Below are 72,089 nucleotides of genomic sequence, written 5' to 3' on the forward strand. Positions count from 1 at the left end.
GCTGATCCAGAAGAGATCCTGGATTCTGGATCACTTTGAAATATTCATTAACATTGTAGTCAATGGAGCTTCAGATTGTGCTCCTGTTAGATAAATCTGCAAATGTGTTTATCATTAATTCACCAATGAGTAGCAGTAGTTATGTCATGGTTCTTTTAAGGCCATTTATCCTTCATAATCTTACCCAAGATATTCATAAAGTATGTGACAATCGTAGATCTGTTAATATGCTGACTAGACTGAAGAAGTGAACACTTTGTGTTGTCTGGAAGAGCTATCTGCTCAAGGTTGGAGTCTTCATGTCTGGGTGATTTACGCACGTACACATTCTTATCTGCTAATAAAACCAGCAGGGGGAGCTGTTTCTCGGAGAATCGAGGACGAGGCTAGCAGCAGCCACTCTCCCTTGCTGGGAGAGTCGATGGCACGGCTAGAGAGCAGCTCCATTCTCCCTTGCTGAAAGAAAGAATACTAGTCTCGTTTCTTACCGCAAGAAAATGGTTATTGGGTTGAATCTTTGGGGCTTGGTTCTGATTTTCTCTCTTTTACAGTGTCACAAACCTGACATTAAGTGGTCCTTCGAGCCGGATCCAATACACCCGTCTGCCGGTGGGCTGGCTTGGAAGGATTGATTGGAGCCGTGCACACTCTGATTTGCAAGACCCTTTTCCGGGGCCAATCCTTCAAGGGCCAGTCCCTGGGGGATCGGGTTGACGGGATTCGAGCCAGAGAGCAGACCTGCCTGAAGGTGAGACACCCGGTATATTTCCTCGAGAAGGCGGGTAGGGACGGCGGTCCTATCGCGCGGAACGTTGTGTTTCTCCGTTCCTAACCAGGCGGGTAGGGATTAACAGCAGTCCTATCGTGCGGATGAGGTAATTTTCCATTGCACCCAGCCAGGCGAATGAGGTATTTTCCATCACGCTGAAACGGTGTGTTTCCCGTTTCTAAACCCAGATAGGGATCAACATCAGTCCTGTCGGCGCGCGCAGAAACGGCGACGTTTCCCAACCGGTACTATTGTGCAGCACTATAATATATATATATATATATAAGATAAAAATAAAGTACAGATCTGCTTGACGTCATTAAATTTAGAATAAAATAAAGCATACAAATTTGTTGTTGCTGAATAAAAATAAAGTACAGATCTGCTTGTTGTTAAAGTCTAGACTTAAAACCCTGTATGTACGTGTCTGTGAATAAATGTTTCATGTGGATGAACGGAATGAGTCAAAGTTGTAACAGTAAAACAGCCTGAGTCCTCATGGGATCGCTGCACGGCTGGACGGTCTGGAACCTCACGGTGTCAACGCAAGACCGTCACTGGGGAAGACTTTGTGAACTCATTCATGAAGGTTAGTGGTGACCAGACTGGAGGGTCTAAAACGATATGCAACTCTGTGTTAGGACGCCGAGCGAGAAGCCGGAGCAAACAAAGGTTTGCTCTAGAAGATTGCATCTCGGGAGTTGCACTTCGCCCCATTAGGGGGATTCTCTCTGAGTTACGTCACGTGTGGAATTCTATATAGCAGGAAAGGTATTTAAGATAGAATAAGTAAACGCTGAAGAATAAATAACCTTTCTACTAAACCAAAATTAGAAAAGAGGAATTTACCCATCTGCACCTCCACTCGGGAGGGGCATAAATAACAAAGTAGCGCCCCACCGTTGTTGTCCGCCCACGTAACCAAAGTCAAACCCAGACTAAATGCAAGAGAGAGAGGTGTTTAGACAAAGAGCTAACTACAGTAAAATAGGACAAACAAAGCCAAAGTCTGATGAAGTTATTGATGACTTCAGAGCAGGACTAGAACAGTGCCCTTTATGATGTTAATAATGAGGCCGGTCCGTACCGGCAACAATTAAAGAATGAGCTCCATCTCAAAAACAGAACCTTTAACACAGAAATCAGCCACTGGCTGATGAAGCATTCTGTCACCTTGCTAAACTTAACTCTGTCTGGATTTATTACACGGGCAAAACATGAAGAGAGAGTAGCGTGAAACAAATAACGAGAAGTCTAATGATATGTTTTTGATGGTAAAGAGGAAGTGTTTTGGCGAGACAGACGTAGACCTTATCAGAGGAGGGGGTGGAAGGAAGGTGTGAGATAGGACACTGGGCGCATTACTGCAGGGCGCCAAGTAAAGAAAAACACACGATTCAGCATGTCTAGGTAGGAAAGAACAAGTAGAAGGACAGATAGGAAAAATAAATCTAATTTTTCTTTTAAAAAAGGTACATAAACTTACCAGGTCATTGATAGCAATGGCATCATCAAATAGGACAGTCACGTCTGCCTAAATCTGTCTATATATGGGCAGCAATATTGAGCCGTGGGCGTTGCCACGCCTCAAGAGGAGGGATAGTGGCACAGATGTCTTTGTGCCTTTAATCATTATAATAAAAAAAAAAAAATAGTATTCTGTTGGAAGCCATTACTCCTGTGAGTGTTATGAGTGCTATTCTCCTACTGGTTGCTTCCTTCGCTTTAACATGTCTCAGGTCTATGTTACAAAAGATGATAGCATGCTAAGCTCAGAGGTTCAATTTGATTGATGTAATATGATATAATACAATATGCAGGGACTAATTGTTTTCCTTTGCTCCACAAACTGCTCCACTGTGCTGGAGTTTGGCCCCCGCGGGTCACTCTGTTCCAGCCACTGAGGGTTGGGTGCCTCCTCCCACCGCCCACGTTCAGAAGACATCAATCACCATCACCATCAGACTAGAGGTCCCCGTCCACCTCAGGGTGCACTCCACTGAGGGTCCAGTGCCCCCCACCAGCCCACACTGCTCACTCGAGCATGATATGTGGGGCTAACAACAGACTGACCGATTGAATGCACCACGTCAAACATGCTAAGAAGAAGAAAGAAGAAGAAAAAGACTTTCCTCCAAAGAGCATGCAACGCTCGATGTCTCAAGGCAGCGTGCCTCCCGTGAGAGGACGTCCCGTGGGAGACATCGTCACGAATGAGAAAGAGAACATGCTCTCATCCTGTGGAGGAACGATGACCAGGCGGATGCTTCAATTGTGAACAGAGGGGACGCTGGATGAGGGAGTGACCGGAACCACTGAGGGACCGAGACCAGAGGAGGGGTGATCAACAGCGGTGTCGTGGATGAGGGGGCGGGGGTCGCTCCTTCTCTGTGGCTGGCTCGGATTGACTGACTGACGGATCGCCCTCCGGTTCACGTGAGATGCAAACACAAACACACACACAGCTCAACTGATGTTTAAACTTAATGATACGAGGAGATATGAGCTCAGACAGCAGCAATACACGTTAAAACACAAAGCTTATGAACAGCATCCTATTGTTCAGTTATTGATGAATGGGATTCATGTTTTATGTGTAATTGATTCTGATGCTGTGACACACAAGCCTCTATCTAGGCCTGTTAAAGGGACACAGACTATTGAGGATACATGTTTTAGATTATCACAGAGTTTTTGATTTCTTCTTTATGTTCTGATAATTTTTGCTTGGTCAAGATTTCATGACGCCTTCCTTGAAATGACTCTTCTTTTGTGATTCCAATGGCGTTGCCATTCTGCGCATGCGCCATGATGTACATGTATAACTGATCACTGCATAACAATGGGGATTTTTTTGGACTCGATGAAACAGCAGGTTTCATCAACTCATGATGTAGTGACATCACATTTATTGCATTCTACAGCTTATGTTCCTGAGCAGAGATGAAGCCTTTGAATCTGCATTCCTTAAAGAGACCATTGATTGTTTTTAATTGTGTATGCCTGACTCCTCAGCAACCTGTATTTGTCAAAACTTTCTTCACTGGCAAGAAATCTGGATTTGGGGGCCCGCGCTGGGCGCCCTTGAGGACGATTGGTCCGCCCCTGACGAGTGAATGGCGTCTCCCATTCTGAAGGATCTCAAAGCACCGTCTTTGTTTGATGTTTATTATTTCCTGTTTGTTCCTCCTTTCTCAATTTCACAAGTGCATAATTGATTACTTTTACTGTTGCACAGAGAGGAGATTCAGTTGACTCATGGGTTTGACCATGTGTCAAAGGGGAGGAGATGTTGCTATTCTCAGGCTCATTGGTTCCAAAAAAATATATATACACAAAAATATGATTTTGATGTGTGTTTAATTTTGATTGCATGACATAATGTTGGACGGACGCGTCCAATGACTTTTCCATTGACTTTTCCATTAACTTGCTCGTCTACCTCAGAGACGTGGTCAGCATCTGATGATGGACTTGGTGGAACGCTCACCTTGCTTTCGAAGTTGGTTGAAGCACAAAGAAACAAAGTGCTTCAGCGATGGAGAAGATGATTTTCTCTGACAATGGTTCAATAATGATTCGTGTGTTGCTAACAAAATACTTTCAGAACTCAGTGACAGACTCAAGTTGGAAATGAAGACACACTGCAGTTACCAGACGCACTCTGGTGGCGCTGCAGAATGAAACAACCCCACACTCTGAAAGCCAGATGAACGAAGTTATGTTGGAATTATCCTGGATTAAATGTTTACCTTCTAACCCTAACCCACAGCATAATCTGTCGTCAACAAGTGAGGTGTTGGTTGGACGACCTCCGGACACTGGACTGGTTCCTATGGCCAAACACACTGTGTGATGATGCACTGACCCAATACTGCATGATAAATCTGACGCAGGTACTGAGAGACCAAAGAGAGGTCGTGTCGTCTAGCAGCAGCAGCAGCAGCAGATGCACCTGCCCGAACATCGGACCCAGAGACTTTGTGCGGGTAAAGAACACCCGACGAGTCCTGGGAACACCAATGGTGGCGGGATTCCTTCCGAGTTCAGCTGATGACCCACACGGCTGAAAAGGTCGCCGAAGGAGCAACTGGGATGCACGCCACCCACTGCAGGTGCTACCACAACTAACAACGGTGTCCGGTGCAACGTGTGAGTAACCCTCGCACTCAAAAGATCACACCTCCGATCCCGAGCGACACTGGGCAGATGCAGAACCTCGCTGGCTGACGAGTAACACTGTTAGCAAACATTTTTGCATTGCCCTGTTGCGCAAGTCGGGTCTAGATCCATCAGTGCCTTGTAGTGGGCAGATCGGCCACCGGTACTGCAGCCAGTAGTGCTGTCATCTAGACTCTTGGAGTGCATCATCAGCTGGTCTTGGTGCTTGGATAGAGCCATCCCTTGCATGCTTCTTGGCTGGCTGTTTGGCCCTTTATCATGACTCAAGCAGACTGTGCTCTTCTCTGCAGCCCTTTGCCAATTAGCCTGAGCTGTGCTAGTTAATGTCGACCTGCCCTCCTTTTTGGGGAGGCGGTGTTGTAATTCTCATGAGCTTCCTCTGGTATGTGAACCAATTGGGACGACCCAGGTCTAGATTGCATGGATATTCTGGCCCCTCCAGTGTTGCCACTACAGTTACTAGGCAGGGTGGCACTGGTACCTGTGGCTAGAGTAGACATACACCTATTTGCTTCAAACCCTCCGTTCAGGCCCATAGCTGTTGGTTGGAGATCCATGCTGCCATGCTGGTATGGATGCTGGGAGGACTGGCCAGACGATGAGTCCACAGAAGAGGAGAAGGCATCTGGGACCTGAAGGGAACATTTATGGTTGTTGTTCTTACTTTTCCATTGAGAAAGAAGCTGTTTTGAGCGACTGCTGTCCATGGAGGCATGGTGAAGGGTTACAGCATGATGTCTGGCTGCTTTCTCAAACGCAGCCATAGCCTGGGGAGTGTGGACCCGAGGAAGGGTGTGGCTACAGGTCACCATGGCAGCTTTGTTTGGAGGGCTGTAGGGGGAGATCACTTCAACGGCGGCGCCGGAGAGCTTTAGACTTTCGTCAATCCTCTGATGTTGACGACCAATGTGAAGGAGGACCTCAGAGTGGGAGGCGGTTAAGCCAGGGTGTCCGGCAATGCGTCGTCTGCAAAAAGCAGCGACCCAATCCTGAGGTCACCAAACCGAACCCCCTCAACGCCCCGGCTGCACCTAGAAATTCTGTCCATAAAAGTAATGAACAGAATCGGTGACAAAGGGCAGCCCTGACGGAGTCCAACCCGCACTGGAAATAGGTCCGACTTACTGCCGGCAATGCGGACCAAGCTCTGGCACCGGTCATATAGGGAGCGGACGGCCCATATCAGGGTGTCCAAAACCACATACTCCCGGATAACCCCCCACTGGACTCCCCGAGGGACACGGATGGTTGGGCAAACTCCCATGCACCCTCACGGACCCTGCCGAGGGTGTAGAGCTGGTCCACAGTTCCATGGCCCAGACAAAAACCACATTGCTCCTCCTGAATCCGAGGTTCGACTATCCGACGGCCCCTCCTCTCCAGTACCCCTGAATAGACCTTACCGGGGAAGCTGAGGAGTGTGACCCCCCCTATATTTGGAGCACACCCTCCGGTCCCTCTTCTTATAAAGAGGGGCCACCACCCCACTATGCCAATCCAAAGGAACTGTCCCCAATGTCCACGCGTCTTGTCAACCATGACAGGCCTACGACATCCAACTGTTTTTAGATGTAGTGTGTAATCCGGTAACATTATGTGCTTGGAAAAATACATTTAAATATAATTTATAATATTCTGAAATACACAAATAATATGAACCGATTCACAGAATCATCATTGCTGTAAAATCTAATGATTTATAGAACAATATATAGAAGCAATCATGCAAATCCGAGTCCAATATTGGATCATTCATGTTCGATATGAAGCTTTATTGCTCATGAGTAACAAAACATTTTACATTAAAATTGATGTACTATAGACCATAGTAGTGTGTGTGTGTAATATATATGCAGTGCATATATATTACACACACACACACATTTGTTTTTGCTGGTGTTTATCTGTCTGTCTTGATACAATTTTGAGGAAATGTTGGGAATGTTTCCAGGAACAAAAGATACATTTCTGGTGCTGATCCAGAAGAGATCCTGGATTCTGGATCACTTTGAAATATTCATTAACATTGTAGTCAATGGAGCTTCAGATTGTGCTCCTCAATATCTCTGTTGATTATTGACTGATATTTATGGATTATGACACAGTCTTGTAGGGCTGTGGTCTCTAGCTCACCACCCAATTTCATCCGGATCGGCTCCGGATAATGTCGCTATCCGGATTTCCCATTTACTTATACCTCTCTGGTTCCTCAGTGTTTTCAGGTTCTCCCGTTCTACGTGTCGTCCCGTATTCCCTAGTTCTATCTTCTTCTTCCGGTCTTCGATGAGAGCAGATGTTTTTCCTCTCTCTGCTCCTTTCATCCCTGCTTGCATTCTTTGTCTCGTCTCGTCTGTCTGCTTTCCAGGACCCGCTGCGTGCTGAGCTCTGGTCTACTAAATCATGGAATTGATTAACTTGTTTCTTAGTGCGATTGATCACATTTTTTCACTCAAGCATGGGACTCCGGGGGGGCCCACCTGTCCAGACGGGGCCCACGCAGCAGACTACACATGGATCCCTGGGAGAAATGGAGAGTGGTCTGTCTCTCGGTCCTCTCTGTGGAGGATGTGGAAGATATTTGGCTGTTTGGCTTATTTGTGGGGGCGGGGCATCTGCAAATTGGGACGGGAGTTGCCCTGGTGTACCGGAAAGACTCCAAGACGGCGGCTTTCAAAGTTCTGGATAAATTGACCATGGATCTAAAAGTGCTCTTCGGTGCTCTGGGGGACCGTGTGGTGGTTCGAATCGAGGACCTGGGCAACCAGCTCAGGGATCGATCCGGGGAGGACCGGCGGAATGGATACCATCTTGCCCCAGCAGGTAGAACTGTATCACAGACCACCGGACTGAGTCCTGGCTTGGAGGGACTGAAGTCTCGCCTTGGAACACGAAACGAGGAATAACTGAGGACCAGTCGTATATTTGGATCAAGCTAAAGTTTCATTTTGGCTGAATATTGGATCTATTATGTCTCCTGTACTTTTGAGTTGAAACAAATGTTGGTAATTTCAGTTAAAAAAGGCATGGAAATGCCTCTTTTTTTTCTATCGAAGAAGTATCGAACCGAACCGTGAATATTGTGTATTGTTGCACCCGTAATATATATGTAGTACCGTTCAAAAGTTTGGGGTCACTGACAAATGTCCTTATTTTTGAAAGAAAATCAGTTTTTTTCTATGATAACTTTAAACTAATCAGAAATACTCTCTCTACATTGCTAGCGTGGTAAACGACTATTCCAGCTGCAACATCTACGTCGGTGTCTAGAGGTCCGTCTCCAGCAGCATCGCTACAGGGTTCTGATGGTACCATGTGTTTATCCTTGCATCAGAAGGCTAATGATGAGTAGAAAACTCTGCAATCATGTTGGCACAGCTGAACACAGTTTAGCTGCTCAGAGAAGCGATGGAAAAGACCTGGGTGACCCAAACCTTTGAGCGGTAGTAATATATATATATATATATATATGTTTTTTTTCAAGAAATATTATCTATATTGTTCTCTTGTTGATAAGAATGACCGAAAGTGAACAAAGCAACAAAACAAAATACAGTGGAATGTGTGTTTTTCTGAAGTATTTCTATTAGGATAAACACAAATGCTACAGACTGCTGGGCGCTTGTGCAAAACGAAGCTCAATGCTGCCACACAGCAGGAGAGAGAGCTGAGTGACAGCAGTGCATAGTGATTGGTCCAGACATAAAGGTATTCTGGTTGGGTTCTTGCTCATTGCTGAGTTCTTTTCTCACATAAATAGAAAATGCAATAGTTTCTTTTGAGGTCAAAGGGGAGGAGTCACATTACATTTCCTGTTACCTACCATTGAATACCCTGATGTGCACAGAGTCCCAGACTAAAAGCAAACCATACTATTTGGCAGGGTAAGTATTGCAGTAGGTTTTGGAAATCACCATAATTATCCTATGGTTAAAAACGAGTAGAATCATTGCTGCTTTCTTGACATTGAAACCCAAATACATGATAAAGATAAGGTCAGGGTTCACAGTATACAAGCTACAGTTCAAACATAGTTCAGTGCAAGTCACAGCATAGTTGATTGAACAGAAGGAATCCTAAGTCCACTTATGGTTCACAATAGTATTCAGTGGAGTCACAAAACACATTGCTGTCAAATAATAAAGTAATAGTTGTAAAGTATTTGTATTACAATAACTATTTGTTAAATAATCAATCTTTATCTTTTTCATTTTGCCGAAAATGTTAAAAAGATTTTGGTCTAGTTTAGCACCCCTTTAAACCCATATATTGATAGTGACAGTAAGTAAACACTTGTTTTACAGCTGTGGTACACATGTGTTGCTGTATCTGATGCTTCTCCTGCAGTTGAACGTTGCTGTGCTACTTGCTTTTTTAATTTTGTGATGAATTAATTCCAAAACATAGAGAAATATTTAAAAAAGATCCCACAAAGCACTGGAACAATATACTAGGTTTCCACCAAGGTATGATGATCATTTCTACTACACACACAAGTTTGTGACTTTTTGCAAACATATATCAAAGTTTCATGCTTAAAACATTAGTTATTTTAGGTGTTATAGAAAAAAGCAGGGAATTATGACATTCACAATCAGAATCAGAACATGTCATAATTCCCTGCATGTTGTCACAGATTCTCTGAAAATGCAGCCTCCCAGAAGTCGACATTAGTCTAGTCCTTAAATAGAGGAATGATTGAAGTGCCCTTGTAGAAGATGTCTCAGGCATTAGCAGGGCAGTTGGCTCTTTCTGGAATCAGAACGATATTATTGCCTGTTCTCGTCAGCGTGAATTCATGACTGGAGGAAGTGGCTGAGGTGCTTTCGGAAGGGGTCGCGCCACTTCGTTCTCCAGATACAGAACCACTGCCATCCCCTGGAGTGACCCTTATGGTACAGGGACCCTGGGTCGGGAGCCTATGCTCTGATGGGCTGGTGTTCTGGGTGTGGGCAATAGCTGTGGGTGGGGTATTAACGGTTGCAGAAGTGGTAACAATTTGATTGGCATGGTTGCTCTCAATGGACCATTCATGTACAGAGTTAGCACTTTCTGAGTCTCGACTTAGGTTACTGAGTTCAAAAGACTGCCTGACACTCCCACCCACTCCTCCAGGTCCACTCATCTGTGCACCTCCACCAACTCCACTGCCATGATCAACAGAGCGCCACCTCCACGATCCACTTCCATCTGTTGATGGAGCTTGGATAAGTGGCCTTTTGTTTTCAGGATGGGCTTCTACTCGGACAATTGCGCCAGTGCTACCTGAGATACTGCCTGAGGTACTACCTAGTGAGCTGGGCCCTGTTGCGCAAGTCGGGTCTAGATCCATCAGTGCCTTGTAGTGGGCAGATCGGCCACCGGTACTGCAGCCAGTAGTGCTGTCATCTAGACTCTTGGATTGCATCTTCAGCTGGTCTTGGTGCTTGGGTAGAGCCATCCCTTGCATGCTTCTTGGCTGGCTGTTTGGCCCTTTATCATGACTCAAGCAGACTGTGCTCTTCTCTGCAGCCCTTTGCCAATTAGCCTGAGCTGTGCTAGTTAATGTCAATATCCCATCTTTTCCTCGACCTGCCCTCCTTTTTGGGGAGGCGGTGTTGTAATTCTCATGAGCTTCCTCTGGTATGTGAACCAATTGGGACGACCCAGGTCTAGATTGCATGGATATTCTGGCCCCTCCAGTGATGCCACTACAGTTACTAGGCAGGGTGGCACTGGTACCTGTGGCTAGAGTAGACATACACCTATTTGCTTCAAACCCTCCGTTCAGGCCCATAGCTGTTGGTTGGAGATCCATGCTGCCATGCTGGTATGGATGCTGGGAGGACTGGCCAGATGATGAGTCCACAGAAGAGGAGAAGGCATCTGGGACCTGAAGGGAACATTTATGGTTGTTGTTCTTACTTTTCCATTGAGAAAGAAGCTGTTTTGAGCGACTGCTGTCCATGGAGGCATGGTGAAGGGTTACAGCATGATGTCTGGCTGCTTTCTCAAACGCAGCCATAGCCTGGGGAGTGTGGACCCGAGGAAGGGTGTGGCTACAGGTCACCATGGCAGCTTTGTTTGGAGGGCTGTAGGGGGAGATCACTTCAACGGCGGCGCCGGAGAGCTTTAGACTTTCGTCAATCCTCTGATGTTGACGACCAATGTGAAGGAGGACCTCAGAGTGGGAGGCGGTTAAGCCAGGGTGTCCGGCAATGCGTCGTCTGCAAAAAGCAGCGACCCAATCCTGAGGTCACCAAACCGAACCCCCTCAACGCCCCGGCTGCACCTAGAAATTCTGTCCATAAAAGTAATGAACAGAATCGGTGACAAAGGGCAGCCCTGACGGAGTCCAACCCGCACTGGAAATAGGTCCGACTTACTGCCGGCAATGCGGACCAAGCTCTGGCACCGGTCATATAGGGAGCGGACGGCCCATATCAGGGTGTCCAAAACCACATACTCCCGGATAACCCCCCACTGGACTCCCCGAGGGACACGGATGGTTGGGCAAACTCCCATGCACCCTCACGGACCCTGCCGAGGGTGTAGAGCTGGTCCACAGTTCCATGGCCCAGACAAAAACCACATTGCTCCTCCTGAATCCGAGGTTCGACTATCCGACGGCCCCTCCTCTCCAGTACCCCTGAATAGACCTTACCGGGGAAGCTGAGGAGTGTGACCCCCCCTATATTTGGAGCACACCCTCCGGTCCCTCTTCTTATAAAGAGGGGCCACCACCCCACTATGCCAATCCAAAGGAACTGTCCCCAATGTCCACGCGTCTTGTCAACCATGACAGGCCTACGACATCCAACTGTTTTTAGATGTAGTGTGTAATCCGGTAACATTATGTGCTTGGAAAAATACATTTAAATATAATTTATAATATTCTGAAATACACAAATAATATGAACCGATTCACAGAATCATCATTGCTGTAAAATCTAATGATTTATAGAACAATATATAGAAGCAATCATGCAAATCCGAGTCCAATATTGGATCATTCATGTTCGATATGAAGCTTTATTGCTCATGAGTAACAAAACATTTTACATTAAAATTGATGTACTATAGACCATAGTAGTGTGTGTGTGTAATATATATGCAGTGCATATATATTACACACACACACACATTTGTTTTTGCTGGTGTTTATCTGTCTGTCTTGATACAATTTTGAGGAAATGTTGGGAATGTTTCCAGGAACAAAAGATACATTTCTGGTGCTGATCCAGAAGAGATCCTGGATTCTGGATCACTTTGAAATATTCATTAACATTGTAGTCAATGGAGCTTCAGATTGTGCTCCTCAATATCTCTGTTGATTATTGACTGATATTTATGGATTATGACACAGTCTTGTAGGGCTGTGGTCTCTAGCTCACCACCCAATTTCATCCGGATCGGCTCCGGATAATGTCGCTATCCGGATTTCCCATTTACTTATACCTCTCTGGTTCCTCAGTGTTTTCAGGTTCTCCCGTTCTACGTGTCGTCCCGTATTCCCTAGTTCTATCTTCTTCTTCCGGTCTTCGATGAGAGCAGATGTTTTTCCTCTCTCTGCTCCTTTCATCCCTGCTTGCATTCTTTGTCTCGTCTCGTCTGTCTGCTTTCCAGGACCCGCTGCGTGCTGAGCTCTGGTCTACTAAATCATGGAATTGATTAACTTGTTTCTTAGTGCGATTGATCACATTTTTTCACTCAAGCATGGGACTCCGGGGGGGCCCACCTGTCCAGACGGGGCCCACGCAGCAGACTACACATGGATCCCTGGGAGAAATGGAGAGTGGTCTGTCTCTCGGTCCTCTCTGTGGAGGATGTGGAAGATATTTGGCTGTTTGGCTTATTTGTGGGGGCGGGGCATCTGCAAATTGGGACGGGAGTTGCCCTGGTGTACCGGAAAGTCTCCAAGACGGCGGCTTTCAAAGTTCTGGATAAATTGACCATGGATATAAAAGTGCTCTTCGGTGCTCTGGGGGACCGTGTGGTGGTTCGAATCGAGGACCTGGGCAACCAGCTCAGGGATCGATCCGGGGAGGACCGGCGGAATGGATACCATCTTGCCCCAGCAGGTAGAACTGTATCACAGACCACCGGACTGAGTCCTGGCTTGGAGGGACTGAAGTCTCGCCTTGGAACACGAAACGAGGAATAACTGAGGACCAGTCGTATATTTGGATCAAGCTAAAGTTTCATTTTGGCTGAATATTGGATCTATTATGTCTCCTGTACTTTTGAGTTGAAACAAATGTTGGTAATTTCAGTTAAAAAAGGCATGGAAATGCCTCTTTTTTTTCTATCGAAGAAGTATCGAACCGAACCGTGAATATTGTGTATTGTTGCACCCGTAATATATATGTAGTACCGTTCAAAAGTTTGGGGTCACTGACAAATGTCCTTATTTTTGAAAGAAAATCAGTTTTTTTCTATGATAACTTTAAACTAATCAGAAATACTCTCTCTACATTGCTAGCGTGGTAAACGACTATTCCAGCTGCAACATCTACGTCGGTGTCTAGAGGTCCGTCTCCAGCAGCATCGCTACAGGGTTCTGATGGTACCATGTGTTTATCCTTGCATCAGAAGGCTAATGATGAGTAGAAAACTCTGCAATCATGTTGGCACAGCTGAACACAGTTTAGCTGCTCAGAGAAGCGATGGAAAAGACCTGGGTGACCCAAACCTTTGAGCGGTAGTAATATATATATATATATATATATGTTTTTTTTCAAGAAATATTATCTATATTGTTCTCTTGTTGATAAGAATGACCGAAAGTGAACAAAGCAACAAAACAAAATACAGTGGAATGTGTGTTTTTCTGAAGTATTTCTATTAGGATAAACACAAATGCTACAGACTGCTGGGCGCTTGTGCAAAACGAAGCTCAATGCTGCCACACAGCAGGAGAGAGAGCTGAGTGACAGCAGTGCATAGTGATTGGTCCAGACATAAAGGTATTCTGGTTGGGTTCTTGCTCATTGCTGAGTTCTTTTCTCACATAAATAGAAAATGCAATAGTTTCTTTTGAGGTCAAAGGGGAGGAGTCACATTACATTTCCTGTTACCTACCATTGAATACCCTGATGTGCACAGAGTCCCAGACTAAAAGCAAACCATACTATTTGGCAGGGTAAGTATTGCAGTAGGTTTTGGAAATCACCATAATTATCCTATGGTTAAAAACGAGTAGAATAATTGCTGCTTTCTTGACATTGAAACCCAAATACATGATAAAGATAAGGTCAGGGTTCACAGTATACAAGCTACAGTTCAAACATAGTTCAGTGCAAGTCACAGCATAGTTGATTGAACAGAAGGAATCCTAAGTCCAATTATGGTTCACAATAGTATTCAGTGGAGTCACAAAACACATTGCTGTCAAATAATAAAGTAATAGTTGTAAAGTATTTGTATTACAATAACTATTTGTTAAATAATCAATCTTTATCTTTTTCATTTTGCCGAAAATGTTAAAAAGATTTTGGTCTAGTTTAGCACCCCTTTAAACCCATATATTGATAGTGACAGTAAGTAAACACTTGTTTTACAGCTGTGGTACACATGTGTTGCTGTATCTGATGCTTCTCCTGCAGTTGAACGTTGCTGTGCTACTTGCTTTTTTAATTTTGTGATGAATTAATTCCAAAACATAGAGAAATATTTAAAAAAGATCCCACAAAGCACTGGAACAATATACTAGGTTTCCACCAAGGTATGATGATCATTTCTACTACACACACAAGTTTGTGACTTTTTGCAAACATATATCAAAGTTTCATGCTTAAAACATTAGTTATTTTAGGTGTTATAGAAAAAAGCAGGGAATTATGACATTCACAATCAGAATCAGAACATGTCATAATTCCCTGCATGTTGTCACAGATTCTCTGAAAATGCAGCCTCCCAGAAGTCGACATTAGTCTAGTCCTTAAATAGAGGAATGATTGAAGTGCCCTTGTAGAAGATGTCTCAGGCATTAGCAGGGCAGTTGGCTCTTTCTGGAATCAGAACGATATTATTGCCTGTTCTCGTCAGCGTGAATTCATGACTGGAGGAAGTGGCTGAGGTGCTTTCGGAAGGGGTCGCGCCACTTCGTTCTCCAGATACAGAACCACTGCCATCCCCTGGAGTGACCCTTATGGTACAGGGACCCTGGGTCGGGAGCCTATGCTCTGATGGGCTGGTGTTCTGGGTGTGGGCAATAGCTGTGGGTGGGGTATTAACGGTTGCAGAAGTGGTAACAATTTGATTGGCATGGTTGCTCTCAATGGACCATTCATGTACAGAGTTAGCACTTTCTGAGTCTCGACTTAGGTTACTGAGTTCAAAAGACTGCCTGACACTCCCACCCACTCCTCCAGGTCCACTCATCTGTGCACCTCCACCAACTCCACTGCCATGATCAACAGAGCGCCACCTCCACGATCCACTTCCATCTGTTGATGGAGCTTGGATAAGTGGCCTTTTGTTTTCAGGATGGGCTTCTACTCGGACAATTGCGCCAGTGCTACCTGAGATACTGCCTGAGGTACTACCTAGTGAGCTGGGCCCTGTTGCGCAAGTCGGGTCTAGATCCATCAGTGCCTTGTAGTGGGCAGATCGGCCACCGGTACTGCAGCCAGTAGTGCTGTCATCTAGACTCTTGGATTGCATCTTCAGCTGGTCTTGGTGCTTGGGTAGAGCCATCCCTTGCATGCTTCTTGGCTGGCTGTTTGGCCCTTTATCATGACTCAAGCAGACTGTGCTCTTCTCTGCAGCCCTTTGCCAATTAGCCTGAGCTGTGCTAGTTAATGTCAATATCCCATCTTTTCCTCGACCTGCCCTCCTTTTTGGGGAGGCGGTGTTGTAATTCTCATGAGCTTCCTCTGGTATGTGAACCAATTGGGACGACCCAGGTCTAGATTGCATGGATATTCTGGCCCCTCCAGTGATGCCACTACAGTTACTAGGCAGGGTGGCACTGGTACCTGTGGCTAGAGTAGACATACACCTATTTGCTTCAAACCCTCCGTTCAGGCCCATAGCTGTTGGTTGGAGATCCATGCTGCCATGCTGGTATGGATGCTGGGAGGACTGGCCAGATGATGAGTCCACAGAAGAGGAGAAGGCATCTGGGACCTGAAGGGAACATTTATGGTTGTTGTTCTTACTTTTCCATTGAGAAAGAAGCTGTTTTGAGCGACTGCTGTCCATGGAGGCATGGTGAAGGGTTACAGCATGATGTCTGGCTGCTTTCTCAAACGCAGCCATAGCCTGGGGAGTGTGGACCCGAGGAAGGGTGTGGCTACAGGTCACCATGGCAGCTTTGTTTGGAGGGCTGTAGGGGGAGATCACTTCAACGGCGGCGCCGGAGAGCTTTAGACTTTCGTCAATCCTCTGATGTTGACGACCAATGTGAAGGAGGACCTCAGAGTGGGAGGCGGTTAAGCCAGGGTGTCCGGCAATGCGTCGTCTGCAAAAAGCAGCGACCCAATCCTGAGGTCACCAAACCGAACCCCCTCAACGCCCCGGCTGCACCTAGAAATTCTGTCCATAAAAGTAATGAACAGAATCGGTGACAAAGGGCAGCCCTGACGGAGTCCAACCCGCACTGGAAATAGGTCCGACTTACTGCCGGCAATGCGGACCAAGCTCTGGCACCGGTCATATAGGGAGCGGACGGCCCATATCAGGGTGTCCAAAACCACATACTCCCGGATAACCCCCCACTGGACTCCCCGAGGGACACGGATGGTTGGGCAAACTCCCATGCACCCTCACGGACCCTGCCGAGGGTGTAGAGCTGGTCCACAGTTCCATGGCCCAGACAAAAACCACATTGCTCCTCCTGAATCCGAGGTTCGACTATCCGACGGCCCCTCCTCTCCAGTACCCCTGAATAGACCTTACCGGGGAAGCTGAGGAGTGTGACCCCCCCCTATATTTGGAGCACACCCTCCGGTCCCTCTTCTTATAAAGAGGGGCCACCACCCCACTATGCCAATCCAAAGGAACTGTCCCCAATGTCCACGCGTCTTGTCAACCATGACAGGCCTACGACATCCAACTGTTTTTAGATGTAGTGTGTAATCCGGTAACATTATGTGCTTGGAAAAATACATTTAAATATAATTTATAATATTCTGAAATACACAAATAATATGAACCGATTCACAGAATCATCATTGCTGTAAAATCTAATGATTTATAGAACAATATATAGAAGCAATCATGCAAATCCGAGTCCAATATTGGATCATTCATGTTCGATATGAAGCTTTATTGCTCATGAGTAACAAAACATTTTACATTAAAATTGATGTACTATAGACCATAGTAGTGTGTGTGTGTAATATATATGCAGTGCATATATATTACACACACACACACATTTGTTTTTGCTGGTGTTTATCTGTCTGTCTTGATACAATTTTGAGGAAATGTTGGGAATGTTTCCAGGAACAAAAGATACATTTCTGGTGCTGATCCAGAAGAGATCCTGGATTCTGGATCACTTTGAAATATTCATTAACATTGTAGTCAATGGAGCTTCAGATTGTGCTCCTCAATATCTCTGTTGATTATTGACTGATATTTATGGATTATGACACAGTCTTGTAGGGCTGTGGTCTCTAGCTCACCACCCAATTTCATCCGGATCGGCTCCGGATAATGTCGCTATCCGGATTTCCCATTTACTTATACCTCTCTGGTTCCTCAGTGTTTTCAGGTTCTCCCGTTCTACGTGTCGTCCCGTATTCCCTAGTTCTATCTTCTTCTTCCGGTCTTCGATGAGAGCAGATGTTTTTCCTCTCTCTGCTCCTTTCATCCCTGCTTGCATTCTTTGTCTCGTCTCGTCTGTCTGCTTTCCAGGACCCGCTGCGTGCTGAGCTCTGGTCTACTAAATCATGGAATTGATTAACTTGTTTCTTAGTGCGATTGATCACATTTTTTCACTCAAGCATGGGACTCCGGGGGGGCCCACCTGTCCAGACGGGGCCCACGCAGCAGACTACACATGGATCCCTGGGAGAAATGGAGAGTGGTCTGTCTCTCGGTCCTCTCTGTGGAGGATGTGGAAGATATTTGGCTGTTTGGCTTATTTGTGGGGGCGGGGCATCTGCAAATTGGGACGGGAGTTGCCCTGGTGTACCGGAAAGTCTCCAAGACGGCGGCTTTCAAAGTTCTGGATAAATTGACCATGGATCTAAAAGTGCTCTTCGGTGCTCTGGGGGACCGTGTGGTGGTTCGAATCGAGGACCTGGGCAACCAGCTCAGGGATCGATCCGGGGAGGACCGGCGGAATGGATACCATCTTGCCCCAGCAGGTAGAACTGTATCACAGACCACCGGACTGAGTCCTGGCTTGGAGGGACTGAAGTCTCGCCTTGGAACACGAAACGAGGAATAACTGAGGACCAGTCGTATATTTGGATCAAGCTAAAGTTTCATTTTGGCTGAATATTGGATCTATTATGTCTCCTGTACTTTTGAGTTGAAACAAATGTTGGTAATTTCAGTTAAAAAAGGCATGGAAATGCCTCTTTTTTTTCTATCGAAGAAGTATCAAACCAAACCGTGAATATTGTGTATTGTTGCACCCGTAATATATATGTAGTACCGTTCAAAAGTTTGGGGTCACTGACAAATGTCCTTATTTTTGAAAGAAAATCAGTTTTTTTCTATGATAACTTTAAACTAATCAGAAATACTCTCTCTACATTGCTAGCGTGGTAAACGACTATTCCAGCTGCAACATCTACGTCGGTGTCTAGAGGTCCGTCTCCAGCAGCATCGCTACAGGGTTCTGATGGTACCATGTGTTTATCCTTGCATCAGAAGGCTAATGATGAGTAGAAAACTCTGCAATCATGTTGGCACAGCTGAACACAGTTTAGCTGCTCAGAGAAGCGATGGAAAAGACCTGGGTGACCCAAACCTTTGAGCGGTAGTAATATATATATATATATATATATGTTTTTTTTCAAGAAATATTATCTATATTGTTCTCTTGTTGATAAGAATGACCGAAAGTGAACAAAGCAACAAAACAAAATACAGTGGAATGTGTGTTTTTCTGAAGTATTTCTATTAGGATAAACACAAATGCTACAGACTGCTGGGCGCTTGTGCAAAACGAAGCTCAATGCTGCCACACAGCAGGAGAGAGAGCTGAGTGACAGCAGTGCATAGTGATTGGTCCAGACATAAAGGTATTCTGGTTGGGTTCTTGCTCATTGCTGAGTTCTTTTCTCACATAAATAGAAAATGCAATAGTTTCTTTTGAGGTCAAAGGGGAGGAGTCACATTACATTTCCTGTTACCTACCATTGAATACCCTGATGTGCACAGAGTCCCAGACTAAAAGCAAACCATACTATTTGGCAGGGTAAGTATTGCAGTAGGTTTTGGAAATCACCATAATTATCCTATGGTTAAAAACGAGTAGAATAATTGCTGCTTTCTTGACATTGAAACCCAAATACATGATAAAGATAAGGTCAGGGTTCACAGTATACAAGCTACAGTTCAAACATAGTTCAGTGCAAGTCACAGCATAGTTGATTGAACAGAAGGAATCCTAAGTCCACTTATGGTTCACAATAGTATTCAGTGGAGTCACAAAACACATTGCTGTCAAATAATAAAGTAATAGTTGTAAAGTATTTGTATTACAATAACTATTTGTTAAATAATCAATCTTTATCTTTTTCATTTTGCCGAAAATGTTAAAAAGATTTTGGTCTAGTTTAGCACCCCTTTAAACCCATATATTGATAGTGACAGTAAGTAAACACTTGTTTTACAGCTGTGGTACACATGTGTTGCTGTATCTGATGCTTCTCCTGCAGTTGAACGTTGCTGTGCTACTTGCTTTTTTAATTTTGTGATGAATTAATTCCAAAACATAGAGAAATATTTAAAAAAGATCCCACAAAGCACTGGAACAATATACTAGGTTTCCACCAAGGTATGATGATCATTTCTACTACACACACAAGTTTGTGACTTTTTGCAAACATATATCAAAGTTTCATGCTTAAAACATTAGTTATTTTAGGTGTTATAGAAAAAAGCAGGGAATTATGACATTCACAATCAGAATCAGAACATGTCATAATTCCCTGCATGTTGTCACAGATTCTCTGAAAATGCAGCCTCCCAGAAGTCGACATTAGTCTAGTCCTTAAATAGAGGAATGATTGAAGTGCCCTTGTAGAAGATGTCTCAGGCATTAGCAGGGCAGTTGGCTCTTTCTGGAATCAGAACGATATTATTGCCTGTTCTCGTCAGCGTGAATTCATGACTGGAGGAAGTGGCTGAGGTGCTTTCGGAAGGGGTCGCGCCACTTCGTTCTCCAGATACAGAACCACTGCCATCCCCTGGAGTGACCCTTATGGTACAGGGACCCTGGGTCGGGAGCCTATGCTCTGATGGGCTGGTGTTCTGGGTGTGGGCAATAGCTGTGGGTGGGGTATTAACGGTTGCAGAAGTGGTAACAATTTGATTGGCATGGTTGCTCTCAATGGACCATTCATGTACAGAGTTAGCACTTTCTGAGTCTCGACTTAGGTTACTGAGTTCAAAAGACTGCCTGACACTCCCACCCACTCCTCCAGGTCCACTCATCTGTGCACCTCCACCAACTCCACTGCCATGATCAACAGAGCGCCACCTCCACGATCCACTTCCATCTGTTGATGGAGCTTGGATAAGTGGCCTTTTGTTTTCAGGATGGGCTTCTACTCGGACAATTGCGCCAGTGCTACCTGAGATACTGCCTGAGGTACTACCTAGTGAGCTGGGCCCTGTTGCGCAAGTCGGGTCTAGATCCATCAGTGCCTTGTAGTGGGCAGATCGGCCACCGGTACTGCAGCCAGTAGTGCTGTCATCTAGACTCTTGGATTGCATCTTCAGCTGGTCTTGGTGCTTGGGTAGAGCCATCCCTTGCATGCTTCTTGGCTGGCTGTTTGGCCCTTTATCATGACTCAAGCAGACTGTGCTCTTCTCTGCAGCCCTTTGCCAATTAGCCTGAGCTGTGCTAGTTAATGTCAATATCCCATCTTTTCCTCGACCTGCCCTCCTTTTTGGGGAGGCGGTGTTGTAATTCTCATGAGCTTCCTCTGGTATGTGAACCAATTGGGACAACCCAGGTCTAGATTGCATGGATATTCTGGCCCCTCCAGTGATGCCACTACAGTTACTAGGCAGGGTGGCACTGGTACCTGTGGCTAGAGTAGACATACACCTATTTGCTTCAAACCCTCCGTTCAGGCCCATAGCTGTTGGTTGGAGATCCATGCTGCCATGCTGGTATGGATGCTGGGAGGACTGGCCAGATGATGAGTCCACAGAAGAGGAGAAGGCATCTGGGACCTGAAGGGAACATTTATGGTTGTTGTTCTTACTTTTCCATTGAGAAAGAAGCTGTTTTGAGCGACTGCTGTCCATGGAGGCATGGTGAAGGGTTACAGCATGATGTCTGGCTGCTTTCTCAAACGCAGCCATAGCCTGGGGAGTGTGGACCCGAGGAAGGGTGTGGCTACAGGTCACCATGGCAGCTTTGTTTGGAGGGCTGTAGGGGGAGATCACTTCAACGGCGGCGCCGGAGAGCTTTAGACTTTCGTCAATCCTCTGATGTTGACGACCAATGTGAAGGAGGACCTCAGAGTGGGAGGCGGTTAAGCCAGGGTGTCCGGCAATGCTAGCTTTGCTTTGTGGATGGTGGACTACGACATCCTGGCCTATATGTGGAAAGGAGCAATGGGTGTGATGTTGGAGTAGAGTGGATCTGGTGTCGGCTTCTTCACTAGACTGAAAATTGCTGACTGCATACAGCCCCTAAAAGCAGAAGAAACAGAAAGCATTAAAACATTATAAAAACAATCCTCATTAACTGGAAGAATAAACAGTCTTTAAACATCAACCATTGGTTGAACCTCCTCATAGAACACATATCAATGGAGAAAATCTCTGCTTCCAAAAAAATTAATAAAAAACATTTGAAATATTTTATGGAAAGTTGGTCTCCTCTTATTAAATATAAATATTGCAATATAATTCTGCCTGCTGGCGAAAGCCACCACAGCGATGTAACTGATAATGCTGCTTACATTTTTTGCATGACTCATCTTGTTTTTGTTTTCATTTAGGAACCCGGTTTCTCTCACCAGGACCGAGTGGGCCACAGAATTCACCTCCCAGCCATTCTGTTTCAGATCCAGTCTCCAGCTCAATGTTCTTCACACAAGGATGGTTGATCTCTGGGGCTGTTGCATGCTGGGCTAACTCTTCAGATGCTGTCCCCGTGGCTTGATATGCGTGGCCCGGCCCTTCTGGTCTCTTTTGGGTGGCCCCCGGTGTTCCCCTGGGTTGCTGTGCCAGGGTGCTGGCCCATGCGTCCGGGACGGCGCTGAACTGCCGCAGACTGTCACTCCTCCGCTGGTAGTAGCGACCCGGGTCTGGCTGGTGACCAAGGCGTGGCCATGGCCCCGTCACCTCCTCTCTGACCTCTCTCCTCCACTCTGCCTGTCCCTTGCCTGCCTGTCTCTTCTCCTTGGTCCCGTCTCCTGTCCTTCCCCCCCGCTCCCCTCTCCCTTCTCCTTCACTCCTTTCCCTCCCCTCGTGGTCTTTCCCTTTTCCCCCTCTCCCCGCTTCTCTTCCGGCATCCTGCCTCCCGCCGGGGGTCTCGCGGCTCCCTCCTTCCTGGGGGCTGGATTATGGGGGCTGGCTGGGATGCGTCAGGGGTGGTGCTCGATCCTGGCCCTATGCATGGTTTGGCCTTCTAGCACCTGTGGGTGGGATGGTTCAGATTGGGGGCACTATGGTCAGGCTCCCTCCTCCCCCCGCCTCGTTGGTTGGGACCTCATGTGCCGCGCCTCTTAACTCACCACCTTAGCACAACACATTTGTAAATGGCTGGATATGGTTCAGGTTGAGCAGAGGCCCCTGCATTGCCTACGCCCGTTCCCCAGACGCTGGTTCTCCGGGTTGGGGGGTTGCCCGAGCTCAGCGGTGGGTTGGGTGGTGGGAGATGGTGGGGGGAGGGGGGTGTGTGGGAGGTGGGGAGAGGGGGCGTCGGTGGGGGGTGGAATGGGTGGCGGGTGCTGGGAGGGGGGCAGGTGGTTGTGGGGGGCGTGGTGTTGGGTGCTGGTGGGGAGTTGGGCTGGCCTTGGTTTCGTCGGCTGTTGGTGACTGTGGCTCCCGGGCCCTGGGCTGGTTCTTCTGCGTGTGGCTCTGGTGGGGCCATGGTGGTCGTTCTTGGGTTGCTGTAGCTGCTTGGGGTGATCTTGGGGCTTATGTTGCCATTGATGGGTCCGGGATGACTGCCCCTTTCTTAAGTGGAGGTTTCATGCATGCCAGGTCCACCAATCCAGCACCTATCAAAACTTGATTTGAGAGTTAACTCCGCCCACAGATCTCTGAGTCAGTGGAGGTTGCTGGGTCAGTGTTTGTGGCTCTCACTATGCTCTCCCTCTTCTTCCTCAGATCTCCTGAGAACTTGGTGATCCAGACTTTCCTCTAGAGGCTGATGTGAACCTGGTGTATTGGGACTACTCTTGGTGATGGGTGGATGGAAGGGGTAGAATTAAGGAGTACAAATAAATCCATTGCACTTTCTTTTCAGAACACTGTGTATTTGTCACTTTGTGTTTGTCCATGTTGTATGTTCACTGCGGTGTGCACAGCCCTCTACGGCGGTAAGCAGGTAATAAAATTAATAAAATATGAATAGGCTAGTCTGCCAAGAGGGCAGGTGACGGTCACAATCACTATAAGAATAAAAAGCATAGAGCTCTAACAGTGACTGACGTTGTGTACGTTGTTACTCTGTAGCACGAATGCAGACAAGGTATAGGAAAACAAAAAAAACCCCATCATAGGCAGTGTAGTACACTAATATCAGCATACTGTACAGTGTTTATATTTAGCAATTTCTTTTTCAAATCATCCAAAAACATAAGACAAGCACGAGGAAGGCAGGAGTTTTGACATCTACCTTCTCTAGGCTCTTGTAGTATAGTATACATTGTTAGGGTTAAAGAAAGAACTCTCTCTGTCATTTAAGATGGTCAAGAGGGACACGTTTCTGGGCCAAGACCATTTTGGGCAACAAGTGTTGCAGGGCTTCTCAGAATCTTCACTCCCGCCTCCCACTGACATTTCATTTGCAGTCATTTCCCCAAAGTTCTATTACAATGGACACTCTGATGTTACAACATGTGCTGTTAATTAGGACAGTTCTGTTTTGAATGAATCTCACAGAGAAAATAGCCAAACTGACCATTGACCTGCTATTGCTGGGGAACCCATGAGACACTCTGGGATGGCGGAGTTTCATTTATCAGCTAAACTGCATGTAAGTTTATGTTTGAAAACTTGATTCCTCTGCTTTGACTTGCCCCTACCAGATAGACAGCGATAGCACCTCCAAGCAAGAAGCCCAGGTAGACATCAGTGGCATGGCTCTTGTACTGAATAATCCGGGTTAGACCACAAATGATGGCGCAGACAATGATGGAGAAAACAAGCAAGGGCTTGAGCAGCTTGGATGAATCTGTCAGGCTGCTGTTGATGTACATCTGTGGACACAAAGCACATTTATTTTCTATTCGCCTTTAATGATTATAGATATAGAACCTTCTCCACATCACCCTGTCCTTTGCATCGTCCTCCCCAACACCAGCCACTCTCATGTCCTCCCTCACTATGTCCACGTCTCTTCTCCTGGTTTGTCCTCTAGCCCTGTCCTTTGCATCGTCCTCCCCAAAACCAGCCACTCTCATGTCCTCCCTCACTACGTCCATGTCTCTTCTCCTGGGTCGTCCTCTAGTCCTGTCCTTTGCATCGTCCTCCCCAACACCTGCCCCTCTCATGTCCTCCCTCACTACGTCCATGTCTCTTCTCCTGGGTCGTCCTCTAGCCCTGTTCCCTGGCAGTTCCATCCTCGGCATCCTTCTACCGATATAGTCCCTGTCTCCCCTCTGGACATGTCCAAACCATCAAAGTCTGGTCTCTCTGACCTCGTCTCCAAAACGTCTAACCTTCACTGTCCCTCTCATTGTCTCATTTCTAATCCTGTCCAACCTGGTCACTCCCAAGGAGAACCTCAGCATCTTCATCTCCTCCACTTCTAGCTCCGCCTCCTGTCTGTCTCTTCCTCAGAGACACTGTCTCTAAGCCGTCCATCATGGCTGTCCTTACCACTGTCTTGTAGACCTTTCCTTTCATCCTCGCTGACACTCTGCTTCTAGCTTTGCTTCCTTTTCACCTGGTCTCCTGGAGACACAACACATCAACCTTCCTCCTCATCATCATCATGTCCACCAGCTCTCTAGCTTTTCCCGTCATCGTCCCAACATTCAAAGTCTCTACTCTCAGTCCTAAACTCTTCTACTCCCTCTTCTCTTGCTGCTGATGCACCCGTCTTCCTCCTCTTCTTCGTCGCCATCTTCAACCCACAGTATTCCAATGTCCAGCAGCATCCTGTGGGTTAACAAAGCTGTTGGCGGTCGTTGTTAAGCCTCGACCAATCCGGTCTTTCTTGTTTACGTTGATTTACATTATTGATTTACATTGTACATCGTAAAGGTATGCCAGATGCCTTTCCTGATGCAACTCTGCATTTATCCGGGCTTGGGACCGGCTCAACGGAGAAACTGGCAATGCCACGTTAGCTCCTGCTAACCGCACTACCCATGTCGCTGCATTGTAGTAACAGTAACTTGTCTATATTGGCTAATTAATGGTTCCACCAATTCCACAATGCATGAGATACTATTTCCAACACTGAATTTGGGATAGATTAATATATCAGTATCAGTATTCAAGTAAAATGCTTGTAGTCTTCTATTGACATAAAGACCATTTCTGACAGCAGAACCACTGTAGTGCACCCCATTTAAGGAGGCTTTGGATAGGTTTGCACGGTCACATAGTGGTTACGTCTCGCCTCAATTCAATTCAATTCAGCTTTATTTATATAGCGCCGGATCACAACAGAAAGTCATCTCAAGGCACTTTACAGGACTAGCAGGGAAAGACAGAACCCAACTTGACCCACAAGAGCAAGAACTTCGGCAATGGAGGCAAGGAAGAACTTCCCTTTAACAGGCAGACACCTTGGACAGAACCCAGGAGTCACGGTGGACTCACCGGGGTCAAATCCCATCTGGGGTTTTTTCCTGGTACTTTGGTTTCATACAACATACAATTTAGGTGGCTTAATCGCAATAAATTGTCCAGAGATGTAAGTGTGTGCATGAGTGGTTGTCTGTCTCTGTGGCTACGGGATATCCTGGTAACACATTCAGGGTGTACCGCGTCTCTCGCCCATAGCTAGCTTGGATAGACTCCAGCAACACCCGTGATGCAAAAAGCGGTTGTAGATGAGATGATGTATCATGTACAAGAAAATGGACGAGTAGTCAATTTCTGACATATTTTAAGAAAATAATATTTGCTAATTTCAGCAGCTTGTACCCGAAACCTTGTTCTTTCACAAAGCTCATCACCACAGGGGAGGGTAGGAGAGCTTTGCCTTTTCGGCTCTACTTCCTCGTCACCATGACAGTGAAGAGAGCGCAGGAACATGCATATTTTCTGCATGTTTCCCCCTCCTGACGTCAGAAGGGGCACAATTTCTTCCAGGCGTGTTTCAGGAGGTGATTCCAGACCTACTCAAACTATGAAGGATTGACTGGATGGTTTATTTATTGTTTTGGGTTGAGAAGGACCCATAATCACCAGAATATTGTAGAAACATGGGAAAAGTGAGTTTTTCATAATATGTCACCTATAAATTTCTTAATTGTTGTCATCTTATTATTCTTTATCCTATTGTTCTGTTCCTGGTTTTGGTCATAAGTTTTGTTTAAAATTACTTTTACACCTTATCTTCCGCCTCTGTCTCCCCATTTCGGGGTACAGTTTTTGTATTAGGCCGTGATACCTTGTAGAATAGAAATAGAATAGAATAGAAAGCCTGTATTGTCATTGCATAGTGGATATACAACGCGATTAGTAGTGCTGCTCCATTTGGTGCTTAGGTACAACATAAAATACAAATAATATTAGAAGAAAACACAAATTGAAAGTTATAAACAGTGCATGTAGATAGATTGTCCAGTACTTTGCATTTACTAGTAGCATACATTAGTTATTGTACACGAGGTCGGTATTGCACTTAATTTGTAACACATTGTTTACCTTCACATTACAAATTGCATATGGTGAGTAGTTATATTGTTTAGTACTGGTTGTTGTTCAGAGCGCTGATGGCTCTTGGGTCCTGCTCTTGTGCAACCTGTAGCACCGTCCTGAGGGCAACAGGTTGAACAAGTCGTGTCCATGGGGGGGGTCTCTGACGATGTTTGTTTTTTTTAGCTCTGCTAAGGGAGCGAGAGCCGGCGATACGGTCCGGGGGGGGAGCAGAGAGCAGCTGGTGATCTTCTGGGCTGTGTTGATCACTCTCGGCAGGGCTTTCCTCTCTGCTGCTGTGTGCGTGCATACCTCGCCGTGATGTAGTACTACACCGTGATGCAGTACCACACCGTGATGCAGTACCACACGTGATTCAGTACCACACGTGATGGAGTACTACACCGTGATGCAGTACCACACTGTGATGCAGTACTACACCGTGATGCAGTACCACACCGTGATGCAGTACCACACGTGATTCAGTACCACACGTGATGCAGTACCACACGTGATTCAGTACCACACGTGATGGAGTACTACACCGTGATGCAGTACCACACTGTGATGCAGTACTACACCGTGATGCAGTACCCAGGATGCTCTCCAGGGGGCTCTGTAGAAGGCCACCATCAGCTTCTCCTCCAGGGGGTTCCTCCTGAGCACCCTCAGGAAGTGGAGTCGCTGCTGGGCCTTCTTCACCACCGCCGTGGTGTTAGCAGACCAGGACAAGTCGTCAGTGATGTGGACCCCAGGAACCTGAATGAGGGGACCCCCTCCACGCAGCCCCCCATGATGGTCAGTGGAGCCGGGTCAGTGGACCCTCTCCACGCAGCCCCCCATGATGGTCAGTGGAGCCGGTTCTGGGCTGCGCTTCCGGAAGTCCATGATGAGTTCCTTAGTTTTCGTGGTGTTCAATGAGATGTTATTTACCGAGCACCACGAACCAACCTCATCTCTGTACGCCGACTCATCTCCGCTCGAGATGAGCCCGACCACAGTGGTGTCATCAGCGAACTTGATGATGGCGTTGGAGGGATGGGTTGGCGTGCAGTCGTAGGTGTAGAGAGAGTACAGGAGCGGACTCAGTACACAGTACTGGAGCGGACTCAGTACACAGTACAGGAGCGGACTCAGTACACATCCTTAGGGGGAGCCGGTGTTGAGTGTGACGGTGGGGGAGAAGTGGGAGCCGAGTCTGACCCTCTGTGTGCGGTCAGACAGGAAGTCCTTAATCCAGGTGCAGATGGGGGTGGAGAGTCCAAGGTGGGAGAGTTTCAGTTAAAATGTCCGGGATTATTGTGTTGAACGCTGAACTGTAATCCACAAAAAGCACTCACGTAGTTCCCCCGGTGGTCCAGGTGACTCAGCTGACACAGCAGGCTAAGGGCTGTGCTAACATTAGCATCGGGTGGGATGTAAGCATCCATCACGACAACCACTGTTAGCTCCCTTGGTAGATAAAAAGGCCTGCACGAGACTGCCAGAACCTCGATATCATGACAACAGTGGGTCTCAACAATCCTGCTGTTACATCACCCCCCCCCCCCCCCCCCCCATGAACGTAAACACAGAGCCCCCCTCCTCTGCTCTTACCCGATACTCCCGCTCTGTCATGCCGGTTTAGTGTCCGGTCTGCTAGCTTAACTGCAGCGTCTTGGATTAGTGGTTGGAGCCATGTCTCAGTGATGAACATAACGTTGCAGTCTCGGACGAAGCTGTTTGTCGCGACGAGTAAATCCAGTTCGTCCATTTAGTGAGTGATCGATCTGGCGTTGGTCTGAAAGGTTGTTTTCGCAGCCTAACCGCTAGGCCCGACCGGCATCCTCGCTTCTGTCAACTTGTTCTCTTCATGTGACAAGACTGAGAGATGGCATGGGGTGAAACATTACTCACCGAAACATAGACAGCAGCAAAGGATGCCAGGGTTGCGTGCTGTGATGGGAAGGATTTTCTGCAAGACATTTAAAGAGCAGGTGGATAAATTGAGAAATTCCAGACAATAAAAATATGGTTTTTTTTTTACTGCCATAGACACACCTAGTTGTCATCCCATCCCATTCAGATGTATCTTTTTCATTAGCGTTTGCCTTATATTCATGTGACGGAGCGTCTTTGAACGGCCCGTCGTTTGCGCTCTCTCCGTCGGAGGAGGAAGTGAGCATCGGGGCCAAGCTGCGTTGAGACTGTTTTCGCCACGGACCCGCACTTGGTTAATGGTAAATGGACTCCACTTATAAAGCGCTTTTTCCACCTTTGCGGTGCTCAAAGCGCTTTACATTAGGCCTCACATTCACCCATTCACACTCCAGTGGGAGACAAGGTGCTGCCAGACCCACTGGGAGAAATTTGGGGTTCAGGGTCTTGCCCAAGGACACTTCCACATGCGGAGAGTCAGAGCTGGGATTCGAACCACTGATTCGCTGAACAGTGGACGACCCGCCCTACCAACTCAGCCAGAGCCGCCCGGGTCTGCGGTTTTCACGGTCCCACTGTTTCACTTCACCGTGGGACTTTCTTTCGTTCCGCCCCCGTAGGCGTCCAAAGGTGCATATTCGGGGCCGATCAGGCCAAACGGAGCCACTGTCAGATCAGCACTTAACTGGCACGAAGAGGCATGCTTCGGACTGTCATCTGACCATGGGCTGTTCCATTACAATTGCTTGAGGTACTGTGTTTATATAGTGCAGTGGCGGGCGGTCAGGGCCTGTAAGGCCTTCTCTGCTTGCCTAACATAACCAGAAAGCAAGAATACATGATCATATTTATGATAAAATCAATTTAATTTTATGTATATATATATATATTCTTCACATTCATGTCATATTATATTCCAGTGATGTATTTTTAGGTGAGACTTTTTATCCAATCAGAATTCAGCTAGCTTGTGTTGCCAGGCGGATGTCATAGTACCAGTGGCAAGTACTATCCGTCCGAGACCTTCAGAATCAGCGCTGCTTGCCGTCTGTGTTGTGTGAGTGAACGGGCTCGTAGAGTTGAGTTGATAGACAGTTGCGATAGCCAATCAGATCACGAGTTGGTGAAAGTAAGGCCTTCCTGCCTGTGATTGGATACTCCGTGTGAGAGGGCAGCGCTAGGCATATTGCGTCATCAGCTAATGGCACCGGTACGGCGCGACCGACCGAAAATAAAAACACAATTATTCCTGCGTTTTTAACCCACAATGGCCGAAGGAGGGGAAAGTGTGGATTTGGTTGTGGATATTCTTGAAAGGCCGTTTTCAGGACGGACTTTTACAGAGAAGCTAGCTCTCGTGAGCCGACGTCGTCCAACTCCGGAGCTAGCTAACCTGTCCCAGGTGGGGAAAGGATTGGTACGCCACTTCCAGGCTTCAAACTTTTGGCTTACAGCTTCCGAGAGTCGCTGCAAATTGTTCTGCTGGGAATGCCTTTTGTTTGCAAGGGATCGATTTAATGTTTGGAGCAACACTGGATTTAGGAACTTTAAGAAAGGAGAATGGATTTTGTTTTCAAATAACTGTTTTGGGGGACAGCCGTTTTGTTGAGTACCAACATTTTATTTATTTAACATGATAATGAAATAAAATCACAGATATACTGTAAATGCAATGTGTGTAAATAATGTGGCGCGCCGGTGCAGCTGTGTGATTGTAGTGGAAGTACACAACGAGAAAAATGTGGCCGTTGTGTTGCAGTCTTTCTTATATTAAACTGAAAGTTTGCAATTTAAAGCTTGCCTATATTCATGGTGGACTTTAAAACGTTTTGGACAAATAATGTTAAATTCCCTTTTATTTATAACTTTGATAGTACCACATATAGTGATAATTTTTAATTGCTGATGCAGTTTATTGATTTTTAAATGCTCCGGAAAAAATATCCCGTGTTGTACACGATTGAGGTGATGCAACACCCAGTAGTGCGTAAGTGTGTGTTTGTACATTATTTCTAAAGCCGTGGTGTCATAAATGATGGTATTATGAGGGGTATTTATTCAAGTCGGACTAAGTAGGACTTCACTGAAGGCCTAGGTTTAAAATGCACCGCCCACCACTGATATAGTGTAATGTTTGGTTCAAGTCAAAATGCCTCCCTCATCTGGGGGAATTGGTCAAATGTGATTTTGTTAAAGCATTCTGTTAAGAGAGGCATTAAACTCTTCTGGGTTTTCTTTAAGTAAATACTTTACCTAATTAAATCAATAGTAGAAATCCTGTATCCTGCTTTGGCCATCTTATTACTTTTTGCTTTAATCAAGCCTATAATCCATTTATAAAATGTACATCTTATTTTTCACCTTGACTTTTTACATGATGTAAAAATAGAGTTTATGCCAGAATAGCATCTAAAATGTTCTAAAGACTATGTTAAGTCGTTAAATGTTTTTCACCTCACAATAATTTAAAATGCTGTCACAGAAGTCTAATTTATCCAGATTTCTAAATAAACCCAAGTAGTTCACGTAATTGACCTGAACCGTTGCACGTGGTCAATAATTGTTAGCAGGGCAGAGGTCAGATAAAATGTAGTGAATGCTTCAATAAATCTCAGTCTAAATTGATTCCTGCACGACCTGGGATCACAGGGTAAACTCCCCGGATTAGACAGTGAGGATCATTTAACCCTATTTAAATGGAGGGCTGATGGTGGAATTGAGCCGCTGTGCTCCAGTGTAGAGTGGCAGTTAGGCTCCACCCAGATAAATATAAACCGGGGTTTTACAATAGGAAAGATAAAGTTTGTATGGGACGCGGTATGTGCGAGTATCTGGAGGTATTATTGTAAATAATGCATCAAGTATTGCCTTAAAACCCCTGTAATTGGGAGTTGGTTTGCCCAAGGGGGGATCTAAGCCTCTAACGTCTAAGGGGTATTTTAGGAGAGTTCTGCTAAGGTAGAAGGAGAGTGCCCTTTGGTGAAAAACATAACCTGACAGAACACTTCCTCATCTCTCAAGTAAACCCAGCCATCATCCTCCTTATTTACGGTGGGACAGCGAGTGCACCCGCTGCCTCCTCCGCTATTAGTGGCGTATTTTCTCCCGCGATCTCTCCCGCATCTAGCGCCACGTCAACTGATTTTTGCATCCTCGTGAGCAGTCAAAACACTACCCATAGCGTTTTACCAACCCTGCTACATCCCCGACGTCCCCTCTGTCCACACTGGACAGGACGAAGTGAAGCAGCGGCTCCGTTATGTCCTGCTTGTGGACTGTCATGGCGCATGGACGCAGCGTAAATATCCGTCTCACTGGACAACTGAACATCTTCATCAGAGGCTGGATATTCCTTGGTACACGTACTTGCATGACAAAACCAAGGAACGTGCAAGAGAAAATGAAGTTTTAAAGAAGATCTGCCTGAGGAAGGAGACAACGGTGCACCAACAACTCCGGGGTCAATGCCAACACCTGACGCTCCTCTCTCTACCCCGATGCGCTAAGGGGAGGCGCAGGCCAACGAAAGACAACAAGGACAGCAACAGGAGGGGGTTCTCCTCACCCTCCCCTCCACGGTCTAAAGGTAAAAGAGTGATGCATGAATATCTATGGAGGAAAGTTGCACAGAAATGATGAGGTGGATCGTTTTGCCCACATGAGGAAAATTGTCTTCGTCGTCCCCATAGAGTTCATGGAGGAGGTGATGGTGGCAGTGCATGAAGCATTATGCCATACAAGCACTGATCCGACACGGAAGGAGTTGAAGAGACGGCAGCTATGGATCCTGGTAAAGTTCGTCGAGTTCTGAGAAACTGTGAGCGATCGAGATTTCGGAGCTACAGAGCTGTTTAGCATGCATTTGTGGTTGCTCTCCAAAGCATGGCAGGAAGAGGTAGGACAAAACCACAGATGTTGTCTTATTTGTTACTTTTTTGCTATCACACTGGCAAAGTCAAAAATGGCCAGTTTGGTCTTTTTCCTGTTTATCGCCCAGCACTAAAGGAAAACAAGGGGAGGTTTTTATAAATATAAATAACTATAAATAGACTGGGGTTTTCTACCACGCAAGTCTTGATACACGAGGCCCCAGGTCTCCTGGACACACAACACATCAACCTTTCTCTTCATCATCATGCTTTTCCCGTCATCGTCCCAACATTCAGTCCCTACTCTCAGTCCTAAACTCGTCCATTCCTTCTTCTCTCGCTGGTGATGCACCAGTCGTCCTACTCTTCTTCGTCTCTGTCTTCGTCCCACAGTAATCCAGTGTCCAGCAGCGTCCTGTGGGTTAACAACGCCGCTGGCGGTCGTTTAAGTGCAGTCCATTTACTGCATCAACAGTAAATGCAGACTCTGATCTAAACGTAATGTTCCATACATTTTCAGTGGAAGTTTCTACGTTACTCAATATGACTTTGTAAATGCTTCCTCACCTGCCCTGGCTGATGGCTGCAGGGTTAGCCCCTGAGCAGATATCCTCCATGACGTAAGGGCTCTGCTCACAGCTGACACTGAGGATGGTGTAGTTGGGTTTACACACTGTGAGAAAGTAGGGTGTTGGGTAGCCTGTCATCAGCTGGAGGATGTTTGTGATGAGGGCTGTGGCACAAAGACCAAATGCATGAACTCCTAAGAAAGAAGATGATATGATTAGGAGGTTGGTCGACAATGCAGGAGGTTGCACAGTTAGTGTAATTATTATTTGCTCCCTCAAAACAACCATGGCTCAACCTCCCACTTAACAAGCAACACACAGTGCCTCCACTGCCAATGTGTATCAGTGTAGAACAGAACAGAACAGTACAGAAGACCTTATTGTCCGTGCTAATACAGTACAAGTACAGCACGAAAACAGAAGTTACATTCGATGAGTGAGCGATGGGTAAATATACTCTACCCACACTACATCTGTGTGTGTTCTTTTGATGAGATGTGGTCATCCACACCTACAAAGTCCATTTCACAGCACACATACAATTCTTGTTAGATGCTGATGAGCAGCTCTGACATCAACCACATATTCACATCTATTTTTCCCCATTTTATTAATAGATTTTAAAATTATTATTATTAGGGGGGACGAGTCTGCATACAGGGAGGAGGCGGAGAAGCTGACGGTGTGGTGCAATCGGAACATCTCATGTATGTGAAGATAGGAGTCAGCTCACTGGCACAATGTTTCACGGTGGATGGGGCCTGCAGCTTTGCGGGGTTTCAGCTTCATGAACTGTATGTGCACGTCTTGCTCCTGGATGCAGAGGGCAGGGGAGGTGGGGAGGCTTTATATGAGGGGCCCTCCATGTTGTGGGGGGAGGAGGGGGTGACTGGAGAGTCCGAGGGCGTGTGGAGGGCTGGGCGATCGAAGCAGCAGTAGTGCATATTCAAATGCAAAATTTGCAGACGACACCACCCTCATCGGGCTCATCTCTGACGGTGATGAGTCGGCCTACAGGAGGGAGGTGGACCGGCTGGTGTCCTGGTGTAGCAGCAACAACCTGGAGCTGAACAGCCAGAAAACAGTGGAGATGATCGTGGACTTCAGGAAAGTCACAGCCCCACCGCCCCCCCTCGCCCTCACAGACTCCCCTACCCCCATCTCCATCGTGGACTCTTTCCGCTTCCTGGGCACCACCATCACCCGGGACCTCAAGTGGGAGCCGACCATCAGCTCCCTCATCAAGAAGGCTCAGCAGAGGATGTACTTCCTGCGGCAGCTGAGGAAACTCAAGCTGCCGACCCAGATGTTGGTGCAGTTCTACACCTCCATCGTGGAGTCCGTCCTCACCTCCTCCATCACCGTGTGGTACGCTGGCGCCACCACCAGGGACAGACACAGAGTGCAGCGCATTGTACGTGCTGCGGAGAAGGTGATCGGCTGCAAGCTGCCATCGCTCCAGGACCTGCATGTCTCCAGGACTCGGAGGCGTGCAGGTCGGATCATAGCCGCATTGTGGAGCGGCTGCATACACAGAAGCGGAGATACTCGGCGCTCTGATGGAGCGTCTCAGACTGTCCCTCTATGGAGGAAGCTCATTTCAGCCGCTTGTACCTGCAACCTTGTTCTTTCGGTTACTACCCAAAGCTCGTGATCACAGGTGAGGGTAGGAACAGAAATGACCGGTAAATGGAGTGCTTTGCCTTCCGGCTCTGCTCCCTCTTCACCGTGACGGATCGGCAGCATCGGCAGTATCGCGGATGCAGCGCCGATGTGTCTCTGTATGTCTCCCGCTCCATAGAGCAGTTCGTTCAAAGTGTTTACCACACTAAAACATTTTTGCCTTCTCGCAGGAACATTACCACCAGAAATAAACTTTATGCAGGGAAAATGCCGTAGAGCGTGGACGGGCAGAACACAGACACAGGGACGCACGAATGTGCACGCACACCTTGTGCACGTTTCCCCCTCCTGTTGTCAGAAGGGGAGCGATTTCTTCCAGACGTGTTTCAGGAGGTGATTACAGACCTACCCAAACTAGGAAGGATTGACTGGATGGTTTGTTTTGCTGTTTTGGGGTTGATAAGGACCCAAAATCACCAGAATAGTGTAGAAACACGGGGAAAGTTAGTTTTTTCAGAATATGGGACCTTTAAGTCTGACTCCTGGTTTGTCTGCTAAGAGAATCTTTCTTTGGAGGACATCAGCTCCTCTTCTTCCTCCTCAGTTGGCCTTTTCTTCTTTGCAAAGCTCTCCAAAGACATTTTTTCTCGCGAAAAAAGTAGCTACTTTACGAGCTTATTTTGAGTAACGTATCACTTGACAGAGAAGATTCACATGCGATTGTTACGTGGGAGAAAAACTGGTATTTTCTCAAAATAAAAAACCTACCAGAATCTAATAATCAATACAAAGGAAATTATGTAGATTGTTTATTCTTGTTCCAGACATGCATCTCCCTCTGCTATACGTAGTTGCCAGGCGTATTTTGAGATAGCTATCGGCCAGACGTAGGTCGTAAGTACGGGTGGCCGTAACTTGCGCAGGTCGTACCTTGGATAGTACGTGTGTACCACAGGCGTACCGGCAAACAGCTCTGTGACAGTAAGGTGTATACCAGAAAGGTGCAAGAAATTGAGTAACTGAACAATAGTACAAGCATGTACAACATAGAGATAGACAAACATGGCCCTGCTGTATCAAACAGGCAAGATTATTACAATTAAACTACCAGCAGGCAACAAAGGCGATATCCAGAAGAGCTTGTGATCCTGCATTCAAATGAAGAAGCAGAGCGGAAGCCAACCACTGTCAAATATACAGTAAAAACAAAACAGGGGTAATTAGTCTACACACCAAGTAGACAGCGTGAAGACAAGGAGGAGTGAGCATCAGAGCCACTGTTCAAAAGAAAATGCAAACGAATCCATGAAAACATCAAGATGATGGTGCCAAAACACACAGAACGCCGAACACTTCGCTTCATTTTATTGACTTGTCCTTCGGAGGGCAATTTGATTTGCAGCCGTCACACATACCGTATTGGCCCGAATACAACACGACCCCGGATATAATACGACCCCCTCTTTTTCAAGACTCAAGTTTGAGAAAATACTTTTTGAACACCAATTTCAATTTTTATACAGAAAATAATTACAGTACATCTGAAACAAATGATTATAACAATAAATTTGAGAGAAAAAGCATGTTATTTTGCCACATTCAAATCATGCAAAAACTGTCTCACATCTTAATATCTGAACATTTAAATATGTGAACTAAAGTGCAATCACATTTGTAAATGAATGGCTGAAGCGCAGCAACACAAGATGGATGCCGGCCAGACGTGCTGAATCACTGAAGCTGCTTTATTTTACTTGCACTGTTAAACAAAACTCCGTTTCCTCCTATTGCTCGCATATCTCTGTCTCCTAGTTGCACTCTCTCTCTTTCTCTCTCACAACATATGAATAAGGAAAAACATTGCAATAAAATAATGATAGGCGTTTGCTTTAGCCTGGGGAGTTCAGTTCACCATTCGTTGTAACGATATCTGGCGCCATCTAGCGTTCAGAACGGGTATAATGTTTAGACCCCGAATATAACACGACCCGACTTTTTCAGCCTAATTTCAATGCAAAAAACATCGTGTTATATTCGGGCCAATACGGTACATTCTATAGACACATTCAAAGGACATATAAGAAAACAAAGAAAATGTGGAGACAGCATGGAGGGAAAAGCCTAGACACAGTTTCACCATCAGATAGGAACATTTCAAAACGTACTCATTCTTACCAATGGCCACAAACACTGGACAGACGCAGCATGCACAGCAGCGGCTCTCAATGCTGCATTTAATAATCATAATTCTTTTGTCCTGAGCGCTCTATAAAATGCATTGCTTTTATAGAGTGCATTTCAAGGCACTCAAAGATGCTTTACAATGTGCATTATTCAGTGGTGCTGTTTAACAAGGACATAATGATAAAGGGAGGTGACATCCTGACTGAATTTATCATGATGCTTATGAAACTGAAATAAACGATTGATACAACACCTTTACCTGCACCTATTGTGCCCCTTTTCCTCACCAAAGGGGAGCTGACCAGTTCATTCATACAGGGTATTGTAGGGAATTTCCATATTAGATGGGATTCCACAACCTGATTACACGCCGACAACACAACAGGAAGCACCACATTTATGTTTGTGTTATTATTACTGATTCACTTGAACGCCTCATCTGGTGACGACACATAATGACGCAGATAAACATGGGCTTAGATTGGCTGGGGCAAATCCCCGCCTACAGGAGACGTAATGACGTGTTGACGAAGCAGGAAATGCCGGCATTCCGCCATAGGACAGCCACGAGACGCATGGTGGAATCCAGCGCTGATATCCGATATAACTGTACTGATCTGTTCATTATATAAATGTCTTAATCTTAACACACATTCTCCTCATTGACTACGCACCCACAATGGAGAACAAGAACCGTAAGAGGGTTTGGTAAAACCCTAACAGTATAAAAAGGGGGGGGGGGGCGACTACCAATGAAGCGGAAAGCTCTGCGTATGAAGGAGTTGAAGTTGCATCCAGCAGTGCTGATGTTAGCTTCGGTCGCGGCGCCACCTTTCCTTCGAGGGAGACAGCAAAACAGGATGGCCTCCCCAATCATGACCTGCCAACACAGAGCATAACAAGAACGCTGTCACTTGTGTTTGCAGGCAAAAGTGGCTGTAGAGCGATAACATTGGATTTCACTGGAGGGGGACATTAATAACACTGATTATTCTATTAGTATCATTAATCATGCTTTTAATCTTTAATTATAAAGTTTGTATTCACATTAATGTTCAATTATGATAACAAATTCTGATAACAAATAACAAATGATTAACTCCTGAATGAAAATGAATAATTACTAATGTAACACAAAGGTTAATTAAAGATTATTTCAGTTTAAATGAAGCCACGCCTCCCAGTTATGTTAACTCTCACATTTCTCGAGACGCCGACCGAGGAGGTGGAGTCGGAGCCATCTATAACTCGGAGCTCCAAATTAACCCTAAACCTAAACTAGAAAGACAATCAGAGATTGCAGACTCCGCCTCCAAAAGACTATTGGATCTTGTGAGACAGTAAACAGGGCTTCCGGATCAGAGGGGCCAAACCTGCTCTAGCTTGCTGCTCCGGAACGGGAAAAGATACAACTTTTATGTTGCACCCCTGAAGTGAAATGAACGACTGGACTCACGTTCATCTTCGTTTGGCAACTTTTAATTACAGTCCTCGGTTCAGTAATGTCAAGTAATATTTTTTTTTACAAGCCATCTTCTGGACTCTTTTTCCCATCATGCCATTCGTGTCCCTCCCTCTTAAAGTGGCAGTTTACAGCACAGGCACAATTCCAGACGTAAAAATTATTCTAGAATCTGGACCCAATTGCAATACCCTCGCCTCCCCTTCGCGAGGGTAAAAATAATTCTAGAATCTGGATCCAGATCCGGATCAACGCCATTCTCGGGGAGGACCGAGCCACGGACAGAACCTTGCTTGTGTAAAAATTTCAAGTCGATTGGGTTACTAGTTTTTGAGTTATGCGCTCGGACAGACAAACAAACAAACAGACAGACAGACAAACAAACGGACCCAATTGCAATACCCTTGCCTCCCCTTCTGCGATGGTAAATACAACAGATGAGTGCGGTCGTAAAGTCGACTAGTCGCAAAGGCCGTAAGGCTGTTGGCGACCTCAGGCTCTATTGCACTTGGATTATGCAGCAGGACAATGATCCAAAACAAAGTAAGTCTGATTCCCTTCAAGAAGAAAAAAAAATTAAAGCCGCAAGCGGCGTTGTAGGCCCTCGCCGGCCGACAGGCCGTTGAGCTGACCCGCCGACGCACGCCGCTTTTGTCCTGAATGTTTAGATTTGAGCTGCATGAGTAGCTCACAGTTTAGTCAAATCATTATTTGGATTATATGGCCATCTGTCGTCAGGAGTTTTTAAGTTTCAATCCAATATGGCCGCCTTCCTGTGTGTCTGGGGGCGGGGCCATAATACTTTTTTTTTGATCGGGACGACATGAGGGAATTTTCTGGAAAATTTCAATCATTTCTAGCAAGCTATTTTTAAAATTCCCATTCAATTTTTGTTATCGTTCTCTAGGGGGCGCTCGTCAACTCGTGTTTGTGTGTGTCTGTATGTGTGTGTTGTTTAGTGTCAGGGTGTGTGTGTGCTGTTGAGTGTCGGTGTGTGTGTGTGTGGGTGTGTTGGTCGTCCTCAACAGCATGGCAAAGTTGGATGCCGAGGGTTGACGAGCTGCGCTCATCAACTTGTCGTCTTCTGCGTTGCAAAAGCAATAGCCCCTTACGCCTAGGATAGGCGCTCGGGCCTAAAAAGAAAGTGAACGATTTTGGAGTGGTCCAGTCAAAGTCTGAACTAAATATCGGAATCCAATTAAGAAGCTGAAACCTTAAACCGGCAGTTCATTCTGGAAAACCCTTCAATGTGGCTGAATTAAAACTATTCTGCAGAGTGGGGAAAGAGTGATGCGTCACTATGTCATGGACTCATTGTCAGTTGTTGGTGCCAATGGTGGCACAACCAGTTATTTGGTTTAGGAGTTAGGAGAAAATGTTTATAACTTCATTCATGAAATGATCATTCAAAAGTTGCATTTTGTGTTCACAAACACTCTTCGCCCAGTGTATGGTAAAGTCAGAGAATATTGAGAAGACCCCGAGAAGAGGTGAAGTATGTGTGGAGAGGGGCCAGTCTGCCTCCAGAGCACTGCCGAGGTGCCCTTGAGCAAGGCACCGTCCCCGCAAACGGCGCCTTCACCCTACTCCCTCTCCGTGTGCTAGGGCCCTTTGAAGCACGTATTAGTGTGTGGTTGTTTCAAGGGGCCCGTTGTTCTACGGTGAAAATTCGATTTCATTGTGTGTCAGCAGATGATGATTAATAAAAGCATTTCATTTCATTTCAAATCGACTGTCTAATATCAGACAGTGTCAGAATAACATCGTCAGCATACAGAACTTTGGATGCTTAACCAACCCTTCTACTCATGTCCAGATGTTAAAGTATATGTGCAAAGCATTTAAAGTGTCAAAATGAGTTCACATGAACAAGGCCTCACCAGGCCCCTCTGCAGTAATGCTAGAAGGTTAATATCGTTATTGTACTGCTAAAATGCTTGGTGGTAATGCTTACCGTGATGGCAGGTCCAGCAAAGGCTAGGCTGAAGAGCACGAGCAGGGGGACGACTTCCTGGCTGGGGTCGATGTAAGGGAGGCTCAGATCCTGGTCATGGCAGATGAAGCCAGTCTTCATTGGTTTGAACACATCGGTCCACTCAAGGAAGTACAGACTAATCACGGATAACACCAGGATGGGCAGCTACCAAATGGACAGGACAGGACAAGACAGAACCCAGATGAAAAAAATCACTATCAAGTCATAGAAAGTGGAGGCAGGAAGTGATTTAAAATGTTTCCAGTCAATTAAATAATAAAATAAGCAGTGCATGTTGTCAATGTGGAAGCTAATTTCATTTATAATGGAAGTAAAACAATGACCTGAAGGGATTGAGAACTGTGCTGAGGGTAATAGGAGAGGTCATGTGGAATTAATTCACATTGTGAACTCACTGAGGTCAGCCCGAACCTAGTCCCAACAAGCTAAATGAGAACGAGAAAGACAATCAGAGATTGCAGACCCCGCCTCCAAAAGACTATTGGATCTTGTGAGACAGTAAACAGGGCTTCCGGATCAGAGGGGCCAAACCTGCTCTAGCTTGCTGCTCCGGAACGTACTACAAGACTCCTTCTGGACTCTTTTTCCCATCATGCCATTTGTGTCCCTCCCTCTTAAAGTGGCAGTTTACAGCACAGGCACAATTCCAGATCTAAAAATAATTCTAGAATCTGGATCCAGATCCGAATCAACGCCATTCTCGGGGAGGACCGAGCCACGGACAGAACCTTGCTTGTGTAAAAATTCCAAGTCGATTGGGCTACTAGTTTTTGAGTTATGCGCGCGGACAGACAAACAAACAGACAAACGGACAAACGGACCCAATTGCAATACCCTCGCCTCCCCTTCGGCGAGGGTAAAGATGCTGCTCCGAGTTTATTGTGGTGGTCTTCCAATCCTAAAATACCAATCACAACACGTTGGATCATTCTCAACCATAAATCTCAGTTGAGCAGATTGAAAACCTTCAATGGTTTATGGAAAACTTGAGGGATCAACTCATCCACATGGCTGACGATGTAAATGTCCACTTTCAAAAGGGCAAATAGCTGGGGCTGTAGGAATTGACCTGTCACACTGAAATGGATTATCCACTGAAGTGATTCAATAAAGCAGCATGAGAGGCTAAAGAAAGCAGAGCAGAATATTTGTTCTTTTGCACTCCAAGCGACTCGTTCCTCGACCTGCACGCCTTCAGAGTTGTTCAGCATTCCCTTTAAAGATATCTGGCGCCATCTAGCGTTCTGAATGGGTATAATGTCTAGACTGCGAATGTAAGACGCCCCCGCTTTTTCAGTCTTATTTTAATGCAAAACTGTGGCGTGGGTTAAACTGTGGAATGACTGTTCATATAAAATTAAAACATATATTTCTTATGAGAAAATTGTGATCGGGAAATATTGTTTTGAAAATTAGAATACTTACTCATATTTCAAAAACTCCTATATCATTGATTTGAATAAGCATAAAAAACGCTCTAGTCCCCGGATCAGTGCTGAACCGACTTCATTCACTTGAAGCCCTCCTTATGGCATAAAGCCAAAGTGACCAAGATCAAATCCGGTTGGCAATAATGATCAGAAATAGATGAACAATCCATTTGAAGAGCAAAGTCTGAATTTGATCAAGTTGCATTTCTGGCACTGACCCTAAAAAGTTTAGCCAGGCTGTGAAATCCCTGGAAAGTAAAGCTGTATCTTCTCATGTGCCCAATTAAGATTGTATAAGTTATAGTTTCTGATAAAAATTCCATGGCAGATCACATTAATAAGCATTTCATTGAGTCAGGCCAAGCTCATGACCTTGAGAATTTAAAAACTATTAGCAGCCAACCTTCACCAAAGCAACTCCATATTCTCATCCCAGCCGTTACAAGAACAGCGGGTGCTTCGAGAGCTGCTCAAACTGGAGTCATAAATTGGCTGGTTTGGATTCTCTTCTTGAGCCTTTGTTCTTGAAGTTGGGTGCACATATTAGTGTTGCACCTGTAACTCACGTTTGTCACCTTTCGTTACAAACCTGTCCGTTCCCGCATGATTGGAAATCCGCTCCCATCACTCCTCTTTTCAAAGGAGACACCTTAGATCTGAACTGCCATAGGCTGGTTTCCATCTTGCCCTGTCTAGCAAAGGTTTTTGAAAAACGAATCAACAAGCAGCTCAAGACTCTCTGGAGTCCCACATTATTCTGACCCCCATGCAGTCAGGCTTTAGGACCGGCCATGGGTGTATCTCGGCAACACTGAAAGTGTTAAATGTTATCAGATGTGCTATTGATAAGAATCCGATGTATTTATTTATGGGGCTGCATTTATTGACCGAGCCACAGCCTGTGATTCAGTCGATGCAATCTTGCCCTTTATCTACGACTTTTCCCAAAGCAGGAACAGGCAGAGTGATGCAAGGGCTAAAAAGCCATTAGAGCTGGTACATACAGACCTGAGTGGGCGAACGGACCCAGAGTCATTCGAAGGGTACAAATATGCTATCATATTCACTGATGATTTTTCTGGTACGATGTATGTGTATTTTCTCAGGAACAAAAACAAGGCAGTTGAGGCAACGAAGCAGTTCCTCGCAGACACAGCACCTTATGGTAAAGTAAAACGTCTGAGATCAGACAATGGGACGGAGTTTGTTTCAGAGGAGTACCAGTCATTACTCAGGGATAATGCAATAAAACATGAGAGATCGGCTCCTTACTCCCCGCATCAAAATGGGACAGCGGAGAGGAATTGGCGTACATTATTCAAGATGGTAAGATGTATGCTGATAGAATCAGGGTTACCCAAAGAGCTGTGGCCTTATGCAGCTAGGACAGCCGCAATAATAAGGAACAGGTGTTACTGCGAAAGAACGGGAGAGACGCCCTATTTCCTTTTTACAGGAAAAAGACCAGATTTGTCAAAGATGAGAAAGTTTGGTACTGAGTGTGTGGTGTATGAGCAGAACAGGAAAAAGTTAGAACCAAAAGGGAGGAAGGGAATCTTTGTTGGTTTTGACCGCCATTCACCTGCTTATATGATTTATTTTCCAGAGACAAACAAGGTTCAGAAACACCGACTGGTCCAATTCTTCACAAAGAGGGTGACTGAGAGCCAGACACAGACTGACACGGACCAATCGGAGGATCACTTTGTAGAGTGGGTAACTATACAGAGTGAAACGCGTCAATCACAGACGGAGAAAGTAGAGCCTAAAGGCTCAGACACGGAGGAAGAGCCAGACTCTGACACACAGACTCCTCGTGCTGCAGGTAGACCCAGAAATAAGGCTAAATACTTAGAGGACTATGTGTGTGCAGTGCAGAGCAGTGAGTTAACAATTGACTACTGTTACAGAGCTACAGCTGGGCTGCCACAGACCTTTAAGGAGGCAATGAAAGATGAAATGACTTCATTTAAAGAGAATGACACCTTCTCACTTGTACCGTTACCAGAGGGTAGACAGACAGTGGGGGAAGGTGGGTTTATGCTCTCAAAGAGGATGACAAAGGGAGTGAGACATACAAAGCCAGGTATGTAGCAAAGGGGTAGTCAGGTGGAGGGACTTGACTACTCAGAGACATTCTCACCAACGGCTAACTTAACATCACTACGTGTGCTGATGCAACTCGCTGCACAACATGACCTGACACTAAACCAGATGGACGTTAAGGCAGCGTACTTGCATGCACCTATTGACTGTGAACTGTACATGGACCAACCAGAAGGCTTTCAGGTTAAGGGAAGGAATGGTGTACAACCTGTGTGTAAATTGAACAAATCGATCTACGGACTTAAACAGTCTGGCAGGAATTGGAACATGATGCTCCATGAGTTTTTGATCGAGAATGAGTTTGTGCAGAGTCAAGCCGACCACTGTATTTACACTAAACTGTCTGACAAAGAAAAAGTGATTTTGTTGTATGGGTTGATGATATACTTGTGGCTGCCAGCAGTGGAATGTGTTCAAATGAGGTCAAAGAGAAACTAAAGAGTAAGTTTAAAATGAAAGACCTCGGACATCTCTCTCATTTCATTGGAATTGATTTCACTCAAAAAGGGGGTGCTATTAAAATGAACCAATCCAGGTATATTGGGAAAATACTGGAAAGATTTGGGATGGCTGAGTGTAAAGCCAGAGCCACTCCGAGTGAAACCAAATGTGATCTGACTCCGGAAGGGGACAAAACAGATGAGAGAAAATACAGAGAAATGCTGGGCAGCCTCATCTACATCATGACCTGTACAAGGCCAGATATCTGCTGGATTGTGAGCAGACTGTCACAGTACATGTCAAATCCCAGGGAGAAGCACATGACCGCTTTAAAACATGTGTACAGGTACTTACAAGGGACTAAGGACCGTGAGTTGTGTTATCACAAGAGTGACACAAAGCCTGAGTTGATGGGGTACTCAGATGCCGACTGGGCCAATGACGCAGAGGACAGAAAGAGCACTACAGGCTATTGTTTCAGCCTAAGTCAGGACGGTGCTATTGTTTCATGGAAAACAAAGAAGCAGCAAATGGTTGCACTGTCAACCTGTGAAGCAGAATATGTAGCATTAGCAGCTACTGTTCAAGAAGCGCTCTATCTGACTCAACTACTGAAGGACATGGATCACAGTTGTCCTCAAACACAAAAGTGTTTGAGGACAACCAAGGGACTATACGCCTTGCAAAAAATCCTGTGAATCGCCAGAGGAGCAAACATGTGGACATTAAGTATCACTTCATCAGGTCCAATGTGATGCAGGGTAAAATTGTTTTGGTGTATTGTCCAACTGAAAATATGGTCGCAGATGTGTTCACAAAATCTGCCGCAAGGGCCAAAATTGAAAAATTCAGTGAATATATGTTTGGTAACTAGTGCATTAGCAAAGTGAGTGGCGCCATCGAGTGGGGGTGTTGAGAGCGATGTTTGCCACTATTAATGTGTGCTGAGGTTGGCACTACTTGCCACGGCTGAGTTGGGCGGAAGGTTACGCCCTGTTGTGTTGTGTGTGAATAAAGGCGGAACCTCCCTGTGTAAGTTGGTGCTGGATGAGCGGAGCACAGGAGAGGGTGTACCGAAAGAAAGTGATTCACGTGTCTCCTGTGTCGTATGTGCTGAGACGACGAAGCGAAGTACCGGAAGCTGTCTTCACCAGAAATGGAAGAAGCAAATAACCGGCGAGCTGCTGCAGAAGAGCCAACACAAGATACAACTTTTATGTTGCACCCCTGAAATGAAATGAACGACTGGACGTTCATCTTTGTTTGGCAACTTTTAATTACAGTCCTCGGTTCAGTAACGTCAAGTTATATTTTTGTCTCCTGCGTACTACAAGACACCTTCTGGACTCTTTTTCCCATCATGCCATTCGTGTCCCTCCCCTGTAGGACCAAGCTCCGAACCTGGGGAGACAAAGCCTTCCCCATTGCTGCCCCCACACTCTGGAACTCACTACCCCAACCACGAAGAACACCTTCAAGAAAGAACTAAAAACACATCTGTTCAACAATGCTTTTAATGTATAATTTTAGATCTTTAAATGTTATCAAAGTTATTTTCAAGTTCCTCTTTTATTGTCTGTATTGATTTGCTGTTTTTATCTTATGTGCACATGTAAAGCGACTTTGAGTTTTTAGAAAAGCGCTATATAAATAAAATGTAGTATTATTATTATTAAAGTGACACTCCCATGTTACAGCACAGGCACAATTCCAGATGTAAAAAAAATTCTAGAATCTGGATCCAGATCCAGAGCAACGCCATTCTCGGAGAGGACCGAGCCACGGACAGAACCTTGCTTACACCTATGCACCTTTACAACAATGCTGCTCTTAAAATGTTAGAAATCTTGTCTCACATGTCCCTTAAATGTTGTAGAAAGTGTGTGGAACTGCTGTAAACCAAAATGCCCTCCGAGGGACAAATCAATAAAAGTGAAGTGAAATGTAAAAATTTCAAGTCGATTGGGTTACTAGTTTTTGAGTTATGCGCGCGGAGAGACAAATAAACAAACAAACAAACAGACAAACAAACAAACAAACAGACAAACAAACAGACAAACGGACCCAATTGCAATACCCTCGCCTCCCCTTCGGCGAGGGTAACAGTGCGCCAGACACGAAGACACTGACTTTGACCAGCAGGTGGTGCTTGTTTCTACAGCCGGAGTGACAAAGACATTAGCTTCACCACCTGAAACGCATCCACCTCAGACTCCGCACGTCCACGTCTCCTCCTACATCACATAAAATGTCAAGGAATCCAGGAAGTCCACCGAAGCAAACAACGACCAGGACATTATTTATTGTTATTTTTTAAATGCAGCAGCCCGGTTTGAAATAAAAGCTTCACTGAACTTAACTTGATTGTCTAATCCCCAATCCAAGAGAAGGGTCTGCTTCAATTCTAACACTCGAGTCATTTTATGCTTCAAAGTGTTGAATTTAGCATTAATAGTGACTTAGAGGAGAAATCCGAATATCGAGATATATACCGTATATCGCTATCAAGCCTAAAAATATTGAGATTGGTTTTAGGCCACATCGTGTTGCCCTAATCGCAACAAATGATCGCTCACTGACCCGGCAGAGCACAATCTGGTAGAAATGACAGTGATGGTGATGTCCTTTACAGGACAGCCTCAAAAAAACCTTTGTGAATTGGATGTCATCGTACCTGCAACACTCACCACTGTGATCTATGCTGACTTATGATTGTTTTAAAACAATCATAGGGAAACCCAGAACACCTTTGTTCACTTCTCATCATATCTAACAACACTCCTCACCTGAGGTCCAGTGACCTTTGAACCCTGGAGGCTCCTCGAGTCCGGACTTCTCTTGCTCCTTCCTCGTTCCCTTTCTCCGCCCCCAATGGCTGGAATGAGCTGTAAACGTCAATGAAGCTTCGTACCTTAATTCCTTTCTCTACATTCAAGGTGTCCTTCCAATCTGTGGTTACTGATGAGTGCAGGTGTTTTAATGTGGTTTGTAGTACTGTAACTGTACTGTGTGTTTATTGTGTATTGTAACTGTTGCTCTGTTCTGTGTTGCCGCCTCTGGGCAGGGCGTCGTTTGGTTGGATAAATAAAGGTCATGAAATGAAAATACAATCTGTATGCGTCTGGAATGAGTTTACATATAAAATTAAAGCAAGTAATTCTGTAAATGTTTTTTATAAATGTACAAGAAGATTGTAAATGGGAAATATTGTTTATAAGGTTTGAAGACTATATATATATATGTACCGGTATATTGGGTAATTTCTTAAATAACTTTATCACTATCTTGCATAGTCAAAAAATAGGTTTTGGGATGTTATTGTAAGAAAAGGGGGCGGTTTCAAAGTGTTTGTTTCAGTCTACCCCCTTTCTGTCCATCAGCGTTACAAAGCCTTTGAAGTATTGTCATTTGTCTCTCTATCATTGAAAAGTGAACCGAAATAAAATGTTTGAATTCGTTGAAATGCTCCAACTTTGTTCGTACATCCCTTTTAATATTTTCATTACAAGGACTGACAGAGATGTCCACAGAGGACAGGCTCAATGACTGACAGAGATGTCCACAGAGGACAGGCTCAATGACTGACAGAGATGTCCACAGAGGACAGGCTCAATGACTGACTGAGATGTCCACAGAGGACAGGCTCAAGGACTGACAAAGATGTCCACAGAGGACAGGCTCAATGACTGACAGAGATGTCCACAGAGGACAGGCTCAATGACTGACTGAGATGTCCACAGAGGACAGGCTCAATGACTGACTGAGATGTCCACAGAGGACAGGCTCAATGACTGACTGAGATGTCCACAGAGGACAGGCTCAATGACTGACTGACGGAGATGTCCACAGAAGACAGGCTCAATGACTGACTGACGGAGATGTCCACAGAGGACAGGCTCAATGACTGACTGACGGAGATGTCCACAGAGGACAGGCTCAATGACTGACGGAGATGTCCACAGAGGACAGGCTGTTCCATACAACCATTGCCAGCATCATTTCCTGAGCCTCCTCTGCACGCCGTGTCCTCCGGCCCCTGGGCTACATGGCTTTGCAGGATGCAGCCCAGGCACCGTTTCCAGGTCTGCTTCCCTCCCCCCTGTGAATCTGAGAAATGTAGGTCAGTAGCAAAACTACTCAGTAGCCACTCGAGGAGCAGCACAGGTTGCTCTGGACTTCAGAGGAGAACTGTGCAGGTTAGCCATGTCACATCCTGTTCATTTGAATATGCAGCATAATGGACTCAGGCCAAGAACATCCAATATCATTTACTGTTTCACATCATGCTCATGACTCATGTGCTGAATGGATCATCCACATGTGTGTGCTTCAACATTTAGGACCCAAAGGCAGAGCCAGGATTTCATGAAAACAGACACTGTCCTAAATGAAAATGAACATTGACCGACTCCAGAGAATGGAAATAGGGAGAAGGACCCCGATTGAAAAAGACCCCTCAAAAGGTTAAAGGTGGATCTTGATGACATTTACAGGAAATGTTGGGAATGTTACCAGGAACAGATGATTACATTCTGTGCATAATCTAGAAGAGATCTTGGATTATGGCACACCCAAATACACGACTGTAGAGTGGGAATCTAAACACCAGGAAGTCAGTGCGGATCAGCAGACAAATCAGGGCAGGGGCAGGCAAAGAGGCAGTTCCAGGAATCAGGGCACAAACCGGCCAATCAGGAAGATCAGGAAGACAAATCCCCCCCTTTAAGAACAGCTCTCAACGTTCCCTCAGGCTCGTCCCAATCGAAGCCCCTGATGAGGGGCAGGTCCAGGATATCCGGTGCCTTGACCCACAACACGCAAGTGTTCTTCTCGACCATAACCCTCTCCCTCAATGCCGGGACTTAATGAGACGTCTCACGGTGTAGGCAGGGGCCCCATCGAACAGCCAGGGCGGCGACGGGGGTCTGGAGATGTGCTGGAGCAGGCTTTCGCTGACTGGCTTGATCTTGGAGATGTGAAAGGTAGGGTGAACCCTCATGGAGCGAGGGAGGCGGCGGTGGACGGCAGTGGGGCTGATCATCATGGAAATGGGGAACGGACCAACGAACCTGGGTGCCAGCTTCCTGGAGTCGACCCGGAGCGGCAGGTCCCTGGTGGAGAGCCACACCCGTTGTCCAGGGCTGTATCGAGGAGCAGAAGTTCGACGCTGGTTGGCCATCCGCTGGTACCGTGAGGAACTCCCGAGGTCGGACCGGGCTTGCTTCCAGTTCCGCTTGCAGCAGCGGATGAAGGCCTGGACTGAGGAGACGCTGGCTTCATCCTCTTGTTCGAGGAATAAACGCAGCTGGTACCCCAGGGAGCAACTGAAGGGGGAGAGTCCAGTGGGCGAGCTGGAAAGGGAGTTGTGAGCATACTAGACCCACAGGAGCTGATTGGACCGGGAGGAAGGTGTGCGGGAGGTGAGACAGCGCAGCGTGGGTTCCAGCTCCTGGTTCATCCGATCTGCCTGCCCATTAGTCTCGGGGTGGAATCCGGATCACAGACTGAACTTCGCTCCCAAAGACTGCAGAATTCTGACCGAAAACAGGACCTAAACTGGGGTCCCGGGTCAGTCACGACACCAACAGCCCATGGAGGAGGACGTGTTGGAGAAGGAGCTCTGCCGTTTTCTTGGCCGTTAGAAGAATTTAGTGTGTGGAAAAAGCACAGGCCTGCCTCAAGCTGTGACAGTCACTGGAGCTTGAAAATGTGTTCCTCAATATCTCGGTTAATTATTGAGCAAAGTGTAGGGAAATTGACACAGTCATGTCTGGTGGGGGTCTCTATCTATCCACCAAATATAATTCAGATGAGATCCAGATTGTGGATACTGTCGCGATTTTTCTAAAAAATAGGGGTACCGTATTTTCACGACCTTATGACGCACCTGGTGATTCGCCGCAGTCTCATTAACAGCTGATTTTTCGGTATTTCAAACGTACAAAGGGCGCGCGGCTCAAAAGGCGCCGGCATGATAGGTGCGCAAAATAAAGCAGGAGCAAAACTGAGTTTGGTACTCACATCTTTAATCGTCATCAAACAAGCATACTAGTGCGCGTTTTATAAAATAGAGCCGGAGCAAAACAGAGTCATTAATCAAACCCATCATGATGATGAATATATTTATTAGATAGAATGTTAGAGTACGAGTACAGTCACACAGTAGCATGTATTACAGTACAAATAACGTCAAACATCCTGTCTAAGAGGAGCATTTCAAAAAAGCCCTTGCGGGCTTGTTTCCGTTGAAAGTCCTTCGTACATAAATCATCCACAAAAAACAATACAAATAAAAATAAATCCAATATTAAATTACGCAATTGATGCAACGTAACATTAGAAAGACAAAAATAAAATGTTATTACACCGCCAGTGCAAACTAACAATTAATCTAAAATAAATTACACCACTGATGCAAAATGACAATAAATAACTTACATAAATTACAATAAATTACTATAAAGTAATTTATTTGATTTATTTGACTTTGATTACTATAAAGTAATCAAAGTCCTCATCCTCTGTTTCTGTATTGAACAGCTGCGCTAGATCTCCGTCAAACATGCCGGCCTCTTTCTTCACTGCCAGAGTCTCTTTCCGTGCCGTGCGGCGCCTCGGAAATGAAGCCGGCTTCTACGAAGGCTCGAACAACAATGCTAGCAGACAGTTAGCCAAAGCAGCTACAATCCAGTCAAACGGTGGCGCTGCGCTGCCTTCCACTCTCAGTGAAACTGTGTTCTCCTGTTATCCAGCGCTCCCACGCAGCCCGCAGTTTAACGTTGAACGGTTGGAGTTCTTTGGTTAATCCAATGGGGATGATGCTGACAAGCTAGCTTGCTAGTTAGCCCGTTAGCGCGTTAGCTAGCTTCACTCCGGTTTAGACCGTATCGGTGAGATCGCCGTGCACGGAGTTGCCGATCACAGGAGCCGAGTTGCTGCAGGTCTTCTTCTTGCTTCCTCCTCTTCCTCCACTGATTCATTAATGCTGGATTCTCTCTCCGCTGCTCTATTCCCGTGTTCTGCTGCGGGACCGACAGCCTCGGCAGCCACTTCCGTCAACACGCCATAATAGTTTACTATGTGTAGTGTATCACTCCGCGAGGCGCCTGACTGAGTCCGCCTTACAACAACAAATAGGCCAGGCGGACCAATGGACACGCGGCACATTTTGAAAAAAATCTAAGACTTTTAGGCGCGTCCTATGGGTGTGAAAATATTGTACTTGTCTGGATACAAAAAAAATAATCTAGATTTTCCCATTTACTTATAATGGAGGCCTTTTCAAAAAAATCATATCTTGAATTTATGCATTAAATTCACTCACCAAACACCAAAGGGGTCCGATATGAACCATCATGAACAACGTCTTCTGGTTCTGATCCAGAATGAGGTCAGGAAAAATATATTAAATTTTAGCATTAAAGGTCCCATATTATTAAAACTCACTTTTCCCGTGTTTCTACACTATTCTGGTGATTTTGTGTCCTTATCAACCCCAAAACAGCAAAACAAACCATCCAGTCAATCCTTCGTAGTTTGGTAGATCTGTAATCACCTCCTGAAACACGTCTGGAAGAAATCGCTCCCCTTCTGATGTCAGGAGGGGAAAAAGTGCACAAGATGCACAAGGAAATGTGCACGTACAGGTGCAAATGAGGGACGCTGTCCTGCAGCATCTGTTTGATACAGAAATGAGGGACGCTGTCCTGCAGCATGTTTGAGACAGAAATGAGGGACGCTGTCCTGCAGCATGTTTGAGACAGAAATGAGGGACGCTGTCCTGCAGCATCTGTTTGAAACAGAAATGAGGGACGCTGACCTGCAGCATCTGTTTGAGACAGAAATGAGGGACGCTGTCCTGCAGCATGTTTGAGACAGAAATGAGGGACGCTGTCCTGCAGCATGTTTGAGACAGAAATGAGGGACGCTGTCCTGCAGCATGTTTGAGACAGAAATGAGGGACGCTGTCCTGCAGCATCTGTTTGAAACAGAAATGAGGGACGCTGACCTGCAGCATCTGTTTGAGACAGAAATGAGGGACGCTGTCCTGCAGCATGTTTGAGACAGAAATGAGGGACGCTGTCCTGCAGCATGTTTGAGACAGAAATGAGGGACGCTGTCCTGCAGCATGTTTGAGACAGAAATGAGGGACGCTGTCCTGCAGCATGTTTGAGACAGAAATGAGGGACGCTGTCCTGCAGCATGTTTGAGACAGAAATGAGGGACGCTGTCCTGCAGCATCTGTTTGAGACAGAAATGAGGGACGCTGTCCTGCAGCATCTGTTTGAGACAGAAATGAGGGATGCTGTCCTGCAGCATCTGTTTAAGACAGAAATGAGGGACGCTGTCCTGCAGCATGTTTGAGACAGAAATGAGGGACGCTGTCCTGCAGCATCTGTTTGAAACAGAAATGAGGGACGCTGACCTGCAGCATCTGTTTGAGACAGAAATGAGGGACGCTGTCCTGCAGCCTGTTTGAGACAGAAATGAGGGACGCTGTCCTGCAGCATGTTTGAGACAGAAATGAGGGACGCTGTCCTGCAGCATGTTTGAGACAGAAATGAGGGACGCTGTCCTGCAGCATGTTTGAGACAGAAATGAGGGACGCTGTCCTGCAGCATTTGTTTGAGACAGAAATGAGGGACGCTGTCCTGCAGCATCTGTTTGAGACAGAAATGAGGGACGCTGTCCTGCAGCCTCTGTTTGTGACAGAAATGAGGGACGCTGTCCTGCAGCATCTGTTTGAGACAGAAATGAGGGACACTGTCCTGCAGCATCTGTTTGAGACAGAAATGCGGGACGCTGTCCTGCAGCATGTTTGAGACAGAAATGAGGGACGCTGTCCTGCAGCATGTTTGAGACAGAAATAAGGGACGCTGTCCTGCAGCATGTTTGAGAAAGAAATGAGGGACGCTGTCCTGCAGCATCTGTTTGAGACAGAAATGAGGGACGCTGTCCTGCAGTATCTGTTTGAGACAGAAATGAGGGACGCTGTCCTGCAGCATCTGTTTGAGACAGAAATGAGGGACGCTGTCCTGCAGCATGTTTGAGACAGAAATGAGGGATGCTGTCCTGCAGCCTCTGTTTGAGACAGAAATGAGGGACACTGTCCTGCAGCATCTGTTTGAGACAGAAATGAGGGACGCTGTCCTGCAGCATGTTTGAGACAGAAATGAGGGACGCTGTCCTGCAGCATCTGTTTGAGACAGAAATGAGGGACGCTGTCCTGCAGCATGTTTGAGACAGAAATGAGGGACGCTGTCCTGCAGCATCTGTTTGAGACAGAAATGAGGGACGCTGTCCTGCAGCATCTGTTTGAGACAGAAACGAGGGATGCTGTCCTGCAGCATCTGTTTGAGACAGAAATGAGGGACACTGTCTCAATTTAAAAATAAAAGCATCAATTGAGTAATTTATTATTATTTTTATTTGTATTGTTAATTGTGGATGATTTATGTACGAAGGACTTTCAACGGAAACAAGACCGCAAGGGCTTTTTAGAAATGCTCCTCTTAGACAGGATGTTTGACTGTACTTGTACTGTAATACATGCTACTGTTTGACTTTATTTGTACTGTAATACATGCTACTGTTTGACTTTATTTGTACTGTAATACATGCTACTGTGTGACTGTACTTGTACTGTAATACATGCTACTGTTTGACTTTATTTGTACTGTAATACATGCTACTGTTTGACTTTATTTGTACTGTAATACATGCTACTGTGTGACTGTACTTGTACTGTAATACATGCTACTGTGTGACTGTACTTGTACTCTAACATTCTATCTAATAAATATATTCATTCATTCATTCATTCATTCATTCATTCATTCATTCAGAAGAGAAACCAGGACTCGGGTATTAACAGCTGATTCGCTCCATTAACGAGCAATGAAGGGTTCAAAAAGTTCTGCTTCGGCACATTGAGACCAGAACCCGGATTAAAAAACAAGAACCCGGATTAAAAAACAAGAACCTGGATTAAAAAACAAGAATGTGGAATTTATGAAACAAAAAACCATGAAGGACAGAAGTAATTATTGGGACTACAATTAATGGTGAGTAGATATTTATTGATATTAAATATTTATTTATACCCCCCCCCCCCCCCCCCCCCCCGGTCCGCAAAAAACATTCACAGCATGAAACCGGTCCGTGGCAGGAAAAAGGTTGGGGACCGCTGGTCTAGAGAACTCAGCTCCGCTGTGATCGTTAGCGGCCTACATACCACCGCGTGCTAATGCTAAGCTAGCCCTGGAGGAGCTATACTGCCTGGTAAGCAGCATGAACCTAAACCCAACTCGAACCTGAACGCAGCACGAACCTGAACGCAGCACGAATCTGAACGAAGCACGAATCTGAACGAAGCACGAATCTGAGCGCAGATCAAATCTGAACGCGGCTCAAACCTGAACGCAGCACGAATCTGAACGCAGCACGAATCTGAACGCGGCTCGAATCTGAAAGCAGCATGAACCTGAACGGAGCACGAATCTGAACACAGCTCGATTATGAACACAGCTCGAATCTGAACGCAGCACGAACCTGAACGCAGCTCAAATCTGAACGCGGCTCAAACCTGAACGCAGCACGAATCTGAACGCGGCTCGAATCTGAACGCAGCACAAATCTGAAAGCAGCACGAACCTGAACGCAGCTCGATTATGAACACAGCTCGAATCTGAACGCAGCACAAACCTGAACGCAGCACGAATCTGAACGCAGCTCGAATCTGAACTCAGCCGAATCTGAACGCAGCCGAATCTGAAGGCAGCACGAATCTGAACGCAGCACGAATCTGAACGCAGCTCGATTATGAACACAGCTCGAATCTGAACGCAGCACGAACCTGAACGCATCACAAATCTGAATGTGGCTCGAATCTGAAGGCAGCTCGAATCTGAACGCAGCTCGATTCTGAACACAGCTCGAATCTGAACGCAGCTCGAATTTGAACGCAGCTCGAACCTGAACGCAGCACAAATCTGAACGCAGCTCGAATTTGAGCGCAACTTGAACCTGAACGCAGCACGAATCTGAATGCAGCTCGATTCTGAACACAGCTCGATTCTGAACACAGCTCGAATCTGAACGCGGCTCGAATCTGAACGCGGCTCGAATCTGAACGCGGCTCGAATCTGAACGCAGCACGAACCTGAACGCAGCTCAAATTTGAACGCAGCACGAATCTGAACGCAGCTCTTCATTTGCAGTGGAATTCTGTGGCTCACTGTAAGATGAATCTTCAGCATTGACCTAGTTAAAATGCTGTTTATAAAAAAGAATAAAGAGTGAAATAAATAATTCAGTGAACAGAAATGTAGTGAATGAAAAAGGCTAGAACGCCCAGTTCATCATTACTGCAGTGTATTGATTTAAATACCAACGATTATTAAAGGCAAACGAAGGATTCCCAGGTTCATTTGCTGCTCTGGTAATGATGCAGTCTTGTCAAAAACCCAATTCTCAATATTACAATGTTCAAAAATCCTCACATTGGTTGGGATGATTAAGTAACAACAGGAATGTCCTCATCTCCATATACCGAGCGCTCATCTTGTCAAAGTTATTCGTTTGCAAAGAGCCGTCGGTATTCAGGAGCCTCCGTGCTGCTTTGGTACAAGTGGAGTCCGCCTGTCTGTCTGGCGACCTTCATCACCAGCTGCAAAGTAAACCGAAGACTCTCTGGATTAACGCTGGCTTCATCATCATCGATTTTCCTCCCAGGATTGTCAATGAATTCAGAGTAACATTTCAGAAACACGATGTCGTGTTTGGAACTTGTTTTCACAGGACAACAAAAGATTTGAAATGTTATCAAAGAAGTAGGAGTAAGACGCTTCCCTTCCCCTACATCAGGAAGAATAATCGAATTCTCCCGTCCAAAAAAAAGAAAACCAACGACATCATCATCTGTCACGACACCTTGTTAAAAGAATCGATTATTTTGGGTCAAGACACGCTCTAAGAGATAAATGTTAATGATTGCAAGGTCACAGTCGATAATACAGAAATCTCGAGCACCTAACGTTGTACATATTATGGGCCTTTTTAATTTATTGTCATTTTGCATCAATTGAGTAATTTAATATTAGTTTTATTTGTATTGTTAAATGTCAATGATTTATGTACGAAGGACTTTCAACGGAAACAAGACCGCAAGGGCTTTTTAGAAATGCTCCTCTTAGACAGGATGTTTGACTGTACTTGTACTGTAATACATGCTACTGTGTGACTGTACTTGTACTGTAATACATGCTACTGTGTGACTGTACTTGTACTGTAATACATGCTACTGTGTGACTGTACTTGTACTGTAATACATGCTACTGTGTGACTGTACTTGTACTGTAATACATGCTACTGTGTGACTGTACTTGTACTGTAATACATGCTACTGTTTGACTTTATTTGTACTGTAATACATGCTACTGTGTGACTGTACTTGTACTGTAATACATACTACTGTGTGACTGTATTTGTACTGTAATATGTGCTACTGTTTGACTGTACTTGTACTGTAATACATGCTACTGTGTGACTGTACTTGTACTGTAATACATACTACTGTGTGACTGTATTTGTACTGTAATACGTGCTACTGTTTGACTGTATTTGTACTGTAATACATGCTACTGTGTGACTGTACTTGTACTGTAATACATGCTACTGTGTGACTGTACTTGTACTGTAATACATACTACTGTGTGACTGTATTTGTACTGTAATACGTGCTACTGTGTGACTGTATTTGTACTGTAATACGTGCTACTGTGTGACTGTACTTGTACTGTAATACATGCTACTGTGTGACGGTACTTGTACTGTAATACATGCTACTGTGTGACTGTACTTGTACTGTAATACATGCTACTGTGTGACTGTATTTGTACTGTAATACATGCTACTGTGTGACTGTATTTGTACTGTAATACATACTACTGTGTGACTGTATTTGTACTGTAATACGTGCTACTGTGTGACTGTACTTGTACTGTAATACATGCTACTGTGTGACTGTATTTGTACTGTAATACATGCTACTGTGTGACTGTACTTGTACTGTAATACATGCTACTGTGTGACTGTACTTGTACTGTAATACATGCTACTGTGTGACTGTATTTGTACTGTAATACATGCTACTGTGTGACTGTACTTGTACTCTAATACATGCTACTGTGTGACTGTACTTGTACTCTAATACATGCTACTGTGTGACTGTACTTGTACTGTAATACATGCTACTGTGTGACTGTATTTGTACTGTAATACATGCTACTGTGTGACTGTACTTGTACTGTAATACATGCTACTGTGTGACTGTACTTGTACTGTAATACATGCTACTGTGTGACTGTACTTGTACTGTAATACATGCTACTGTGTGACTGTACTTGTACTGTAATACATGCTACTGTGTGACTGTACTTGTACTGTAATACATGCTACTGTGTGACTGTATTTGTACTGTAATACATGCTACTGTGTGACTGTACTTGTACTCTAATACATGCTACTGTGTGACTGTACTTGTACTGTAATACATGCTACTGTGTGACTGTATTTGTACTGTAATACATGCTACTGTGTGACTGTACTTGTACTGTAATACATGCTACTGTGTGATTGTACTTGTACTGTAATACATGCTACTGTGTGACTGTACTTGTACTGTAATACATGCTACTGTGTGACTGTACTTGTACTGTAATACATGCTACTGTGTGACTGTACTTGTACTGTAATACATGCTACTCTGTGACTGTACTTGTACTCTAACATTCTATCTAATAAATATATTCATCATCATCTCTACAAAGCAGGCAAACCTCCAGCATACTGGAAACGGCGTTCTGACCGGAGTAACGGCGTTCTGACCGGAGTAACGGCGTTCTGACCGGAGTAACCAGGTTTTATTTTGCATCAAAGCGGGAACACAGACAGTAGGATCACTGATAACTAGAATTTTACCATTTTGATTTGTTTATTTGTCCCAAGCTTCCCATCAAGTTCATGAAAGTCAACAAACAAACAAAATCACTTCCTTGGAGTCGAAGTTGTTCCTTCCAGGCTTGAGTTTGAAGAAGCTCACAACGACCTCCTGACATTTCTGCTCCACAGCCTCCGTAAAACATGAGGAGTCAGACTGAGCTGCAGACGGGCGGGTGGGGGCCGCGCTGTGCCGCTGTCATGTAACGCGTTACAATGCTGGGGGGCCGCGCTGTGCCGCTGTCATGTAACGCGTTACATTGCATGCTCTCAGCCTATGCAGCGTTATAACATGGATACATAGGGCGGTTCTCAATGTGAAGCGTGAAGCATCAACTCACCTCCACAAAATAGAAGCAGGGCAGCAAGCTGATGCTGTCCTTGGTCGGGACCCGCTTCTCCCGCGCGCGCATGGCGGAGCTCTCCGGAGAATCTTTGTGGATCAGCGACGCGGCCGCCGGAAACCGCCGCTCCGCAGAGCTTCGCTGGCCGCTCACCGTGAGAGGCCTGCGCTTTGGCGCATGTCGGGAGCGAACGGAGCGCAAGTAGCGTCACATGCAGGCGCAGACGCAGACGCAGGCGCAGGCGCAGGCGCAGCGTGATAAGTGGCTCCTGTCTGCTGACGTTATCCCTCTCCTAATGCGGATATATTCACCCTTTACCCCCCCCACTGTTAGCAGCCCTCCCCAGACTGCATTACCCCTCCCACACAATTATATGCACAGTAAAGTTGAATAATATAAATATATGACATTTTATGTTTTCAAATTATGTCCAGAATGCTGCTTGTTAGTTTTTACAAGCATTCATGTTCCATGTTCCGGTTTGAAATGCTGGCGTCACAATGAACACATCTGGAATATGCGTAGCACCAATGTGCGTCAGAAGGGGTCAGTCGTGGCTTTGTTCTGATCAAAGATATATTTTGAGGATATTAATATTGATTGCATGAAAACAGACAAAAATATGTCTACATGATGGAAATAGTCCTGTTTAATCAGAGATGGTGAAAGAATACTTTCACCTGTAAATGGAACTTTAACTATGCGCATGTATACGTGTTTCGTGGTCGTGGTGAAAATATGTGTGTAAGTATATGTGTACATAGATGTGTAATCCTTTTTTTTCTTTTGTATGTCTATATACAGGATGTATACTTGTTGGTTCTTTATTATATAATATTAGATATATCTGCAGAAGTTTATAGATCTACAGATGATAACATGGATACATCGTACGTAAGTTGTCTTATTTTTATTTAGTTTGTGATTTTATTAGTAGTACATTTTATTTAATATATATATATATTATTTTTGTTTATTATTATTTTATCACTAATGTATTCCTACATACTTTTGTTTCAGATGATGTTATGTTGGAAAAAAAAAAAAAAAGTTCCAAAAGTAAATTAAAGCCGCAAGCGGCGTTGTAGGCCCTCGCCGGCCGACAGGCCGTTGAGCTGACCCGCCGACGCACGCCGCTTTTGTCCTGAGTGCTTCACAAGTGTTTAGATTTGAGCTGCATTAGTAGCTCACAGTTTAGTCAAATCGTTATTTCGATTATCTGCCATCAGGAGTTTCAATCCAATATGGCCGCCTTCCTGTGTGTCTGGGGGCGTGGCCACAATACATTTTTTTTTTGCCCTGACATGACGCATGTCTGTACCGAATTTCGTGGCTGTCCGACAAAGTTGGCGTCGGACCCTTCCCCATAGGAGGGGTTTCCATCGCCATGGCAACAGCGTAAAAACAACAACGTGGTTACGATTGTGTTTTTTGATCGGGACCACATGAGGGACTTTTCTGGTAAGTTTCAATCATTTCTGGCAAAGTGTTTTTTTAATTCCCATTCAATTTTTGTTATCGTTCTCTAGGGGGCGCTGTAAGGCTGATTGTCAAAGTTTCCCTTTTAAAGTGTCCAGGTAGGAAGGGTCAATAAGTGTTTAAAATTTGGTTTGGATTGGAGTGTGTGTGTGTGCAAACGCTGACTCAGCAGTTTTTAAAATTATATCCAATATGGCCGCCTTCCTGTGTGTCTGGGGGCGTGGCCATAATACTTTTTTTTTTTTGCCCTGACTTGACGCATGTGTGTACCGAATTTCGTGGCTGTCCGACAAAGTTGGCGTCGGACCCCCCATAGGCACAATGCATTGTGATTTTTGTAGGTGGCGCTAGCGCGCCACTTTTTCATGCCCAATTTCAAAACACATAAAATAATTAATTTTTCGCCGGTTCTGAGCTTGGTTCAAAGTTTGGTGAGTTTTCGAGCATGTTCAGGGGGTCAAATTGCCGTTTAAACAGCAGAACAAAGAAAAAGAAAAAGAAAAAGAAAAAGAAAAAGAAAAAGAAAAAGAATTAAAGCCGCAAGCGGCGTTGTAGGCCCTCGCCGGCCGACAGGCCGTTGAGCTGACCTGCCGACCCACGCCGCTTTTGTCCTGAGTGTTTAGATTTTAGCTGCATTAGTAGCTCACAGTTTAGTCAAATCGTTATTTTGATTATATGGCCATCTGCCGTCAGGAGTTTCAATCCAATATGGCCGCCTTCCTGTGTGTCTGGGGGCGTGGCCACAATACTTTTTTTTTTTGCCCTGACATGACGCATGTCTGTACCGAATTTCGTGGCTGTCCGACAAAGTTGGCGTCAGACCCCTCCCCATAGGAGGGGTTGCCATTGCCATGGCAACAGCGTAAAAACAACAACGTGGTTACGATTGTGTTTTTTGATCGGGACCACATGAGGGACTTTTCTGGTAAGTTTCAATCATTTCTGGCAAAGTGTTTTTTTAATTCCCATTCAATTTTTGTTATCGTTCTCTAGGGGGCGCTGTAAGGCTGATTGTCAAAGTTTCCCTTTTAAAGTGTCCAGGTAGGAAGGGTCAATAAGTGTTTAAAATTTGGTTTGGATTGGAGTGTGTGTGTGTGCAAACGCTGACTCAGCAATTTTTAAAATTATATCCAATATGGCCGCCTTCCTGTGTGTCTGGGGGCGTGGCCATAATACTTTTTTTTTTTTGCCCTGACTTGACGCATGTGTGTACCGAATTTCGTGGCTGTCCGACAAAGTTGGCATCGGACCCCCCATAGGCACAATGCATTGTGATTTTTGTAGGTGGCGCTAGCGCGCCACTTTTTCATGCCCAATTTTGAAACACATAAAATAATTAATTTTTCGCCGGTTCTGAGCTTGGTTCAAAGTTTGGTGAGTTTTCGAGCATGTTCAGGGGGTCAAATTGCCGTTTAAACAGCAGAACAAAGAAGAAAAAGAAAAAGAAAAAGAAAAAGAAAAAGAAAAAGAATAAAGAATTTTTGCAAAAACAATATAACTTTTTTTCTGAGTGTGCGATTTCTACACAAAATACATTTTCGGAATGGTCTCGACGAGGGCTACGCGTCTGTGGGGGCACACAAACACGAGTTGACGAGCTTCGCTCGTCAACTCGTGTTTGTGTGTGTCTGTGTGTGTCTGTGTGTCTGTGTTGTTTAGTGTCGGGGTGTGTGTGTGTGTGCTGTTGAGTGTCGTGGGTGTGGGCGTGGGTGTGTTGGTCGCCCGATGGTTGACTCGCTGCGCTCGTCAACCATCGGAAGACAGTTACAAACACAGTTGACTCGCTGCGCTCGTCAACTGTGTTTGTCGATGTCTGTGTGTGTGCGTGTGTGTTGTTGAGTGTCGGTGTGTGTGTGCGTGAGTGTGTTGGATGCCGAGGGTTGACGAGCTGCGCTCGTCAACTTTGTCGAGGGTTGACGAGCTGCGCTCGTCAACTTTGTCGAGAGTTGACGAGCTGCGCTCGTCAACTTGTCGTCTTCTGCGTTGCAAAAGCAATAGCCCCTTACGCCTAGAATAGGCGCTCGGGCCTAAAAAGTGGCTTTATGAGGAGGCTGACTGGCGCGGTAACTATGGCAACCTTTTGATGGTGACGCAGTCGTCAAACGGAAGACGGTCAGGAGAGCAGCACAGAAAGCTGACCTGCATTAAGACTGTCCTATACTTTACAGGTGAGCGACGTACACAAGCATTTCATTACCCTCGCCGAAGCGGAAGCAAGGGTATTGCAATTGTCTGTCTGTTTGTCTGTCTGTCTGTCCGAGCGCATAACTCAAAAACTAGTAACCCAATCGACTTGAAAATTTTACACAAGCAAGGTTCTGTCCGTGGCTCGGTCCTCCCCGAGAATGGCGTTGATCCGGATCTGGATCCAGATTCTAGAATTATTTTTACATCTGGAATTGTGCCTGTGCTGTAAAGTGTCACTTTAAGAGGGAGGGACACGAATGGCATGATGGGAAAAAGAGTCCAGAAGGAGTCTTGTAGTACGTTCCGGAGCAGCAAGCTAGAGCAGGTTTGGCCCCTCTGATCCGGAAGCCCTGTTTACTGTCTCACAAGATCCAATAGTCTTTTGGAGGCGGGGTCTGCAACCTCTGATTGTCTTTATAGTTAACATTATGTTAAGTTTATTCAGACGTTCTGGTGCCATACTTGTTTGTGTAGTGTAGTTTTGTCCATAAATAAGGCGGCTAGCGCCTGCTAGCCTCAGCTGCTAACAATAAGTTGTGAACACCATAGCCGTAGCCAAGAACCACGTGTGAGCTTAATTAGTGGCGTCACCTTGTTACATACGGCAGGTACGCCAGGGGTCGCCAACCTTCTTCCTTTCGCGAGCTACTTTCAATAAAGTCTAACAGCAGAGAGCTACTCGTGTTTTGCAACTTTTATTTTTCATTCAAAACAAAATGAATCACATGTAAAGCCTCAATATTCTCCTCAGCGTTAGCAAAAGTTGCGAACCAATGGCCACACCTCATATCAAATCACAGATCTCAGCCTGAACAAAAACGTGATCGGGATGTCCCCAATTATTTTGCTGTTCACATCTTGAATCGTGACGTTTACAGAGAACATTTCATAGTGAATAATATGTAGTTTCAAATGAACTTAAATGTGTTTAATCTTCCCGAAAGTTTTTTTTTCGCCCTTCAGACCTTTTTTTCATTCTAGTGGTCTTCAAATATGAAAGCCAGAGCTTTTGGTAAAAACAGATTTTGATTTATTTATGCAACATGTGAAGAAATGATAAGTATGTCACTTGTTAAAACAAACAAACAAAGAAATAGTTGATTTGCATTTCATGTTAATTGTTCAAAGAATGCAAGGCTGAACGGTTCGACCTTACTAAACCACAGTAGAAGTTTCGAGAGTTTTCTTTTCAAGGTCTCAACATTCTGCCAGGCAAGTTTGTGCCATGAAAACCGGCGCCGAACACCTAACACCTGTGTTTTTATTTGTTCTTGATGCTAAATCCGGCCAGACCACAGCATTCTGGCCATCAAATTGATAAATGTAGAGATGGTGCTATGTGATATTTAGTCCCTGTATCGGGAGGGTTTTTCCTCACCAAGTTTGAGGGTCTAAAGTTGGAGGTGTTACTATGTACAGATTGCAAAGCCCAAATTGTTATTTGTGAATTTGGGCTATTCAAATATAATTTAATTGATTCAATTTGAACATGCAAATTTTGTTTTTAAAAGACATGAAACATACAATATAACATATCCAAAGTTTGTAGACAAATCTGGTGAATTGTCTGTCATGAGACCAAATTAACCGACATTATTGGAATGATAAATTCAAAGGAGACAACGTGCTTGTTTCACACAGCCGTGGTCCCAGGCGGCCATTGATCCAATGAGATGGACCGACGGGGTTCTTCCTGCTGCCGCCGACGGAGGCCGTGATTTCCGAGATGCTTTCTTGCCACAGTTTAAGTGGAGTCTTCCCCATCGCTCTGTTGAATGGACTCCACTCTCTGAGACAACAGGAACGACTCCCAAATGGCTCGGCACTGCAAGAAACACGAATAATAACAGAGGGAATGCACGCACAGGTAAAACAGAGAACAACCTACAGTCCCTGAGCGCTCGGGATGCTGCGAACGCTCTCCTCCCTCGTCCCGCCTGCATGCATGGGAACTCTTGTCACTCTACAGGTGAGCGCCGACTACAGATGTGATAAGATTTGTGTGTATTTGATTCCAGTGATGACGGTGGCACAGAATGCTAAGGGTTTTTTTTAGAAATGATATCTCAGGCGAAGTTGGCTGGATTGTTAGAAAATGAGACTCGGACAGGTGTCCGACCTCACGGACAACATTCTTTCCAGCTGCTGCTGGTCTATTGACTGGAGCGCGTAAGAGAGACCACATAACTCCTGTTCACTGTAGAATTCATTTTAAAATAATTGGACTTGTTTTAACTCTTTAAACGATCCTGCCCCTGCCTGCCTCTCTGAGCTTCTTCAGTCCTTTGCTCCTCCTCAGCACCTCAAGTCAGCTGACCAGCTGCTGCGGGAGGTAGCGAAGTCCAGTTGGAAGCTCGAGCGTTTCCTATTGCTGCTCCAAACCTTTTAAACGCTTTACCACTTGTAATGGAAAATGCGGAAGTGAGCAGGTTTAACATAATCAAGGAATCAAGGAATTTTATTGTCCTTCCAACATTTCCACGAAAGAAACGAAATTTGCTCTCTGGTCTCAGTTAGAGGCGTATAAAAGAGACAGAATCATTCAGGCAATGGACAATATTGAAATGTATACTTAAATAGCAATTGCACACAAATAGCAGCATACAATAAAATGAGTCCAAACAGGCAGCAGTATTTATGACCTGATAATCCACCTCTGAGTTATCCACTGTTCAGAACTCTCACAGCATCAGGGAAGAACCTGTTCCTGAACCTGGTGGTTCTGGCCCTGATGCTGCACAACCTTCTTCCAGATGGGAGGGGTCAAACAGTCCATGTGCAGGGTGGGCGGGGTCCTTCATGATGCAGGTTGCCTTTTTTCTGCACCTCCTGTAAATGTCACTGGTCGGCTGCTCTCTGAAGTCCTCTGGGCAGGTTTTACCACTTCCTGTCTGCAGGGCCTTCCTGTCAGGGCCTGTCTCCACCGCTCTGCTCCTGGGTCAGAGACTTCCTCAGCAACCGGCCCCAGGTGGTGAGGATAGGAGACACCACATCCTCCCCTCTGATCCTGAACACTGGGACCCCCCAGGGTTGCGTTCTCAGCCCTGCTCTCTTCACCCTCTTCACCCACGACTGCTCTGCATCCACTCCACAAACATGGTTGTGAAGTTTGCTGACGACACCACTGTGGTGGGTCACATCTCCAACAACGATGAGACCCACTACAGAGAGGAGGTCCAGAACCTGATGCTGTGGTGCTCGAGGAACAGCCTTGTTCTGAACACCAGCAAGACCAAGGAGGTCATAGTGGACTACAGGAGGTCCAGGAGGACTGAACACGCCCCCCTGTGCATACGAGGGGAAGCAGTGGAGCGTGTAGAGAACATTAAATTCCTGGGCATCCACATCTCCTCTGACCTCTCCTGGACACTCAACACCAGACACCTGGTGAAGAAGGCCCAGCAACGGCTCTTCTTCCTCAGGAAGCTGAAGCGGGCTGGACTCTCCTCTGTGCTGCTTGAAGACTTCTACCGGGCCACGATAGAGAGCATCCTGTGTCTCAGTGCGACCGTGTGGTACGGCAGCTGCACGGCGCAGGACAGGAAGGACCTATCCCGGGTGGTGAGGACAGCTCAGGGGATTGTGGGTCACCGTCTGCCTGATTTGGACTCTGTTTACACCTCCAGAGTCCAGAGGAGGGCCAGACGCATCGCCACAGACCCCACCCACCCGGGCCACAAACTGTTTGTCCCGCCCCCATCAGGGAAGTGGTTCAGGACAATAAGAAGCAGCACAGCGAGGCTCAGGAACAGCTTCTTCCCCCGAGCTGTGAAAGCAGTCGTTCCCTTGTAGGGAGCTGGGACTTGTTTATGTTTTTATGAGTGCCTTAAGACGTGGGCCTTCACACGATTTTATAATGTTAGCATAATGGCAATAACGTATCTTGAATCTTGAATCTTCTTGTCTGCAGGGCCTTCCTGTCTGCAGCAGAGCAGTTGCCGTACCACACTGTGATGCAGGATGAGAGGACACTCTCCACCGCACACCTGTAGAAGGAACCCAGGACAGGGGTACTCCTCCAGGTCCACGTCTCCAGCATATGTTGCTGCTTCCCTGAATATCTTCCATTCAGTCCGCTCAAAACAGTCCTGCAGCCTGGAGGCAGCATCACCGGGCCACACAGTGATGGATTTCTGTGTTGGGTGAGCAGATCTGCACACATGACGGTAGGAAGGGACCAGCATGATGGGGATGTGGTCAGAGAGGCCGAGGTGGGGACGGAGGGCCCTGTAGCTGTCCTTGCGGTTCGTATACACCCGGTCAAGCGTGTTGCAGAATGTCCGTCAGGTTGACGTGGTTAAAGTCACCTGCAACCACGTAGAGCGCCTCCGGGTGCTTGTGTTGCTGTTTGCCGATGTCGTCATGTAGCTCACGGAGCGCCTCGGTAGCATTAGCGCTCGGGGGGATGTAAACAGCTACGACGAACACGGCTGTAAATTCACGTGGCAGATAGTGGGGTCGGCATCTGATCATCATGTGTTCTACTGCCTCAGAACAGTGGCTGCTAACCAGGGAACAGTTCGTACACCAACCTTTTGTTTTAAGAAACCGTGTTTCAGGTTGCCTCTACACAAACGGTCCTCATGTCCCAAAGCAGATGCTGCCTCATTTCTGTGTATAAGGGTACTGAGGATGCTGAGGGTAATGAGGGTACTGAAGGTGCTGAGGGTACTGAAGTACTGACGGTGCTGAGGATATTGAGGGTGCTGAGGATACTAGTGTGCTGAGGATACTGAGGGTAATGAGGGTACTGAGGATGCTGAGGGTACTGAGGGTAATGAGGGTACTGAGGATGCTGAGGGTAATGAGTGTGCTGAGGGTACTGAAGGTGCTGAGGGTACTGAAGTACTGAAGGTGCTGAGAATACTGAGGGTGCTGAGGATACTGAAGTACTGACGGTGCTGTGGATACTGAGGGTACTGAGGATGCGGCTCCATGAAACATTCTCGGGTGAAAATGACGTACATGCTGCTCTCTTTAATAAAGCTCTCAGTGATCGTTGTTGAATACTTTACTACAGAAACATCCACCACTGCACATCCGACAAACTTCTTATCTTAAACCTCACTTTCACTCTGTTGTGGCAGGATGAGGAACGACTCAGAGATGAAGGTGAATTAGCTCTTTACTCTTCAGATCCCAACGACAGACGAGATGCAGATGTTTATCCAGAGGGAACATCTGGATAAACAGTCAATATCTGAGAGGGGGCCTGATCAGCCTGCCATAACGGCTGCGCATAAGCCGTTAGCCTGAGGATGGTACGCGGTAGTGCGGTGAACCTGCGTGCCCAGGGAACTCGCCGTCGCTGACCAGAGCGCTGAAACAAACTGAGGGCTTCTGTCAGAAGTGATGTCAGACGGGGCACCGAAACGTGCAACCCAAGACAAAATAAATGCACGCGGCACGGCTGCAGAAGTCGTTGAGGACAGCGGAACCGCCTCTGGCCACCGGGTGGTACGGTCCACCATCGTCAGCAGGTGCGTAAAACCCTGAGAGGGAGGCAAGGGGCCCACCAGGTCCACATGCACATGGTCGAACCGCCGTCCCGGAATTGAGAACGGTTCGAGTGGAGTCTTGGTGAACCTTCGCACGCTGACATGCCACACATGCAGCAGCCCACTCCTTTACCTCTTTGCAAAGACCGGGCCACACAAACTTACAATTGACCAGCCTCACGGAAGCACGGACGCCTGGATGCGAGAGGGAGTGAACAGAGTCAAAAACCCGACGGCGCCAGGCGACTGGGACGACCGGGCGGGGACGGCCCACGGAGACATCGCAGAGGAGGCTCAGACCGCCTGCTTGCACCACAACATCCTCAAGCCTGAGGCCTGTATCAGCAGATTTAAGGTTGAGGATGTCCCGATCACCAGGCTGCTGGTCCGCAGCCATGGCAGAAAAATCCATCCCCGGACGCACAGGACAGACCAGCACCCGCGACAGACAATTAGCAACAGCGTTGGATTTCCCAGCCACATGCTGAATGTCCGTCGTGAACTCTGAAATTGCTGCCAAGTGGCGCTGCTGGCGAGCAGACCATGGCTCCGTCACCTTGGACAAAGCAAAAGTGAGCGGTTTATGATCCACATAGGCTGTGAATGCTCGGCCTTCCAGGAGAAAACGGAAATGGCGCGTCGCCAGGTACAACGCCAGCAATTCACGATCAAAAACGCTGTACTTGCGCTCATTGTCTCGCAGTTTACGGCTGAAAAACGCCAAGGGCTGCCATGCACCAGCCACGTGCTGCTCAACCACGGCGCCCACAGCCACGTCCGAGGCGTCGGTCGTCAGAGCAATGGATGCTGTGGCCGAAGGGTTTGCAAGTAATGCTGCATTAGCCAGGGCAGATCTAGCCCCATCAAAGGCCTTGCACCGTTCTGGAGTCCAGTCGACCTGGTCCTTAGCCTTCTTTAACCTCAAAGCCTCGTACCGTGGCTGCAGGAGATGAGCTGTGCGAGGGAGGAAACGGTTGTAAAAATTAACCATGCCCAGAAGCTCCTGTAAGCCTTTAACAGAGACTGGGCGTGGAAAATCTGCTACCACCTGCACCTTAGAAGGCAACGGAACTGCGCCCTGCGATGAAATGCGGTGGCCCAAGAAATCCATCACCGGCAGTCCGAACTGGCACTGAGCCGGGTTTACTATCAGGCCATGCTCGTCAAGGCGCTGAAAAACCTGTCTCAGATGCAACCGGTGCTCCTCCGCTGAATTGCTGGCCAGTAAAATATCATCAAGGTAAACAAAAACAAATGGCAGGTCACGCAACACTGAGTACATGAGTCTTTGAAATGTCTGTGCTGCCCCCTTCAGGCCAAAAGGCATGCGCATGAACTCAAAAAGCCCAAACGGAGTAATGACAGCGGTCTTGGGCACATCCTCTGCACGGACCGGAACCTGGTGATAAACGCACACCAGGTCCACCTTTGAGAAAACCGTTGTTCCTGCCAGGTGAACTAAAAAATCCTGGATATGCGGAATAAGATAACGGTCATGCCGCCACGACCCATCCGCTTTGGGTACCATATGGAGCAGCGAAGCCCAAGGACTGTTCGAACGCCTCACTATGCCCAGACACTCCATAGTAGCAAACTCTTCCCTCGCCGAAGTCAACTTGACCGTGTCAAGGCGCCGTGCGCGTGCAAAGACTGGTGGACCTGCAGTGGGAATGAAGCGCTCTACCCCATGCTTAGCAACCGCGGTAGAAAAGGCCGGTGAGGTCAACGACGGAAAATCTGCCAGTAAGCGCAGAAACGCATCGCCCGACATCGTCTGCTCGACGGCTTTTATTATTAGTTTTTGGTTTCCCTTATGTTTGCCCTCGCCGAAGGGGAGGCGAGGGTATTGCAATTGGGTCCGTTTGTCTGTTTGTTTGTCTGTCTGTCTGTCCGAGTGCATAACTCAAAAACTAGTAACCCAATCGACTTGGAATTTTTACACAAGCAAGGTTCTGTCCATGGCTCGGTCCTCCCCGAGAATGACGTTGATCCAGATATGGATCCAGATTCTAGAATTATTCTAAAGCAACAGATCGGCTTATTGGCTTCAAAAATCAGTCAACCTTGGTAAGTTGACAAATCAGTCTTTGAAATCTATGAAATGTAGCCCACCTTTTCATAGCTCTCGATGTTCTTCTCGCTGGTGGATATAAACGCTGATTTGAGGTCAGTTCTCAGGCTGTTTTGCCAGCGCAGCCAGTCTTCCTTCAAGGCATTATTGGCCAGTTCCACCTGGTTGGCAAGACTTTCCACCTCCTCCTGCAGCTGCTGGTCAAAAACACAACATATTCAGTTAAACTGTGGAGTGACAGACATTATCAGTTTAGCGGGAATATGAAGGAAGGAATAAAATCATAAGCCAAGACCAAGTTCAAGGGAACCTTTAAAGTGTGCATAGGGAGCTCTGTGCCACCTGATAATTGACATCACTTGACGTATTTCGAGTCAGTGGGGCTATGTGACTAAAGTTCAAATTTCTCCTACCACTGAAGGTATAACCAAACTCCACTGCCAAAGTTTCAGTGTCAAAAAGATTATAGTTAAAATTTGGTTTAAAAAACAAATTACGAACTTTAGAGAGGTTGACAAATGTATTGTTAATTTTTTATTAGTGGTTCTAAGGAAAATACAAGACATGAGATTGGTTGATGTTGGGGAGGACGATGCAAAGGACAGGGTGAAGTGGACAAGGTTGGGCCGAGCTAAAGAAACACAGAAATAACCCCAGCAAAAAAAGCAACCCCAAGCCTTTTGAGGCGGCTGAACTTCAGGGTGACCTGTTGAGCCTGAAATGTGGGAAGGCAGTTGGATATGATAACATTTCTCCAGAGGTTATCGAACACACGTCTGTGTCCCCAAGCTCTAACCTAGCTGACCACATTTTACACAAAGAGAGTACAGACAAACTCCATCCCAAAGAAATGGAGGTCAGCAAAAGTAATTGCCATACCAAAACCTGGTAATTACCACACACTACCAGCAAGCTACTGTCCGATCGCTCTACTCTGTATCGCCTTCAAAATCCTGGAATGCCTTATATTGCAACATATATCCTCGAACGTTGTAGAAATCCTTTGTGTGGACCAGACTGGTTTCCATAAAGACCGAAGCACAGGAGAGTAAGTACTGGACCTGACCACCTTCATTGAAAATTGTTTTGAGCGCAAACTGAAGCGAGGAACAGTTTTCCTCAACCCTACTGTTTGGCACAAAGGCCTCCTGCTGAAACTCACAAAATCACTCCCTGTCTGGTCTGTGCAAAATGAGGGGCAGCTGCACCTACACTGCGCACTTCTGCGCTAGACCTGGGATACTGCACTGCGGAATACTGTGCCCCTGTTTGGTCAAGGTTAGCCCATGCGCATCATAACTGGAACCATCCTTTCAACACCCCTCTCCTGGCTCCCTGTTCTATCCAGAGTAGCATCTACTCAAAAAATGCTCCAAAAGGTCAATGATTCTCCCCATCTAACAATCCACACAGATATCTTCAACCCACCCTCTCCCATCCAGAAAACTAATCTGGAAGAACATCCCTCGAGCCGACTCAAACACCCACACAGCTTCGAAAAAGGAATGGAAGTCCACGGAGGTCTTCAAACACCTAGTCGCAGGCCCTACCCAACAAGTCGGCGACACCAACCTCCCAAGGAGAAAGTGGGCAACGCTCAACTGGTTCAAAGCAAGCCAAGCTCACTTTGTCATTGTGGAGAGACACAGACTACGGACCATATCACCGAGGCCTGTCCACTCCACAGACTACAACGAGGGCTGGTAGGCCTTCACACTGCAGACCTGGAGGCGACTGCTTGGTTGGAAGGCTTTGCATTTGCTAAATAAATAAATAAATGTGACAGTCACCTGGCCT

The 72,089-nt window shown here is 46.0% G+C and overlaps 2 protein-coding genes and 2 pseudogenes across 2 annotated transcripts in view; all 4 read right to left on the reverse strand.

The window, feature by feature from the left end:
* Nucleotides 1-9,623: 9,623 nt before the first annotated feature.
* LOC137904022 (phospholipid phosphatase-related protein type 4-like) lies at nt 9,624-11,452 on the reverse strand (annotated as a pseudogene).
* A 3,408-nt stretch (nt 11,453-14,860) lies between these two features.
* Nucleotides 14,861-16,689, reverse strand: LOC137904023 (phospholipid phosphatase-related protein type 4-like; annotated as a pseudogene).
* A 3,457-nt stretch (nt 16,690-20,146) lies between these two features.
* On the reverse strand, nt 20,147-59,126 carry LOC137903834 (phospholipid phosphatase-related protein type 4-like). Its single transcript, XM_068747993.1, has 7 exons — nt 59,055-59,126; nt 40,697-40,882; nt 38,031-38,160; nt 33,472-33,667; nt 29,015-29,072; nt 24,328-24,501; nt 20,147-21,760 (listed from the first exon to the last, which is right to left on the reverse strand). Exons 1-7 carry the CDS (start codon nt 59,124-59,126, stop codon nt 20,147-20,149), a joined length of 2,430 nt encoding a protein of 809 aa, XP_068604094.1.
* A 4,286-nt stretch (nt 59,127-63,412) lies between these two features.
* snx7 (sorting nexin 7) overlaps nt 63,413-72,089 on the reverse strand; it is a 96,512-nt gene continuing 87,835 nt past the window's right edge. Inside the window, exons 9-10 of the mRNA XM_068748191.1 lie at nt 70,334-70,486; nt 63,413-64,548 (exon numbers count right to left, since the gene is read on the reverse strand). Coding sequence (XP_068604292.1) covers nt 64,468-64,548; nt 70,334-70,486 — 234 coding nt within the window. The 3' untranslated portion in view covers nt 63,413-64,467. The remainder of the gene's footprint in view (nt 64,549-70,333; nt 70,487-72,089) is intronic.

The sequence above is a fragment of the Brachionichthys hirsutus genome, chromosome 14 (genome assembly GCF_040956055.1).
Source record: "Brachionichthys hirsutus isolate HB-005 chromosome 14, CSIRO-AGI_Bhir_v1, whole genome shotgun sequence".
In the NCBI taxonomy this organism is placed as follows: Eukaryota; Metazoa; Chordata; class Actinopteri; order Lophiiformes; family Brachionichthyidae; genus Brachionichthys; species Brachionichthys hirsutus.

Excerpts from the sequence above, each read along its gene's own strand:
- LOC137903834 (XM_068747993.1), bottom strand. The coding sequence starts at position 59,126 with ATGCGCGCGCGGGAGAAGCGGGTCCCGACCAAGGACAGCATCAGCTTG. Across the intron at positions 29,073-33,471 it reads GCAGCCATCAGCCAGGGCAG|AAAATCCTTCCCATCACAGC; the intron begins GTGAGGAAGCAT and ends AATGTCTTGCAG. Across the intron at positions 21,761-24,327 it reads GTGCTATCGCTGTCTATCTG|GGGCTGTATGCAGTCAGCAA; the intron begins GTAGGGGCAAGT and ends TTCTGCTTTTAG.